Source organism: Salvia splendens, chromosome 8 (genome assembly GCF_004379255.2).
Source record: "Salvia splendens isolate huo1 chromosome 8, SspV2, whole genome shotgun sequence".
Taxonomy (NCBI): Eukaryota; Viridiplantae; Streptophyta; class Magnoliopsida; order Lamiales; family Lamiaceae; genus Salvia; species Salvia splendens.
In genome coordinates this window covers 2,242,437-2,311,743 of record NC_056039.1, presented here as the reverse complement: position 1 = coordinate 2,311,743, position 69,307 = coordinate 2,242,437, and the positions used below count along the sequence as shown (strand labels likewise).

General features: G+C 38.3%; 9 protein-coding genes across 13 annotated transcripts; 4 read left to right on the top strand and 5 right to left on the bottom strand.

The window, feature by feature from the left end:
* Positions 1-2,943: 2,943 nt before the first annotated feature.
* Positions 2,944-8,942, bottom strand: LOC121745179 (protein argonaute MEL1-like). Its single transcript, XM_042138984.1, has 22 exons — positions 8,353-8,942; positions 7,593-7,792; positions 7,165-7,314; positions 6,938-7,071; positions 6,745-6,851; positions 6,537-6,640; positions 6,119-6,257; positions 5,921-6,037; positions 5,710-5,820; positions 5,561-5,632; positions 5,364-5,483; positions 5,137-5,284; positions 4,916-5,046; positions 4,673-4,810; positions 4,435-4,577; positions 4,304-4,366; positions 4,156-4,219; positions 3,926-4,061; positions 3,762-3,835; positions 3,573-3,667; positions 3,470-3,501; positions 2,944-3,381 (listed from the first exon to the last, which is right to left on the bottom strand). Exons 1-22 carry the CDS (start codon positions 8,803-8,805, stop codon positions 3,197-3,199), a joined length of 2,916 nt encoding a protein of 971 aa, XP_041994918.1. The 5' UTR covers positions 8,806-8,942; the 3' UTR covers positions 2,944-3,196.
* An 11,264-nt stretch (positions 8,943-20,206) lies between these two features.
* LOC121745178 (protein argonaute 5-like) lies at positions 20,207-26,162 on the bottom strand. Its single transcript, XM_042138983.1, has 22 exons — positions 25,568-26,162; positions 24,858-25,057; positions 24,430-24,579; positions 24,203-24,336; positions 24,010-24,116; positions 23,802-23,905; positions 23,378-23,516; positions 23,180-23,296; positions 22,969-23,079; positions 22,820-22,891; positions 22,623-22,742; positions 22,396-22,543; positions 22,175-22,305; positions 21,929-22,066; positions 21,691-21,833; positions 21,559-21,621; positions 21,411-21,474; positions 21,181-21,316; positions 21,017-21,090; positions 20,828-20,922; positions 20,725-20,756; positions 20,207-20,636 (listed from the first exon to the last, which is right to left on the bottom strand). Exons 1-22 carry the CDS (start codon positions 26,024-26,026, stop codon positions 20,452-20,454), a joined length of 2,922 nt encoding a protein of 973 aa, XP_041994917.1. The 5' UTR covers positions 26,027-26,162; the 3' UTR covers positions 20,207-20,451.
* A 738-nt stretch (positions 26,163-26,900) lies between these two features.
* Positions 26,901-27,515, top strand: LOC121744632 (secreted RxLR effector protein 161-like). The gene has a single exon (XM_042138229.1). It carries the CDS (start codon positions 26,901-26,903, stop codon positions 27,513-27,515), a length of 615 nt encoding a protein of 204 aa, XP_041994163.1.
* A 5,145-nt stretch (positions 27,516-32,660) lies between these two features.
* LOC121746181 (SRSF protein kinase 1-like) lies at positions 32,661-35,934 on the top strand. The gene is made up of 4 exons (XM_042140104.1): positions 32,661-32,987; positions 33,839-34,792; positions 35,011-35,058; positions 35,175-35,934. The coding sequence occupies exons 1-4, from the start codon at positions 32,760-32,762 to the stop codon at positions 35,565-35,567; spliced, it is 1,623 nt and encodes a 540-aa protein (XP_041996038.1). The 5' UTR covers positions 32,661-32,759; the 3' UTR covers positions 35,568-35,934.
* An 812-nt stretch (positions 35,935-36,746) lies between these two features.
* On the top strand, positions 36,747-42,289 carry LOC121742932 (protein saal1). 3 transcript variants are annotated; one of them, XM_042136075.1, is made up of 11 exons: positions 36,747-36,974; positions 37,325-37,639; positions 37,919-37,984; positions 38,116-38,255; positions 38,748-38,874; positions 39,668-39,819; positions 40,274-40,409; positions 40,753-40,837; positions 40,914-41,182; positions 41,306-41,442; positions 41,908-42,289. In XM_042136075.1, the coding sequence occupies exons 1-11, from the start codon at positions 36,870-36,872 to the stop codon at positions 41,909-41,911; spliced, it is 1,536 nt and encodes a 511-aa protein (XP_041992009.1). In that variant the 5' UTR covers positions 36,747-36,869; the 3' UTR covers positions 41,912-42,289. The 3 variants fall into 3 exon arrangements, with proteins under 3 accessions (XP_041992009.1, XP_041992010.1, XP_041992011.1); XM_042136076.1 differs by lacking the exon at positions 41,908-42,289 and having other exon boundaries at positions 38,116-38,170; positions 38,249-38,255; positions 41,306-41,617; XM_042136077.1 differs by lacking the exon at positions 41,908-42,289 and adding an exon at positions 37,147-37,299 and having other exon boundaries at positions 36,838-36,974; positions 37,378-37,639; positions 41,306-41,617.
* Positions 42,290-48,306: 6,017 nt separating this feature from the next.
* On the top strand, positions 48,307-51,110 carry LOC121744431 (pentatricopeptide repeat-containing protein At2g18940, chloroplastic-like). Its single transcript, XM_042137964.1, has one exon. The coding sequence runs from the start codon at positions 48,501-48,503 to the stop codon at positions 50,985-50,987; it is 2,487 nt and encodes an 828-aa protein (XP_041993898.1). The 5' UTR covers positions 48,307-48,500; the 3' UTR covers positions 50,988-51,110.
* Positions 51,111-51,271: 161 nt separating this feature from the next.
* On the bottom strand, positions 51,272-54,647 carry LOC121744432 (putative phospholipid:diacylglycerol acyltransferase 2). The gene is made up of 5 exons (XM_042137965.1): positions 53,769-54,647; positions 52,839-53,061; positions 52,480-52,751; positions 51,854-52,408; positions 51,272-51,774 (listed from the first exon to the last, which is right to left on the bottom strand). Exons 1-5 carry the CDS (start codon positions 54,203-54,205, stop codon positions 51,291-51,293), a joined length of 1,971 nt encoding a protein of 656 aa, XP_041993899.1. The 5' UTR covers positions 54,206-54,647; the 3' UTR covers positions 51,272-51,290.
* A 2,842-nt stretch (positions 54,648-57,489) lies between these two features.
* Positions 57,490-60,347, bottom strand: LOC121744433 (UDP-D-apiose/UDP-D-xylose synthase 2-like). The gene is made up of 9 exons (XM_042137966.1): positions 60,024-60,347; positions 59,570-59,662; positions 59,359-59,466; positions 58,858-58,972; positions 58,649-58,782; positions 58,455-58,556; positions 58,260-58,352; positions 58,042-58,177; positions 57,490-57,935 (listed from the first exon to the last, which is right to left on the bottom strand). Exons 1-9 carry the CDS (start codon positions 60,288-60,290, stop codon positions 57,823-57,825), a joined length of 1,161 nt encoding a protein of 386 aa, XP_041993900.1. The 5' UTR covers positions 60,291-60,347; the 3' UTR covers positions 57,490-57,822.
* A 6,525-nt stretch (positions 60,348-66,872) lies between these two features.
* On the bottom strand, positions 66,873-68,760 carry LOC121743227 (DNA-directed RNA polymerase V subunit 7-like). 3 transcript variants are annotated; one of them, XM_042136465.1, is made up of 3 exons: positions 68,662-68,747; positions 68,007-68,109; positions 66,873-67,604 (listed from the first exon to the last, which is right to left on the bottom strand). In XM_042136465.1, exons 2-3 carry the CDS (start codon positions 68,009-68,011, stop codon positions 67,058-67,060), a joined length of 552 nt encoding a protein of 183 aa, XP_041992399.1. In that variant the 5' UTR covers positions 68,012-68,109; positions 68,662-68,747; the 3' UTR covers positions 66,873-67,057. The 3 variants fall into 3 exon arrangements, with proteins under 3 accessions (XP_041992399.1, XP_041992400.1, XP_041992397.1); XM_042136466.1 differs by lacking the exon at positions 68,007-68,109 and having other exon boundaries at positions 68,662-68,760; XM_042136463.1 differs by lacking the exon at positions 68,007-68,109 and having other exon boundaries at positions 68,593-68,722.
* Between the last annotated feature and the right edge of the window lie 547 nt (positions 68,761-69,307).

The following is a 69,307-nucleotide window of genomic DNA, read 5'->3' as shown; positions in this document are numbered from 1 at the left end:
CGGAATTATAATTTTGACACGGAATACGGGAAAATTACAAATGTTTCATTAAAAAAAATTTACATAAAAAAAGAAAAAAAATTACATAATAAGAAAGAAAAAATTACATAATAAAATTTTTGACTCGGCTCACTCCTCGTCGTCGTGCCGCCCTCGCCCGTGCCGCCTTCGCCGTCGACGGGCCGCCCCGTCGTCCCCGCCGCTAATCTCGGCGCCATCATCTCCAATGGGTGGCATCCCCAAATCGCGTCGACATCTATCGATGACATCCTTCAACATCCTTTTGTACACAGGATCTGTCGTGCTATGCCACCTATGCATGGTCCGGACCAAGCTAGTCGTTATCTACGCGCGGGCGAGACAGTCGTACTCTTTTGGGGGAGTAGGGGCCTCCGATTGGACCTCGAACGACCAGCTGCTTCCCCTAGCCTTCCGCTGCGCAGCCTTTTGCCCAATCGGGCGACGACGCCGGCGGGAGTCTGATTGAGGTAGCGGGGACACTTCCTCGACTTCTGGGAGCTCGTGCGAACCAGCACTGCTACTGTATTCACAGGAAGCGTTGATCTTCGTCCGCTTCTGCCAGCCCGATTCGACACCCCAACAAAACTTTTGGGAATCCTTCACCACGAGATAGGACTCCCACTGGTCGAAATCTTTGAACTTCAAAGATCTGTCGGGGTACTGCGCCAGAGCACGGTTCTTCACATCCTCCTCGGACATACCGCTGGTTGCCTGGCGGAGATTGTTTTGGTAGAGGCCGGCAAATCGACTAAGCTTAGGCCTCAACCGCTCCCACTTCCGGTATTGTTCGGGAACGCGACACTTCGCCCCAGCCGGTTTGTGTGTGAGATAGGCTTCAGCGACGCGATGCCACAGTCTGTCAATATGCTGGTTAGCACCGACATAGGGATCCTCGACCAATTAAACCCAAGCCTTCGAAAGCGCGACGTTTTCCCACACGCTCCAGACCGTCCTCTTTCCCGTCTCCTCATCATCCTCCTCCTCAGCCACCGTTCGCGAGGAAGAGCCCGTGGCTTTCCCCTTGCCCTTGCCCCTGCCACGGCCCTTGCCCCTTGCCGCTGTCCCCACATCATCGGGAGTCTCCCTGACTGGAGATAGCCCCAACTCCTCAAAAGAGAAAGTTTCCACGCCAGTGAACTGAGTTTGCGGAACAAAACTGGAGGGGGTATCAGTAGACAACATATCAATAACCGGCCGATAGACATCGTCCGCTAGTGGTTCAGGCCCCCTGCCACCCCCTCCCCAGGCATGGTCTGCATCATCCCCGGCATCATCCCACCCATCCCCATCATATTTGGGGTCATGCCCCCATCCCCATCCCCATCCCCATCATATTTGGGGTCATGCCCCCCATCCCCGCTGCCCTGGGCATCATACCACCCATCTCACACATCCAATTGTACATATTGCAGTAAGGGGACATCATACCACTCATCCCACCCATACCACCCATCCTACCCATTCCACCCATCCCCGACATTGCCGGAACCGTTGTCGCATTTCCGCTAGAGTTTCCCTCCAGTTCGGCGGGAAACGTCGAGTCTGCGACTCGCTCGTGGCGGGGGAGTTACTGTCGTTTTCCATTAAGTAGAAATGAAATTTGTAGTAAAAGAAGAGAGAAACTTGTTAACACAAGTGGTGCGAATGAAATGAAGTTCAACGAGTCGTATATATAGAGTTTTTTTAAAAAAAAATTAAATACCGGACGTCCGACCCACGCCACAATGGCGGACGTCCGCCCGCCCGTCGCCCGCACGTCCGAGGACATCCGACGTCCGCCATTGGAGATGCTATAACAATCTAAAGTGATTTGACTATTAAATAACATAATCAATTTATTATTAAAATTTTGCAAAAAAAAAAACTCTTTTTTGGCAAACCACATTTAATTATAAAAGTAATAGGAGTGTGTACAAATCAAAGTATCAAACTCATATTCTATAACTTTTTACAAATACACTTATTCAAATTCCTTAAAATTTGAACCAAATCAAAGTGGTACACATAGTATTATTATTATTATCATTATTTTTTTTAATATCTGGTGGTGGAAGCAGTAACATTTTTCTTGAGCGACAAGATAATTATGGAATCATATAAAAGAAGAAGTTCAGTTTTTCTTTTCACACTTGGAAAGCTATATCTGCACATGAAAGAGTCTGAACTCTCAGTTGGTGGTATGTCCATATCTATATCACTTTGGCCTTTTTTCGTGGAAATTTCATTGAAACCCTTTATTGCTCTCACTTTTTTGGCCTTTTTCGTGGAAATTTCATTGAAACCCTTTATTTGTTCCACATCCGTACGATGATGGATGCGACATTATTCTAAAAAACCCATATTCATCCAAACTTGCCAAGCATGTCAATTTCTTATTTTCACTACACAAATTTCTTATTCTTCGTAATTTTATATGCAATTAATTGTTTTAATTGGTTCTCGTACCCTAAAATATTGTTAATATATTTTCGCTACAATTTATTCTCGTACACACGTTGAATTGGTTAGCGTGAATGCATCGTGCAATACCTCCGAATGTAATACTCACCTCACAAAGCATATTTGCTTATTATCTCATATCATCACGTTTAGTTTTCAAAACACATGTACTACTATTATTCACGCTACTAAGTATTTTTTAACTCTCATAAATATAATAGTCTGAAACCTAGATGGCGTTTTCTCTCCAATATTGGCTACGCCAAAAAATTTGTGTCAAAATCGCTTTATCTGTCAATTGGAACGACACTGTTTTTATCCTTATTCTTTTAGGACACCTAATTTGCGTCACAAATTTAAAGAACACATAAAAAAAATGCAAACTCAAAAGACATCAATTCGAATGAATCTCAGCCATGCTAATGCTTAAATTCACAAGTCCAAAAGAACACATATTAATTAATTAACTGCAAACTCAGAAGAGGCAACTAAACCATTTCCCCTGACTATTAACAAATTTCATATGAAAAAGTAACCTCTATTGTTCTTTACATTCCAAAAATATTTTAAAAACTATATAGAGCAGCAAGAAATGTAGAGGCACTCAAAAAACCTCTTAAAACAGAGATTATATCCCATCAAAAGCCCAATACTTTGAGTTTAGGCAAAAACTGAAATGTTTTTAAGGCAGCATCAGACATAATATATATGCATTACCATCAAACAAGCACAAGGATCAGATGTAAAACATCACATCCTTCACATTGTCTTTGATCTTTGGCAGAGGTCCAACCTCTCTGTTCCTCTCCCGAGTAGCACCCCGACCAGCATCAGAAGCCGATCCACTGTCAGAGAAGTCGGTGCCTTCAATATAGTAACGAGCTCGGAAAGCAGCTAGATGCGCATAGTACGCTGGTGGAACTGCAAAAAAACAAGGTAGATGGTAATTTAAGAAAGATTACAGAAGACAGTTGAAACTCGATCACAGAAAAAAACAATGAGTACTGACCTAGGGACACCGAGCGAGTACATCTGGCATACCTGAAAATGAGAAGAGTCGTTAGAGCAATGCAGCATAAATGTGTTCAATGTGATTTAAAGACAACACTCACGTATAGCACAAGCTGTTTGTCAGCATTTGCAGACCATCGGCTGTGAACGCGTTCTCATCATAGAGGACATGGTAGTGGGTGGGGCGGCTTGTACCCTGCTCAGAAGCAAGCAACAGATGAAATAAATTTTAAAAAACGAAGGCTACACATATAAACGGATTAAAAGTCAGCACCAGAAGAGTTTTAAACCTGGATGCCAGCATGGCTACAGAGGTAGAAATCGAACTCAGTTGGGTGGCATATCTTTGTGTCGACAACGGTGCCTAATCAGGAGAGAAGGCAAGCATTGTTATACAGAGGAATAAGAAAGGTGATTAAACCTGTAAGGATATATCTGACAGCATAATTGATACCAGGAAGAATGTTGCCGCTCCTATCGGTGTTATTCCTATCATTGTGATTAGCAGCAAAAAGACGTGTATGATGCCTCTTTTGCACGACGATAAAAGTGACCCTTGGCATGTAATTTTCCTCAATAGAGTTGCAAGCCTGAAAAGCATCATTTAATCATCATGCAAAAATAAACAACATAAAAAGAACGATGATTTCGATGGAATATCTAAGAAAGCACAAATAGGCATACCTTCCTTATTGCCTCCATTTCATGAAGAAGGACCTGACTGAATTGTCCTTCACTAACCCCATCCCTACCATTTCGATAATCAGCAACATAAGTTTACTATAATGAAAATAACACCAGATAGTAGAGTGAAGGCAAACATCAACCAGACCTGTAGAATATGAGCCTGTGAGGTTTAAGCTTAGTGGATTTGTAGAAAGCCACTAAATGCTCTCTGCAAAATGTGAATACATTAGTAGGGAAGGAAATAAATAAGAAAAAAAGTCAGAGTGGGAAACTAACCTAATCATTCCACCATGGATTACTCCCCTTTTAGGATCCTCTCGCTTGTGGTAAAGATCCTGAATGATTTCTTCCCTGTGAGCCTGTGTAGAAACGAGTGCTCTATACTTCGTTACTTCGGGCCAGTCAGTTGAAGCAACAACCTGCACACAATGAAATATGATGAGCCAAGTATTTGTATGAATGATAACCTGTTTTAATAGAGCAATGAGATTGGTAGAGTAAGAGGTTACCATACCGCAGCTATAGAGGGACTCAAATCCTCTCCTGGTGAAGGATGAGTAACATCTGCTCCGAATATAATAGTGGGTCGATCGCTGAGATAAGGAAACTTTCCCTTCACGGCCATCTCCAACACGCTGTTTCGACCTCCAGCCTACCAAAATGACAGCAGCAAGAAGACAAAACGAACAGTAAATTAAGTCAGGAGATGGTCTTTTGTAAATTCATGCAATATCTATAGATAACTTTTAAGACAAACCTTTGCATTTATTTTAAGGGAGACATTCTCCAAGTATTGCTTATATTGATTCCCGGGTTTCGATACATTCTTCGGTAGACAGCACTGTGAGACAATACCTAACTCCGTTTCACAAACTCGTTTTATCGTCCCTGCAAAGAAAAAAGGAAATTGTATTGTTAAATCACACAGTACAGTAACATTTCATATGAGGTTTCAGAATCAAGTCAAGGTAGATTAACCATATGATCCAGTCATTTCAGGCAAAATGACAATGAGCAACTGGAGTTGTTTTCCAGCCTTGGAACTCTCGGTCTCAAGATCAATCAAGGCCTTCTCGATCGGGCCATGCGCATTGCGAACAGGAACTAGAGGTCTTTGATTAAATTCCTGAAACAATGATTGTCATGGTTTAATTGCCACTTTATAATTAGATCGACTACAGAATAAATCAGGAAGAAGACCATACCATCCCTCTACTGCAACACATATCAATCAAATCATCACAAAATTGGCCAGCATGGTTACTATGCATCCTTGAGAAGTTGATGCAAGCCCAAAACTCAACCTTTCCTCCATTAACCATTTTCTAGAATTATCAAAGCTTTAGTTAAATGACTATTATTAAACATTGTGCTCAATAACATAAACGTAAAAGAAATTTACCTTGTCAATCATGTTCCACTGCCCTACACTTGGAGTTACCAGACTATTTTTACCAGTCTCGTGATATTTCAGCTGTCAAGTTTTATAAAATGAAATATTAAAAGTCCTGATATTTGACAAATGACAACAAATATCCATTAGTATCATACCATAGGCGGAGGCAACACCCGTGCATCTACAGATACCATCTCAGACCTAACATTAATGCCAAATTGTCCGTTCACAAGCTTATCATTGTTGTAATCATTTTTACGAACCATCTGCAGATAAGTATTGTAAGTATTGCTTGTTCACAAGCTTATAGAAACATGGAGAAACCAAATGATAATATATATAGCAATCATCATTGTGAATTCATGCCTGGAGGATTGAACTTTCTCTATCCTTGGGGCGTTGGCATGTCGCCTTCAATAGTGCAGTAACTTGTCTTTCATTCAATTTTCTAGAGAATCGCTGACCCTCAACAATCTTACAAAGCTGTTAAAGAAAAAGAATAATAGTACTTAACAGAGAACATAACTTAAGAGAATTAATAAGAACACAATTATAAATAAATACCTCCATTGGAAGATAAATGGGTTTAGTGTCACTGCCTGCCTGAATCGCTGGCAAATTTGGATAGTCTAGAGAAATACTGTACTGCTGACTGAAGTATTGTGCAACTGAGATCTGAGCTTCCATTCCATCCATGGAAAACCTGTATACAATGTCCGATAAAAGTGAATTTAATTTTCCATTTTTCCAATAGAACAACAATGAAAACAATAAGCATTTAGGATTACAGGTCAGCCCCAGATAGGTTAGTATAATAAGTGAAGGTGGGTCAAACAAATTTAGTAGATTGATTGAGCATCTTATCAGCACAAATTCTAAAGGAAACATCAGAATTATTTAGACACAAAATGCAACCTACAATAAAGCACTCCATAAAAGCCAAGTAAGAATACACTAGAAAAAAAGTTTAGATAAAGCTCACATCAACTGCCGGGTGGACATGGTTGTGATGCCTGAAATCTTATGGCGTCTGATTTGACCTAGATGTTGGGTCTCCACCCGTACACCCTTTAAAGCTTTTTTGACCTAGAGAACATGATGTTATTATCCACACAAGATCAATGACATAAGATAAAGCAAAGTCGAACAAAATTAGAGTTTCAACAATTAAAAATTAACTTAACAAGAACCTTTATGCGATCTTGGTCAGATAAACCCCTAGACAGATCTTTGTTGATATGTTTTTGAACATATTGCGAGACCCTAATAGGTTCAAAGAATGCCCTAGCAGACATATCTGCAAGAATAAAAAAGCCAATTAAAATCAGTTCACGACACACCATAAAATCAAGTGCAAAAGTCCCATAAGAATGAACTGCATACCAATGTTGAGAGACAGGCCCATCTGTGTAGGGCGAAGACTTTGATAGAAGCCTTTCCAATACATTAGACCATTTCCTAGCTCTCCTATATCACCCAGCATAGGCGAGAAAAATGACCTCCCAACCACTGCGCAGCTGAAATAAGAGGATAGATCATGATTATTGATTTACACGGAAAACCAAATACTTATATGAGAGAGTGTCACTATTTTGAGCGAAAAATGGCACCTGTTAGAAGGATTCTGCCTCAAAACCACATCAAATAATTGCAGGGTTTCCTGTGGCAGATCCAGTTGCCTGCCCAGTATGAATTGCTGTAGGTGATGCAGGTCTACTTTGGCAGCGAATTTGATCGACACTTTGAACTTGCGCTCTCTCCTGCATGTATGCATGACATTCTAAGTAAGAGGCAGCATGCATTGAAGCAAAACATAACACAGTATCAGCCCAAAATTAACTGTAATTTAATTTTATAACAGTGTCAATATGAATTAAATATATAAAAGAGTCATTCCACATAACAAAAAAATCTAACACCATTGCCACTCAATCTCCATACATACATAACAAATATAGATTATGCAATATTTGGAATAAACTCAAGGATAGGACTGACAGCACCAATAGGCAGGATATTATTGTTAGCTAAACTTTACCTCGACTGACTATCACCACTGTTTAGCTCAACCACAAAATCTTTTGATTCAAAAGGCAACTCGCCAGCAGCGTAGCAACTTTTACTTCCATCGTATGCGAGCATCCTCTTGCCTAGATGCGAGTCTTTATAGTTTGTAACAAGCTGGTTCAAAATCTCTCTACACACCTTCTTAGATGTCACTTCAGGAGATATTGAAACCTGCAAAAGTCATTGACAAATACACATACTAATCAAGATGCTAGGTACACTCAATCACTCACATCTGTTCAGAAAATTCAGATTGAACTAGTATAACAGTAAAACTGTACATGCGTGTAGTGAAAATATATACAAATACATGAAAATTATGGCCTAGCAAATGTGAGACTATGCATTTATTAAAAAGTGAAAGCAAAAAAATACACAAAAAAACTTAACTCAACAAAAAACAAAAAGAACGTTATAAGAATGTCTGTTGAAACGTTGTGAATAAGAAACAACTCAACGAGGACATATAAACTCAAAAAATATACACCAGAAAAAAATAATTAGAATTCTACAATCAAAAGGTGAAAACACATGTGACTATGCATTTATTTATTAAAGACTGAAAGCAAAAAAATACACAAAAAACCTAACTCAGCAAAATCACAATGAACATCAGAAGAATGTCTGTTGAAACTTTGTTAATACGAAACAACTCAACGACGACATATAAACTCAATAAACATACACGATAAAAAACAATAGAATTCTGCAATCAAAAGGTTCCAACTCACATCGTAATGGCGCAGATCTCTGTTTCCGATCTCCGTGAGGAAGTGATTCGCCTTCACCACCACTTTCCGGCCGAAGCTTCCAAATCCAGGCCTCTGCGGATACCTGACCGCCTTCGACGAAGCCGGAGGCAATTCCGGCTGAACCGGCGGAGGATTCGCCGCCGCCGCCGGAGGTCTCTGCGTCTGAGGAGTCTGTGATGAAGATGCCTTCAGCGTAAGCTTTTGCTCCATTTCGTGAGACAACGACGCCGCCGGCTCCTGCCGCGACGGCTGAGAAGGCGCCGCAACGACTGATTGCGGTGGCGCATTGTAGCCACCGGCTCCGCCGCGACCTGGTCCCCCGCCGCCGCGCGCCGCCTGCTGGCCTCGACCGGCGTCTGGTGGTCCTCTTCCGCCTCCGACGCGACCGCGTCCCCGGCCTCCCCCTCCTGATCGGCCTCCTCTTCCGGACATAATTTCAGCAATTTCTCACTCTATAAAGTACTCACAAATTTCGGAGAGAGTAAATGTGAGTATGAGAGTGGGAGAGATGGAGAGAAATCGATGTAGGGTTTAAATAGAGACGTTCGCCTTCCTCTCTCCTATCTTTTTCTCTCTGGAATTCAAAGAGGCGCTATATTCCTTTTATTTCCATTTCATATCCTTTAATTTAAAATTTTCTCCCAATTTTCCTAAATTAATTTTTCTATTATTTCAATATTTATTCCCTTCAAATTCGTCTCGTTTATGCCGATCACTATTGTGTTTGTAATTTTTCGGAAAAATGCAACAAATTATAATAACGATTGGCAATGTCAGGTTAGTCATTGATTAATACTCAACGAAGGGGTAAATAACATGTCAAATCATACCGAATAAGCCACAACCCATTAAATTTAGAGGTTTGTTGGGGTTAACCACTAGTTTAAGCATGAACCAGCATAAAAGCATGTCGGGTTATATGGTTCACAAATATTCAAAGTATTGCTTGGGCTCTTAGATAAATGAAGTTGGTCGGATGAATTTGTTTGTGAGCAGCTTAGCCCATATATAAATACTTCTATGATGAGGAGTTGATTAATTGAATTCAATTCAAAGACTTAATGTTTATCCTAAACCAAGCTTAAACAAGTAATTAATATCAAGATAGGTAATTAAATTTAATTTGTTTGAAGTCTCTTATCTTAACCAGGGACTAAGCACTAAGCAGGGTGCGAACTGGGCTGCGCTTGATTTTCCCTCTCTTTTTCCCATTGTTTGACTTCATCTTCCTTTAATTTGTACGGATGTCATTTTCCTTTTATTCTTTTCCACTTTTCCCTTCTCTTTTCTTTAACTTTACTATATGGTCATGTTTGGTTGTCAGGATTATGTCTGGGAAAGTAATCTGATTCCTTAAATTTTAAATTCTTGTGTTTGTTTCCGTTTTTAATCAAACTAGGAAAGTAATCAAAATCCTGAAACAAGGAAAGTTAGTACAACTTTCCAGGATTCTGAATCCTAACTTTTCTTAGGTATTCTTTTTCCCAGTTTTAGGATTCTTACATATTTAATGCAATATAGTACAGTTTATTATTATTATTATTATTATTATTATTATTATTATTATTATTATTATTATTATTATTATTATTATTATTATTATTATTATTATTATTATTATCATCATCATCATTATCATTATTATTGTTATTATTTATTATAGTATTTTAAAAATAATTTAAAAGTATAAACCATACTTAATTTCAGGATAATAAATAACTATAATTCAAATTATCATAATTATAACTATATTATTAATATTTATTTTTATTTTTATTATCATCATAATAATAATAATTTATTAAATAATTATATATAATTATAATTATATAATAATATAATAATTATTAATTTATAAATTAGTAATTAACAATAAAATTGTAGTGAAATTTTATATTATAAAATTTATTCAATTAAAAATTAAGTAAATATAATAATAATAATAATAATAATAATAATAATCTTATTTATTATTATATTATTATATATTATGATGTATAATCCATATTTAAACTATCCATCGTAATAATAAATAAAATAATATAATTATTATCATTTGTAATTAATAATTTATTAAATAATATGTATTATTATTTTTTATAAATAAAAATGATAAGTATATTCTAAGTTTAGTGTTTAAATCAAATATATACTTTCAAATCTTGATATTTTCCAAACACGGGAAAGTAAAGTTATTAGAAATCATATTTCCGGGATTCATTTTCCCAGGAATCATTTTCCTTGCCAACTTTACTTTCCCGCCAACCAAACATGGCCTATATCTATTACACGGAGTAACTTTTTTTTTGTAATAATATACTTGTTTAAAATTTTAATGAACTTCATATATTAGGAGCACTTATTTTTGTATGAATTTAATTAGGATTCGTATTTTTTTTATTATTCTCAATTTATATAAATCTATCTACAAATATCACGATTTATGGAAACTTTTGGCTGAAATATGGATTGGTATGCTAGATAATTAAACTTTAAATTTGAGTTATTGCACTTTGCTCACAAAATTTGGGCACATTGCTACTACCGCCATAATCCTTAGCTTATAAGTTATTCCGTACAACTCATGTTTTTTTGGAATCGGTTGTGTAAATTGTGTGGCGATCTTATCATATGTTATGTTGGTAACCGTGATTGAAGTTTGAGCACTTCTTAGAGAGCAAGCTTGGTCTAATAACCAAAAAAAATAAGATAAAAAATTATAAGACACCACAGATGCACTAACCATAAGATAGAAAAATATAATAAATACACATGAGTGTCATACATATATTAAATTATTAATTGAATCACTACTGTCGACAAAAAATTCTAAAAATCGTGACTCGTGTATGACCCGGAATTACTCGACGCCTGTATTTAAGCTTACATAAATAGTTAAAATGGAGATAAAGTAAAGTAAGAGAGAGAATAATGTAGAAAAATGTACATTCTACATTATTTTCTCTTACTTTACTTTCTTTCCACTTTAACTATTTATTATTATTTTCCCAAAACGAGCAGAAAATGAAATATGACAAATTTTTCAGGAACGGATTGAGTATTCGTGGAATCAAATTAGTAGAACAAAACTTGTTAGCAATAGGAATCAATTAAAGTAATTTGAGTCATTATCCTATTATATTTTATTGAACTTTTATCCCAATTGCACAATTGAACTATAATAGTAGTGGTATTAAGTTTAACCAATATTAGTTTTGATAGTCAATGACACAAAGAATTAGTTATGACAGTGAACGTCACAGGTTTAAACGGAAAATTAGTGTTAATGGGATATTGAGATTAAAATGTTCCGATTATTGTAGTAAAAAATCAAATGTACACTCACACGTTATTAGAAAAGGATATTTATCATAAATATATACTACGTGTAAATTAATTTAACCAATGGACCAAAACGAACTTTTAGAAGTACCGCTGTATAATAATTTGAATAACTTTAGCAATCTAAACCAAACACGTTACCTCATCGTTACGAATACAAAAAATGGTGATTCCCACTTTAACAAAAATGAGCCTTGCTAGTCAATGCACGAAGAATTAGTTATGATAGTGGATATCATAAGTTTTAACGGAAAAAATAGTAAAGTGTGAATGGAATATTGAGTTTAAAATGTTCCGATTATTGTAGTAAAAAAATGTAATGTACACTCACACGTTATTAGTAAAGGAAATTTATCATAAATATATACTCCTATAAATTAATTTAACCAACGAACCAAAACGAAAAAACAACTTTTTCATAGACGAATGAAGTACTGGTTTATGATAATTTGAATAACTTTAACAATCTATACCAAACACGTTACCTCATATTCATGAATACAAAAAATGGTGATTCCTACTTTAACAAAAATCACGAAGAATTAGTTATGATAGTGAACATCATAAGTTTTAATGGTAAATTAGTAAAATGTGTATGGGATATTGAAATTAAAATGTTCCGATCATTGTAGTAAAAAATGTAATGTACACTCATATGTTATTAGAAAAGGAAAATTATCATAAATATATACTATAAATTAATTTAACCAACGGACTAAAACGAAAAAACAACTTCTTCGTAGACGAATGAAGTTCTGCCATATGATAATTTGAATAACTTTAATAACCTAAACCAAACATTGAGATAAAAATTAGTGATTCCCACTTAAAAAAAAATTAGTCTTGAAAAAATGGTGATTCCCACTTAAAAAAAATTAGTCTTGACACGACGAATTAGTTATGATAGTGAATGACATATATTTTAACGAAAAATTAACAGAGTAAAAAGAGGATATTGAGATAAAAATGTTCCGATTATTATAGTAAAAAATGGAATGTACACACACATCACTAGAAAATGAAATTTATCGTAAATATATAAATTCATATAACCGATGGACCAAAATGGAAAAACAATTTTTTTTTAAATGAAGGATGTTCTGTGTGATAATTTGAATAACTTTAACAAGCTAAACCAAACACGTTACCTCATCTTCACAAATACAAAAATGGTGATTCCCACTTTAAGAATATGAATTCACATGGAATCCTAAAAGATAATATGCCACTCTTAAAAAGAATACCAAACACATAAATAATGCTTTAACATTTAGCACTTTTAATTTTTAATTCATAACGTTTGCTTCAAATTTAGGACAATGAATATTATTTTTCAGTTATTTTATGGATATCGATTATTTCTAGACGGTTGCTTTTATTAAACTGTAGATTCAAACTGCAATTAAAAAACGAATCTTTCATTTCTGCAGAATTATTAGAAGGATAAAATGGTGAAATCATTACTCATTTGCTGAACTGTTGTAAAATCGTGCGCGCGATTCTCGCAACCGTTTCCCCCAAACGAGTGCTTGCAGTTACTCCTATTTCGTAATTTGTATTTTAAAAATTTATAATTAAAAGATTAATTCGTAAGTTAATAAGTTTAAACTTTTGACTAATGAAAGTTATTATAGTATATTATGTTTATATACTTTTATAGCTGTTTATTACAATGAATTTTTAACTTAAAAACAAATTAGACCTTTAAACAATTTTCACATTATCAGCATGTAATGCAAGTATGTGTACATGCATATAATATTTCGATTGTGTACTAAAACGTAGTATAAATATGCGAATGTCGGATAAATATGGATCTTTTGTAGATGAGAATATTCTATTTGATTATCGTAAATTTGATTTATAGCTATCTAAAATTGTTATACAATATATTAATTAAAATATAAAATATACTCATGAAAAATGGAATACATTATTTCATATATAAATTGTGTCAATATATTTTCCTAGTATCGACAAGCTAACGCTACAATTCAATACACTACAATTTACTATTTTAAATCATTTTTATTAATATTCAGTTTATATACTTATTCAAATAACATTTTTTTTTAAAACTAATGTCAAATTTTTAAAAGTTATCACAAAAAAAATTCGCGCGCACACGCAGGTATGCAATACTAAAATTTAAGCACTAAAATCATAACTTAACTACAAATAAAACCCAATCACAAATTAAGATCTATTCTAAAACATAAGAAAAAAGAAGGAAATTTCAGTAAATTCGAAAAGAATAAGAAAAAGGGTAATTGAAATGAAATGTCATGATACAATGAATTAAACGGTAATGCATCAAAAACAATAAATTAAACGGTCGAATTTTAAACGATAAAAAAGGTGTTTTTTAAATCATCAAATAATAATTTGTACAAAAAAATCACACTTCATGTTTCAACAAAAACACGCTATAGTGGATGCTCTGTGCTCATATCTTGTTTTCAAAATATTTCAGAGTAAACGGAAAATGAGTATCCAGCTTTAATTTTTTATTTATTGATAAAAAACAAAATCATTCGGCTTTTTCACATGACTATGTGTTACCATTAACTAAAAAAATATTAAATTTAAAACGGAAAAGATTTATAAATAATCACCGAACAACTAGATTTGATTGAAAAATCCCACAATAACCTTTTCAACTTGAATGTGGAATGGTCAAATGTATAATAAAACTTCCTTCACGAGGGGTATTTTAGTCTATAAAAGTGAAGAAAAGTGTAAAAGCATCTTAAATAGGAGTATAAATATATCAAAGTCAAGAGGTTTCCCTTAATAATATTTATTTCCTAGATATTGCAAACATGCAATATGCAAAATTCATGAACTATTTCACTACAATTTATAGTTACTACATCTGAATTTATTGAATCAATTCCCATGCAATTATGCCAACCTTTATTTTTTTCACGTAAATACAATCAGCCAAGAATTTTAGACAAGGTATTTTATTTATATAATTTGAATCTAATGAAAATTCCGATAATAAACTTAGACAGATTATAGAATTGTACTACTACTAGAGTAATGTCAGAAAATATTTAAAAATTGCCCCACAATTGCAGTTCTAAACAAGGTTGTGAAAATATACATTCCATTATAGTGCAGATACAACAATTATATACTATATAATTGTTTTATACTCCATATAATACTTTAATTTGGTCGATATAACTTAACTTGCAAAAGCTCTGTGAAAACTAGATATACGTATTTTGCAGTGTATTTAAACAAAGGAAAATCTCTGACCATATCGCATAAAGCTCTAATATCAGTCGGAATTTCCTTAATTGGAGAGGCAATAAATAAAACAGAAAACGTGACCAGAATTAGAATAGCCATACTATATTTCTACAAATATATTTTAATTCAAATAATCTAATACCTTAAAAGGTCTAGTATACTATTATCTTCTGCAGGGAATTTAATGCATAGCAGGCATCACTCTTTTTTCCATTTTAATATATAATAGTACTAACTAGCATGGAGTAATACCAACAGCCATTAATCTTATACGTATTTGTTTTATTCATTTAAAAAAATTAGCCGCTTTCATTTCTTAGTAATATATCTGATGCTTTTCTCCACTATTTCTTCTTCTACTACTACTTTCTTTTATCTTTGTTCTACGGTTCTATTTATACTCAAACTATTTTAGTTACTGCTATTAAATAATAGTAGTATTACAATAAAAAAATATATAGATTATTGCCAAAATAATTAAGTGGTAACCGATGATGAAGGCCATTATTATTAAGCCTTCATTCTCGGGTACCAAATCGGTGTCGGACCACAAATCTTGTGGTGAGGTCCGGCCTCGCACGTTGCAGCCCAGACCGTGATTGGGGTTGTTGTGGCGGTGGAGACCTCGCCTAGATGGCAGTCAAGCTTCGGATACGGCATGTGTTGTGGTCCCGGACGTTGGGTTGTACCACAAGGCAATTTAATTTTTTAAAACCAAACATTTGTGTATTATCACAATTAAAATTCGTATACGTACAGTTGACAATTTGTCCCATAATAATTCCATGTTTGCAATTAAAATGGATTCCTACTGTCAGCTAATACGAACGTATGATCCATTATTACCGGTACAAATACAACTGAGGGCTACTGCACGAAGGGTACATATTTCACGATCGAGGGATACATGTACAGAAAACGTGAAGGAGTAGTTACTTTGGTTACACATCAGCATAATTCATTGAAGTTATTCTTCAATACTCCCTCCGTCCCTCAAGAATATACATTATTTCCTTTTTAGTCTGTCCCATAAGAATATGCATTTTCTAATTTTAAAGAGTCTTTTCTCTCTAATGAGGTGGGACACATTCTCCACTAACAATACTTTATTTACTTTTTCTCTCAATCTCTCTCTTACTTCACCAATTTTACATTAAAACTCGTGTCGACCCTAAAGTGCATATTCTTTGGGGACGGATGGAGTATTATTTTTTTAAGACTTAAATTATGTAATTTTAGAAATTTTAATAACGTTTTTTTGTTTAATTATTTTGATTTTACATATAGCAAAAATAATTATATGATTTTCAAAAAAATGATTTAGGTTTGAATTGGGGTATGTGTTGTTGCAATTATAATCTGACCCAAAATTAAGGTGAATGATAACGTGGCAAAATTGTGATATAATGAGACAAGCATGCCTCCTCGGGTATGCCCAAGAGTATGATGTAGTACTAAACACGTTTATTGATAATCAATTTATTTAATTATAAAAAAAAATGAGATAAGCATGCCTTGCAACAAAAATGTCGCCTCATTTGATTTGGGTATATTACCTATTCATGTTACAGATATAAGTTAGTTTCCTAAAATATACTGAGATCACTAATTTCAAAATTTCATATAGCAAAACATTTTATATTTATTGGCATAAAGTTTTACACAAATTCCCAAATATTTTATAAAAATATTGGTATACTTTTTATCCGTCATAACATGGTCCGAAGTTGTAACTTGGGTCAGAAATTTATGCAATTGAAATACAGTAGCAAATAATAAAGTGATTTATTGCACGTAATATTGCTTTCCATATGTAGATTCAAATAAAAATCGATTCATTTACAAGTGTTATAGTTAAACATAATTCACATAAAAACATTGTAATATTTTCTTATACTATCAACTATTGGAGTCAAATTTTCATCTCTGGTTCTATGTATAATAGAATATACAGAAATTAGTAAGAGCATCTCCAGTGGGCGAATGTCCCACTCGGACATCCACTATGACTTCCCAAAAACACCTCATGCCATGTCACTAGGACTTCCCATCCCACTGCCACATCACTAGGACATCCCCTTCACAATCCGCCATTCTCATCGCTCTTCCCACTAGGACGTCCGCAATAAAAAAAATCACAAATTCACAAATATCTGTAACGGAATTATAATTTTGACACGGAATACGAGAAAATTACAAATGTTTCATTAAAAAAAATTTACATAAAAAAAGAAAAAAAATTACATAATAAGAAAGAAAAAATTACATAATAAAATTTTTGACTCGGCTCACTCCTCGTCGTCGTGCCGCCCTCGCCCGTGCCGCCTTCGCCGTCGACGGGCCGCCCCGTCGTCCCCGCCGCTAATCTCGGCGCCATCATCTCCAATGGGTGGCATCCCCAAATCGCGTCGACATCTATCGATGACATCCTTCAACATCCTTTTGTACACAGGATCTGTCGTGCTATGCCACCTATGCATGGTCCGGACCAAGCTAGTCGTTATCTGCGCGCGGGCGAGACAGTCGTACTCTTTTGGGGGAGCAGGGGCCTCCGATTGGACCTCGAACGACCAGCTGCTTCCCCTAGCCTTCCGCTGCGCAGCCTTTTGCCCAATCGGGCGACGACGCCGGCGGGAGTCTGATTGAGGTAGCGGGGACACTTCCTCGACTTCTGGGAGCTCGTGCGAACCAGCACTGCTACTGTATTCACAGGAAGCGTTGATCTTCGTCCGCTTCTACCAGCCCGATTCGACACCCCAACAAAACTTTTGGGAATCCTTCACCACGAGATAGGACTCCCACTGGTCGAAATCTTTGAACTTCAAAGATCTGTCGGGGTACTGCGCCAGAGCACGGTTCTTCACATCCTCCTCGGACATACCGCTGGTTGCCTGGCGGAGATTGTTTTGGTAGAGGCCGGCAAATCGACTAAGCTTAGGCCTCAACCGCTCCCACTTCCGGTATTGTTCGGGAACGCGACACTTCGCCCCAGCCGGTTTGTGTGTGAGATAGGCTTCAGCGACGCGATGCCACAGTCTGTCAATATGCTGGTTAGCACCGACATAGGGATCCTCGACCAATTAAACCCAAGCCTTCGAAAGCGCAACGTTTTCCCACACGCTCCAGACCGTCCTCTTTCCCGTCTCCTCATCATCCTCCTCCTCAGCCACCGTTCGCGAGGAAGAGCCCGTGGCTTTCCCCTTGCCCTTGCCCCTGCCACGGCCCTTGCCCCTTGCCGCTGTCCCCACATCATCGGGAGTCTCCCTGACTGGAGATAGCCCCAACTCCTCAAAAGAGAAAGTTTCCACGCCAGTGAACTGAGTTTGCGGAACAAAACTGGAGGGGGTATCAGTAGACAACATATCAATAACCGGCCGATAGACATCGTCCGCTAGTGGTTCAGGCCCCCTGCCACCCCCCTCCCCAGGCATGGTCTGCATCATCCCCGGCATCATCCCACCCATCCCCATCATATTTGGGGTCATGCCCCCATCCCCATCCCCATCCCCATCATATTTGGGGTCATGCCCCCCATCCCCGCTGCCCTGGGCATCATACCACCCATCCCACACATCCAATTGTACATATTGCAGTAAGGGGACATCATACCACTCATCCCACCCATACCACCCATCCTACCCATTCCACCCAACCCCGACATTGCCGGAACCGTTGTCGCATTTCCGCTAGAGTTTCCCTCCAGTTCGGCGGGAAACGTCGAGTCTGCGACTCGCTCGTGGCGGGGGAGTTACTGTCGTTTTCCATTAAGTAGAAATGAAATTTGTAGTAAAAGAAGAGAGAAACTTGTTAACACAAGTGGTGCGAATGAAATGAAGTTCAACGAGTCGTATATATAGAGTTTTTTTTTAAAAAATTAAATACCGGACGTCCAACCCGGACGTCCGACCCACGCCACAATGGCGGACGTCCGCCCGCCCGTCGCCCGCACGTCCGAGGACATCCGACGTCCGCCATTGGAGATGCTATAACAATCTAAAGTGATTTGACTATTAAATAACATAATCAATTTATTATTAAAATTTTGCAAAAAAAAAACTCTTTTTTGGCAAACCACATTTAATTATAAAAGTAATAGGAGTGTGTACAAATCAAAGTATCAAACTCATATTCTATAACTTTTTACAAATACACTTATTCAAATTCCTTAAAATTTGAACCAAATCAAAGTGGTACACATAGTATTATTATTATTATCATTATTTTTTTTAATATCTGGTGGTGGAAGCAGTAACATTTTTCTTGAGCGACAAGATAATTATGGAATCATATAAAAGAAGAAGTTCAGTTTTTCTTTTCACACTTGGAAAGCTATATCTGCACATGAAAGAGTCTGAACTCTCAGTTGGTGGTATGTCCATATCTATATCTATATATAATATAGGCAAATTCGATAATATCATCAACAGCTATACTGCTCTCACTTTGGCCTTTTTTCGTGGAAATTTCATTGAAACCCTTTATTGCTCTCACTTTTTTGGCCTTTTTCGTGGAAATTTCATTGAAACCCTTTATTGCTCTCACTTTTTTGGCCTTTTTCGTGGAAATTTCATTGAAACCCTTTATTTGTTCCACATCCGTACGATGATGGATGCGACATTATTCTAAAAAACCCATATTCATCCAAACTTGCCAAGCATGTCAATTTCTTATTTTCACTACACAAATTTCTTATTCTTCGTAATTTTATATGCAATTAATTGTTTTAATTGGTTCTCGTACCCTAAAATATTGTTAATTTATTTTCGCTACAATTTATTCTCGTACACACGTTGAATTGGTTAGCGTGAATGCATCGTGCAATACCTCCGAATGTAATACTCACCTCACAAAGCATATTTGCTTATTATCTCATATCATCACGTTTAGTTTTCAAAACACATGTACTACTATTATTCACGCTACTAAGTATTTTTTAACTCTCATAAATATAATAGTCTGAAACCTAGATGGCGTTTTCTCTCCAATATTGGCTACGCCAAAAAATTTGTGTCAAAATCGCTTTATCTGTCAATTGGAACGACACTGTTTTTATCCTTATTCTTTTAGGACACCTAATTTGCGTCACAAATTTAAAGAACACATAAAAAAAATGCAAACTCAAAAGACATCAATTCGAATGAATCTCAGCCATGCTAATGCTTAAATTCACAAGTCCAAAAGAACACATATTAATTAATTAACTGCAAACTCAGAAGAGGCAACTAAACCATTTCCCCAGACTATTAACAAATTTCATATGAAAAAGTAACCTCTATTGTTCTTTACATTCCAAAAATATTTTAAAAACTATATAGAGCAGCAAGAAATGTAGAGGCACTCAAAAAACCTCTTAAAACAGAGATTATATCCCATCAAAAAAAGCCCAATACTTTGAGTTTAGGCAAAAACTGAAATGTTTTTAAGGCAGCATCAGACATAATATATATATGCATTACCATCAAACAAGCACAAGGATCAGATGTAAAACATCACATCCTTCACATTGTCTTTGATCTTTGGCAGAGGTCCAACCTCTCTGTTCCTCTCCCGAGTAGCACCCCGACCAGCATCAGAAGCCGATCCACTGTCAGAGAAGTCGGTGCCTTCAATATAGTAACGAGCTCGGAAAGCAGCTAGATGCGCATAGTACGCTGGTGGAACTGCAAAAAAACAAGGTAGATGGTAATTTAAGAAAGATTACAGAAGACAGTTGAAACTCGATCACAGAAAAAAACAATGAGTACTGACCTAGGGACACCGAGCGAGTACATCTGGCATACCTGAAAATGAGAAGAGTCGTTAGAGCAATGCAGCATAAATGTGTTCAATGTGATTTAAAGACAACACTCACGTATAGCACAAGCTGTATGTCAGCATTTGCAGACCATCGGCTGTGAACGCGTTCTCATCATAGAGGACATGGTAGTGGGTGGGGCGGCTTGTACCCTGCTCGGAAGCAAGCAACAGATGAAATAAATTTTAAAAAACGAAGGCTACACATATAAACGGATTAAAAGTCAGCACCAGAAGAGTTTTAAACCTGGATGCCAGCATGGCTACAGAGGTAGAAATCGAACTCAGTTGGGTGGCATATCTTTGTGTCGACAACGGTGCCTAATCAGGAGAGAAAGCAAGCATTGTTATACAGAGGAATATGAAAGGTGATTAAACCTGTAAGGATATATCTGACAGCATAATTGATACCAGGAAGAATGTTGCCGCTCCTATCGGTGTTATTCCTATCATTGTGATTAGCAGCAAAAAGACGTGTATGATGCCTCTTTTGCACGACGATAAAAGTGACCCTTGGCATGTAATTTTCCTCAATAGAGTTGCAAGCCTGAAAAGCATCATTTAATCATCATGCAAAAATAAACAACATAAAAAGAACGATGATTTCAATGGAATATCTAAGAAAGCACAAAAAGGCATACCTTCCTTATTGCCTCCATTTCATGAAGAAGGACCTGACTGAATTGTCCTTCACTAACCCCATCCCTACCATTTCGATAATCAGCAACATAAGTTTACTATAATGAAAATAACACCAGATAGTAAAGTGAAGGCAAACATCAACCAGACCTGTAGAATATGAGCCTGTGAGGTTTAAGCTTAGTGGATTTGTAGAAAGCCACCAAATGCTCTCTGCAAAATGGGAATACATTAGTAGGGAAGGAAATAAATAAGAAAAAAAGTCAAGAGTGGGAAACTAACCTAATCATTCCACCATGGATTACTCCCCTTTTAGGATCCTCTCGCTTGTTGTAAAGATCCTGAATGATTTCTTCCCTGTGAGCCTGTGTAGAAATGAGTGCTCTATACTTCGTTACTTCGGGCCAGTCAGTTGAAGCAACAACCTGCACACAATGAAATATGATGAGCCAAGTGGTTGTATGAATGATAACCTGTTTTAATAGAGCAATGAGATTGGTAGAGTAAGAGGTTACCATACCGCAGCTATAGAGGGACTCGAATCCTCTCCTGGTAGAGGATGAGTAACATCTGCTCCGAATATAATAGTGGGTCGATCACTGAGATATGGAAACTTTCCCTTCACGGCCATCTCCAACACGCTGTTTCGACCTCCAGCCTACCAAAATGACAGCAGCAAGAAGACAAAACGAATAGTAAATTAAGTCAGGAGATGATGGTCTTTTGTAAATTGATGCAATATCTATAGATAACTTTTAAGACAAACCTTTGCATTTATTTTAAGGGAGACATTCTCCAAGTATTGCATATATTGTTTCCCGGGTTTCGATACATTCTTCGGTAGACAGCACTGTGAGACAATACCCAACTCCGTTTCACAAACTCGCTTTATCATCCCTGCAAAGAAAAAAGGAAATTGTATTGTTAAATCACACAGCACAGTAACATTTCATATGAGGTTTCAGAATCAAGTCAAGGTAGATTAACCATATGATCCAGTCATTTCAGGCAAAATGACAATGAGCAACTGGAGTTGTTTTCCAGCCTTGGAACTCTCGGTCTCAAGATCAATCAAGGCCTTCTCGATCGGGCCATGCGCATTGCGAACAGGAACTAGAGGTCTTCGATTAAATTCCTGAAACAATGATTGTCATGGTTTAATTGCCACTTCATAATTAGATCGACTACGGAAAAAATCGGGAAGAAGACCATACCATCCCTCTACTGCAACACATCTCAATCAAATCATCACAAAATTGGCCAGCATGGTTACTATGCATCCTTGAGAAGTTGATGCAAGCCCAGAACTCAACCTTTCCTCCATTAACCATTTTCTAGAAATATCAAAGCTTTAGTTAAATGACTATTATTAAACATTGTGCTCAATAACATAAACGTAAAAGAAATTTACCTTGTCAATCATGTTCCACTGCCCTACACTTGGAGTTACCAGACTATTTTTACCAGTCTCGTGATATTTCAGCTGTCAAGTTTTATAAAATAAAATATTAAAAGTCCTGATATTTGACAAATGACAACAAATATCCATTAGTATCATACCATAGGCGGAGGCAACACCCGTGCATCTACAGATACCATCTCAGACCTAACATTAATGCCAAATTGTTCGTTCACAAGCTTATCATTGTTGTAATCATTTTTACGAACCATCTGCAGATAAGTATTGTAAGTATTGCTTGTTCACAAGCTTATAGAAACATGGAGAAACCAAATGATAATATATATAGCAATCATCATTGTGAAGTCATGCCTGGAGGATTGAACTTTCTCTATCCTTGGGGCGTTGGCATGTCGCCTTCAATAGTGCAGTAACTTGTCTTTCATTCAATTTTCTAGAGAATCGCTGACCCTCAACAATCTTACAAAGCTGTTAAAGAAAAAGAATAATAGTACTTAACAGAGAACATAACTTAAGATAATTAATAAGAACACAATAATAAATAAATACCTCCATTGGAAGATAAATGGGTTTAGTGTCACTGCCTGCCTGAATCGCTGGCAAATTTGGATAGTCTAGAGAAATATTGTACTGCTGACTGAAGTATTGTGCAACTGAGATCTGAGCTTCCATTCCATCCATGGAAAACCTGTATACAATGTCCGATAAAAGTGAATTTAATTTTCCATTTTTCCAATAGAACAACAATGAAAACAATAAGCATTTAGGATTACCGGTCGGCCCCAGATAGGTGCTGAGTTAGTATAATAAGTGAAGGTGGGTCAAACAAATTTAGTAGATTGATTGAGCATCTTATCAGCACAAATTCTAAAGGAAACATCAGAATTATTTAGACACAAAATGCAACCTACAATAAAGCACTCCATAAAAGCCAAGTAAGAATACACTAGAAAAAAGTTTAGAAAAAGCTCACATCAACTGCCGGGAGGACATGGTTGTGATGCCTGAAATCTTATGGCGTCTGATTTGACCTAGATGTTGGGTCTCCACCCGTACACCCTTTAAAGCTTTTTTGACCTAGAGAACATGATGTTATTATCCACACAAGATCAATGACATAAGATAAAGCAAAGTCGAACAAAATTAGAGTTTCAACAATTAAAAATTAACTTAACAAGAACCTTTATGCGATCTTGGTCAGATAAACCCCAGGACAGATCTTTGTTGATATGTTTTTGAACATATTGCGAGACCCAAATAGGTTCAAAGAATGCCCTAGCAGACATATCTGCAAGAATAAAAAAGCCAATTAAAATCAGTTCACGACACACCATAAAATCAAGTGCAAAAGTCCCATAAGAATGAACTGCATACCAATGTTGAGAGACAGGCCCATCTGAGTAGGGCGAAGACTTTGATAGAAGCCTTTCCAATACATTAGACCATTTCCTAACTCTCCTATATCACCCAGCATAGGCGAGAAAAATGACCTCCCAACCACTGCGCAGCTGAAATAAGAGGATAGATCATGATTATTGATTTACACAGAAAACCAAATACTTATATGAGAATGTGACACTATTTTGAGCGAAAAATGGCACCTGTTAGAAGGATTCTCCCTCAAAACCACATCATATAATTGCAGGGTTTCCTGTGGCAGATCCAGTTGTCTGCCCCGTATGAATTGCTGTAGGTGATGCAGGTCTACTTTGGCAGCGAATTTGATCGACACTTTGAACTTGCGCTCTCTCCTGCATGTATGCATGACATTCTAAGTAAGAGGCAGCATGCATTGAAGCAAAACATAACACAGTATCAGCCCAAAATTAACTGTAATTTAATTTTATAACAGTGTCAATATGAATTAAATATATAAAAGAGTCATTCCACACAACTAAAAAATCTAACACCATTGCCACTCAATCTCCATACATACATAACAAATGCAGATTATGCAATATTTGGAATAAACTCAAGGATAGGACTGACAGCACCAATAGGCATGATATTATTGTTAGCTAAACTTTACCTCGACTGACTATCACCACTGTTTAGCTCGACCACAAAATCTTTTGATTCAAAAGGCAACTCGCCAGCAGCGTAGCAACTTTTTCTTCCATCGTATGCGAGCATCCTCTTCCCTAGATGCGAGTCTTTATAGTTTGTAACAAGCTGATTCATGATCGCTCTACACACCTTCTTAGATGTCACTTCAGGCGATATTGAAACCTGCAAAAGTCATTGACAAATACACATACTAATCAAGATGTTAGGTAATGAAGTAAAACTGTACATGCGTGTAGTGAAAATATATAGAAATACATGAAAATTATGGCCTAGCAAATGTGAGACTATGCATTTATTAAAAAGTGAGAGCAAAAAAATACACTGAAAAACTTAACTCGGCAAAAAACAAAAAGAACATTATAAGAATGTCTGTTGAAACGTTGTGAATAAGAAACAACTCAGTGAGGACATATAAACTCAATAAATATACACCAGAAAAAAATAATTAGAATTCTACAATCAAAAGGTGAAAACACATGTTACTATGCATTTATTTAAGACTGAAAGCAAAAAAATACACAAAAAACCTAACTCAGCAAAATCACAATGAACATCAGAAGAATGTCTGTTGAAACTTTGTTAATACGAAACAACTCAACGACGACATATAAACTCAATAAACATACACGATAAAAAAAAATAGAATTCTGCAATCAAAAGGTTCCAACTCACATCGTAATGGCGCAGATCTCTGTTTACGATCTCCGTGAGGAAGTGATTCGCCTTCACCACCACTTTCCGGCCGCAGCTTCCAAATCCAGGCCTCTGCGGATACCTGACCGCCTTGGACGAAGCCGGAGGCAATTCCGGCTGAACCGGCGGAGGATTCGCCGCCGCCGCCGGAGGTCTCTGCGTCTGAGGAGTCTGTGATGAAGATGCCTTCAGCGTAAGCTTTTGCTCCATTTCGTGAGACAACGACGCCGCCGGCTCCGGCCGCGACGGCTGAGAAGGCGCCGCAACGACTGATTGCGGTGGCGCTTTGTAGCCACCGGCTCCGCCGCGACCTGGTCCCCCGCCGCCGCGCGCCGCCTGCTGGCCTCGACCGGCGTCTGGTGGTCCTCTTCCGCCTCCGATGCGACCGCGTCCCCGGCCTCCCCCTCCGCCTCCTGATCGGCCTCCTCTTCCGGACATAATTTCAGCAATTTCTCACTCTACAAATGGCAGTACTCACAAATTTCGGAGAGAGTAAATGTGAGTGTGAGAGTGGGAGAGATGAAGAGAAATCGATGCAGGGTTTAAATAGAGAAGTGCGCCTTCCTCTCTCCTATCTTTTTCTCTGTGGAATTATTAAAAGAGGCGCTGTATTGCTTAACTGTGAACTTTTAATTCTCTATTCGTTTTCGCTTCTATATTCCTTTTATTTCCATTTCATATTCTTTAATTTAAAATTTTCTCCCAATTTTCCTAAATTAATTTTTCTATTATTTCAATATTTTTTCCCTTCAAATTCGTCTCGTTTATACCGATCACTATGATGTTTGTAATTTTTCAAAAAAAATGCAACAAATTATAATAACGATTGTCAAGATCAGGTTAGTTATTGATTAATACTCAATAGAGGTATAGCTGGCACGTCAAGTCATACTAAATAAGCCACAACCCGTTAAATTTAGAGGTTTGTTGGGGTTAACTAGTAGTTTAAGCACGAACAAGCATAAAAACATGTTGGGTTATAGTTCACAAATATTCAAAGTATTGTTTGGGCTCTTAGATAAATGAAGTGGGTCGGATGAATTTGTTTGTGAGCAGCTTAGCCCACGTATAAATACTTCTCTGATGAGGAGTTGATTAATTGAATTCAATTCAAAGACTTAATGTTTATCCTAAACCAAGCTTAAACAAGTAATTAATTTCAAGATAAGTAATTAAATTTAATTTTTTTGAAGTCTAACTCATCTGATCTTAATGAGGGACTAAGCAAGGACTTGGGAACTCCTAAATACTTTCTTGACCATAGATTGCTAAAAATCAGAAGGGAATCCAAATCTCACAGAGGAAATACACCATGGATCTACTTAGAGACACTGGACTCTTGGGATGCAAACTCTCATCTGTCCCCATAGATCCTCTTAAGAAGTTGCAACTGGACTCGGGCACTCCCTTGAGTGATCCATCAAAATATAGAAGACTTATTGGGAGACTATTGTACTTATGCATCACTAGGCCTCACGTCACATTTGTTGTACATAAGTTAAGCCAATTCGTTTCCAATCCATGCACTGATCATTGGGAAGCAGCTGAAAAGATCTTGAGATATTTAAAAGGTAGTCCAGGTCATGGATTGTTTTACTCAAGTAACAGCAAGCCAGTACTTAGCATCTTCTCAGATGTTGATTGGGCTTCATGCCCGGATACTAGAAAGTCCATGACCGGCTACTGTTTATTCCTTGGAAATTCCCTCATATCTTGGAAGGCAAAGAAACATAATACTATATCCAGGTCATCAGCTGAAGCTGAATATAGAGCTATGGCATTGGCTACATGTGAAGTGGTCTGGGCAACTGCACTACTTGAAGATTTTGGAATTAAAAGAGAAAAGGATGTACCTCTGTACTGTGACAACCAATCGGCTATACACATATGCTCCAACCATGTCTTTCATAAAGGACAAAACACATAGAGATTGATTGTCATACAGTGAGAGACAGATATTTAGAAGGAGTAATCAAGCCTCTGCATATCAGGAATAACCTTCAAGTTGTAGACATCCTTACCAAACCTCTTGCAATTGCAGGGTTCCAGTCAATCCTCAGCAAGATGAACTTCAACTCTCTATACAGTCCATCTTGACATGGAGTGTTAAAGAAAGTGGCAGTTTGCAGCTAAGAGGGAAAGCTGTAGTATTTGTTATTAATTTATTTTTTTAATATTCTTTATCCTTTTTGTCTGGTAGCTACTTTGTTAGAAGAGTTGTGATAGTTTGCTACGCACAACTAGCTTCTCACTTGCACCTCATACACAGTGTATATATGAGCTAAGACTTCATATTATATTCAGAGTTTTTGAGATCTTAAAATCAGAATTTCATTTTCTCTCTATCGAATTTTCACTCCTTGATTATAGAGTTTGTTTTTCTATCTTCAACATTCTTAACATCTATGTTAATTAATCGACATCCTATATGATTTAGACTTATGGTTTGCGACGACAATAATTTTGGTTTTGTCGTTCAGATTTTAAATCATAATTTGGTGTGAATTTTCGAGTTTTCTCGTAACGTCGCCTCCTTCACTTTTCGGCTGAAATTTAAGTATATTTTTTAAAGAAAATTTGTCATTTAAATCATAAGGATATCTACTTATTCATAATTTTTATAATGGCTAATTAAACTGTAATTTTTTCTAATTTTTATATTTTTGTAACTAGATCACAATTATGATGAAATTTATTGAATTTTTGTAAATTTTTTTTATCATGATATCATATAAATAAAATTAATTAAAAATTGACCACTATAAAATATAATAATGCCAAATTTGTCTAGAAGTAATAACAATTAGTACTATAATCTAAAGAGCAAATTTTATCAGAATTTTAGTTGTATCTAGACAATTTTGGAAGGTACCAAAGTTATGGTTCCAGTCAATACTTTTAAAAGTTACAGTATTGACTAGATCCTAATAAAAAGTTTTAATTTAAATGACAAGCTTTCTTATTTTCTGTGTGTGAGTTTGTTTGGTTGGCGTGTGTTCTTTGATTTATTGTTCAAAATAAGTTCTTCGATTTGGAGTTTATGTGAGACAATTCTTCTCTAGTGGATGAAGTTAGCGTTGAGACAGCGTCGAGATGTGTGTTATTCCTTTGACTTTGATTTTGTTTTTGTTTTTGTTTTGTTTTCTTCCACCTATTTTACTTCTACAATAGTTTTGTTATAATTTTTTGTAATGTTGCTATTCATGTGGAACTAATTTTGCAGTGTAGCTCGTCATATTTTCTATTTAAACAACTTATAAAATATAAGAAAACGATGCTCATTTCCATATAAGAAAACAAGCCAAAAATTTATATGTATTGATATGAAAAAGTGTGTTTTAAAATTCTTTGTGAAAAATGTTTTTTTTTTATAAATTATTTGTACATGTGTTGTCTTACTCAATTTACCTGATAAATTTTCTTAGACGCCCTTAACATAGTAGAATATAACATATATAGTAATTATTATAAATTTATGCACATTCATTAGTGAGATTATGTCAAATATTGGTTTTGCACATTCATTAGTGAGATTATGTCAAATATTGGTTTGACGAGTTCAGTTTTTTCACTGAATATATCTGGTTTGTGAACAATTTAATAGCCCATACAAAGATGGGCCTAGCTATACTGATGAGATCATGGGCTTTCAAGGGTTCACGTGGACCCAATAAATATTAGAAATCAGTTTTTTCTTGAGCCCATTAGTTTAATCTTTGTTTCTTTTTTACCCATATAGTTATAGATTTCTTTACATAACTTAGACTTCAAAATTAATACACATTTCTTTCAAAATGAATTACAGTAAATAATTAGATAAGTGTGTAGGTCATATTTGATTTATATAAATAAATTGACATCGTAGAGAGAAATTATAAGAGTTAGTAGTGAGTAATTGCCAAAAATGAAATGGACAAGGCATACTAAATACTCCATAAAATGAGTAATGTTTCATGGGACCGATGAAGAATGTTGTATTATTGTTTCAAAGAAATGTGAGACACATTTTTATAGTAAAAGTGAACCAATACTCTTAACCGTGATCGGACTAAAATAGTAAATTAAGACACCTAATGACAAACGGAGGTAATATTTGCCAAATTTTATCGTTTCACCTATATTGATTTGATAAGTCTTGATTTCATTCACAATGTGGCAAGATAAAGTAAATTTACGAGGTCCAAATTCAGAAATTAGTATGCGAAAACTGTGCACTGCGGATCCTCTTTGTTGTTTCGATCACCTCTATCCCAAAACAAATAAGATTTCCTTTTTGTTTTCGAAAATTTCAAATTATTCAATTTAAACTCTCCACTCAAATTGCATAATAAACAAGTACGTATATGCAAATGATTTCCTTTTTATATTCGAAAATTCCAAATTATTCAATTCAAACTCTCCTCTCAAATTGCATAATATACTCTGTATTCGTATTATCAACGTGTGTATATAAAGTTGTTGAAAATAGCAACAAAATTAATGCAATTTAGGTCTATGAATTGCTTGGGCCCCTCAATAATTTGGACAATACCCCAGCATTTTGCCAAATTTTGGGGAACTTCAACTGGTCCAAGAAAATTGATTTGGACTTCATACAAACATCTAGAATCTATATTTCGAAATGCCAAATTTGGACAATCAAGTACTTAGGCCATCCATAACGCTATTCCTATACCGTTCATAAACCGTTCCTTAAATTACTATTTGAGGGCCTCACTGTACTATTTTACTCCATTCATTAACTAAGGAACAAAACCTGCAACCCTCCGTTCCTTAAATTACTATTCATTCAATTTCATTTTTTATTTTTATTTCCAACTCAATTCAATTAAAAAAACACACTTTAATAAAAAACACACACACTTTATTAAAAAACACACAACATTAAAACAAAGTTACAACCTAAACTTAAAAAAATTAAAAAGCACACAATTAAAATCCTAAAAAAATAAAAGTACACAATTTTAATAATTTCATCCGCCAAAGTTTGTCCAAATGTGCTCAATTAGATCCTGTTGGAGTTGGGTGTGGGCGCTAGAGTCGCGTGTCCTTGCACGAATAGATAATCGTTCTTGTATAGACGGATGAGCTCCACTTCGAGGCGGACTACTTGCGGTTGAGCTTCCGGGGGATTCGGGGTCGAACCAATTTCCCGCCTCGGGTCCTTCGTCTTGGACAATCATGTTGTGCAAGATTATGCACGTATACATGATGTCGACCATGTTCTCCATGAACCACGTACGAGCGGGGGCTTTGATGATGTTGAAGCGCGATTGGAGAACCCCGAACGCCCTCTCCACATCCTTGCGAGCAGCCTCCTGCTTCTGCGCAAAAAGAGCATGCTTTGGGTTCGTAGACCCACTGCACGTCTTCACGAAGGTAGGCCACTTCGGGTAGATGCCATCGGCGAGATAGTACCCCATTTTATAAAGCCGGTTGTTGGTGACGGAGTTGATCGCCGGCGCTTTACCATCCAAAACTTCGGTCAAGAGGTCGGACTGTTGGAACATGTTTACGTCGTTGTTCGACCCAGGGACCCCGAAGTACGCGTGCCAGATCCAAAGGCGGTAGTCGGCACGGCCTCGAGTATAACGGTTGGGTGGGTGCCTTTGTGGCCGCTCGTGTAGGACCCCTTCCACGCCACCTGACAATTCTTCCATTGCCAGTGCATGCAATCGACGCTGCCGAGCATCCCGGGGAATCCGTGCACTGTTTCGTGAAGGTTGAGCAGGAACTGACAATCGGTCGTGCTTGGCCTCCGGAAAAATTCGTCGGTGAAGGCTGCCCGGACGCCTTGGCAGAATTTGAGCAAGCACATTCGCCCAGTGCTGTCTCCGATGTGGAGGTATTCGTCGAACATGTCGGCCGTTTGTCCAGTCGCAAGCTGGCGGATTGCTGCAGTACATTTCTGCAGCCTCGTGTGGCTGGGACGGCCGACCGCGTCGAACCCTTCCTGGAAGAACTCTTCCCGGGCTGCCAAAGTATTCGCGATGTGGAGAAATAACGGTTTCCCCATGCGGAAACGGCGACGGAAGTACGTATCTCCCCAAACCGGGTTATCGCAGAAGTAGTCGCGTACTAACCTTGCGGCGGCTTCCTCCCGGTTACGATGGATGTACGTACGGGAGCGTCGTTGGGGAGGCGCGGCTTCTTCCGCCTCCCGTCGTCGATCTTCTTCAAGTGATTGTGCCAATATTTGACGCATTTGTTCAAAAGGATCCATTAGTTTGATTAAATTTGGGAGAAGAAAAACAGAGTTGATTTGAGATGAAAATTGGGGTGGAAATAGAGAGGATTTGAGAAGAATAGATGTGTGTTTGTGAGTGAAATGAGTATGAAATAGGAGTATTTATAGAGTAAATAAATTAAAAAAAACAAAAAAAAATAAAAAACGGATACAAAAAAAGGTCATAATACCGTTGCAAAATTTTTATTATTATTAAATTCGAATTAAAAAAAATTAATTATTGCGTCAAAAAATGAAACCCACTCGCGGGGCAGCGAGTGGGCTTCACGCGAGGAATGGGAGGCCGCCACGTCGCCTCGGCGCGTGGCGGAACGGGTCGTGCCGCGTGCCGCGGCAACGACCCACGACACGGCATAGGCACGGATCGGCGACGGTTCGGAGGCTGCAACGCTGGTCCTTGGCGGGACCGTTCCGGTGGAGCGTTGCGGATGCCCTTATATCGTCATATTATAATATACTTATATGCTAATTAATCCTAAATCTTTCAAGTCAAATCACCATTTGTATAGTAATATCTAATAAAATCTCATATGGGCTATTCAATAAGAAAAATTATGATTACTAATAAAATCGATTTTATATTGGCAGATTCGATTTAAAATCTCTCAAAAATCATTTAATTTAGTACTACTATTAATTTGATTTCTCAAACATTGCAACCAAAAGCTAGTTTCCGTGGAGGCCAATGAGCATTCCATAATTAAATTAGCTGCATCTCCAATTCCAACTAACATTTCCATAATAAATTCAATAAAAATAAAAAAAAATAAAAAAAAAATAAAAAAATATCAGGTTACTATATCTGATTTTATTTGCGAACAAAAAAGAAATGAAATAATAAAACCCTAATTTCTGGTGAGAAGAATCTAGGGCTACGGGATCTCCGATCATCTTCAAATCCTCCGATTTTGGTTGAACCAACTAATGGCGGAGGAGGCGTCGGCGGCGGCCGCGGTGGATATGAGCGGCGACGACCGGAGCGAGACCAGCGACTACACCTCGGAGGACGAGGGGACCGATGACTACCGGCGCGGCGGATACCACGCCGTGCGCGTCGGCGACACCTTCAAACACGGAAGATACGTTATCCAGAGCAAGCTCGGCTGGGGACACTTCTCCACCGTCTGGCTAGCTTGGGACATTCAGAAATCAGTACGTTTCTGTATTTACTCAACCATACCTTCAAACATTTAGCGTTTATTTGTGTGCAATCTCTCATTATAATATTCTCAATCTAATGCATTCTGTGGTTTTCGATTGGATGAAACTTTTCGAGATTCCGATTATGTGTTTTCTTTTTGTATAGGAAGCTCATTTGTTGAAGAAGATTCAATAGTTTTGAGCTGTGGGGGCAATAAGAATGTAACTGTTTAAATTGAACATGCCTGTTTTCTTTGGGAGGGGTGTTTTCTTATTGCTTCTTCTTGTACACATTGATGCTTATCTTGTTTCTGTTTTAAAATAGTTAGCTAGATTTTCACTCACAGGTTTGTGTTATTAGAAATGTTCATTACTGGTTAAAAAAGTTAGCTAGATTTTCACTCACAGGTTTGTGTTATTAGAAATTTTCATTACTGGTTAACCATGTTGATTGAGTTTATTAGATTGTTGTAGAACAACTGAGTCATAAACTTCAAGATATTTTTCTCTTGCTCTTAGTACTACTTAATCTTTACTCAGTAAAAAGTTCGAAGGTGCGTGTTGTAGTAACTTGTAAAGATCAACTCCTGTTGAAATAAATGAGGTTGCTTACTAATTGTCTCACTTGAATTGGGTATAATTTTCTCTTAGAGGATTCACATATTGGGAGTAGATAGTTGAGCAAGCAAGATGTGTCATTTGTGTTGTGTATGTCTGTTTATGTGTGTCTGAGTGAAGGATGGGGAGGGGGTTGGTGTTTTTAAGATTGCTTGAACTATAGTTAGAATTGCCAAATTATCTTGGTTAGTGAATGGGGTCTGATATATTTATCTTCCTTTTTCTGTTTTCTTATCTGCTAATAGATACATGTAGCTTTGAAAGTACAAAAGAGTGCGCAACACTATACAGAAGCAGCAATGGACGAGATCACTATTCTTAAGCAAATTGCCGAAGGAGATCCGGAAGATAAGAAATGTGTGGTGAAGCTTTTGGATCACTTCAAGCATTCAGGCCCAAATGGGCAACATGTTTGCATGGTTTTTGAGTACTTAGGCGACAATCTTTTGACCCTGATTAAGTATTCAGATTACAGAGGGGTGCCTCTTCACATGGTTAAAGAAATATGCTTTCACATTTTAGCAGGATTGGATTATTTGCACCGGCAACTGTCGATAATACACACAGATCTGAAGCCAGAGAACATATTACTTCTTTCAACGATAGATCCTAGAAAATCAGGTGCAGAACTTATACTCCCCTCCAATAAAAGCAAGATCGTGTCAGAGCCAGAGGCATCTAAAGATGCTAAGGTTTCTCTTGGTGATCTGACTAAGAACCAGAAAAAGAAGATCCGGAAAAAGGCTAAGCGAGCTGCTCAGAAGTGTGCTGGGAAGGAAGAAACTGAGCCAGATAATGAGGCCAGTGGACCTGAAGAATCTCAGAGGGATGATAATGCCAATGGAAGGTCCATAGACAAACGAAGCAATAAATCAGTTACCGAAGCAACCAGTGGTGGGGCAAATGGTGCATGCCAAGGAACAAAGGGCAACAAGAGAGGCAGCCGGTCAGCAAGGCAGAAGCTCTTGGCTGAGGTTGAACTGAAATGCAAATTGGTGGATTTTGGAAATGCCTGCTGGACTTACAAGCAATTCACCAGTGACATTCAAACTAGGCAGTATAGGTGCCCTGAGGTCATTTTAGGATCCAAGTACTCCACATCTGCTGATATGTGGTCATTTGCCTGCATTTGCTTTGAGCTCGTCACTGGAGATGTTCTTTTTGACCCACATAGCGGTGACAACTACGACCGCGATGAGGTATATGCACCCCAGTTTTGTATAAAAACCTTTAAGCCAAACTTTTTGACCTATAAGTGATGCCCGCCCCAAGCCAAATGGCTGTTTCAGGAAGAAATTTGACTTTTTAAATTATCTTTCAGCCTCATCATCCCTATCATAAAGCACATAATGTGATGTTAGATTCCTTATTCACTTATATAGTCTTAAATTACTGATTTTCTGTTCTAATCTTGAAGGATCATTTGGCGCTGATGATGGAGCTTCTTGGGATGATGCCACGCAAGGTAAGAGTTTGTCTATTAGTGTCGATAATACCCCATCCCGATATGATTTCCAAATCAATTGATTGAACCTTCTGCATTTACCTTTCACTATAAAACCCTGACAAACCTATCTGCAGGTCGCATTGGGTGGGCGATATTCACGAGACTTCTTCAACAGATTTGGAGATCTGAGGCATATAAGAAGATTACGGTTCTGGCCTCTCACTATGGTTCTCAGAGAAAAATACGAGCTCAACGAGAAGGATGCAACTGAGACGGCTGATTTCCTTACTCAGATACTAGATTTTGAGCCCGAGAAAAGGCTGACAGCTGCTCAGTGTCTTACTCATCCATGGATCAGTGGAAGGCACATCACCCCTTCTAATAAACCCAAGGAGGTGGAGAATGGTGGCCCTGAGAACAGGACTGAGAAGGATGAGACAGAGACAGTGGAAGTCCGAGTGGGGAACATTGTTATCGACACTATATCAGAAGATTCCAAATATGCGGTAAGCTCTGTAGCACCGTGATAAATTTTGATCAGGTATCCTCTTTGATTTCTACTGGGACTCCTTTCTGGCGCTTCCTCCATATCCCCGTACGAACGGCCATTTTCTCGTTCTTCTGGATTGTGTCGAGGATGATATGATCAGTGACCAATTCTTTGAATTGTCGAATGCAAAAGGAAAATGAGGGTGAAAAGACAAATCCTAACTTGCGTTTGACATATTACCACACAGAACAGATGTCTGTAAAATGTTGGAATTCTTATGGTTGGTGGAATTTGTCGCACTACTGATGTACGCTTGGTTTTTGTTTGGAACTTAATTTGTACTAGTACTATATTTGTTTCCCTTTTTGAGTTTGTCGGAATAGTTAGGATGTTGGAATTTACTATTTTCGAGTATAACTATATTCGTAATGCTATGGAAAAGATGAGAAAATAGATAAATTACAAAAGTGCCTTTTCAAGGGAAGTGAGGATATACGTATAAAAACAAATACTCGGATCATTTATAGTTGAGATAAAAACAGAGATTTGTAGTTGAGAAATCCGAGACATGGTAAATAAAGAATACTACATAATTAGTCCAAATTAGAAATTTATGCCAAAAATTTAATATCGAATCATAGGTGTAACAATATTCACTGTGATGGTGGCTGTGTTCAATCACTCCCATATGATCCACTAGAAGATTCATATTTGAGGTTTGCAACGGTGAACAACTATGGCATGTAAACGAGGTAAGCAACGGAGCAGATATCTCCTCCACGCTAAGAGATCTCAAGAATCCTAAGCTTAGGAGCTTTCAAGACAAGGCCGGGGATCTGAAACCCGATCACCGTAAGCCTCTCCAGCTCCGGAGAGGGAATATGCCGTCGTCGGATGACAAGTGGAAGTTGTGGACGGGGGCGGGAGAGCAGCTGGGAGACGAACGAGGGGACGCCAGAGGCCTTTCCATCTCTTGGAGATAATGCTTGTTTGGACGGCTTCGTGGATGTCGAAGACGCATGACATGAAATAAATAAATTATGCCATTGCACTCTAAATTAAATATTGATCAATATTTACTTATTTACTGCCTTAATATTAACAACTTTAGATTTTAGTCGTATAATAAAAAGCTAAAAAAAAGAATCGAATATTTATTCTAAAAAGATACTACTAATTTTATATAAACTGAAAATCATGAGATAAAAATAAATTATTTGTGCTAACGAAATGAGTAACATACACTAAAACTTTTCGAGGTAGAAAAAGCAGCGGGAAAATTGGAACAAAAACGAGAAAAGCATAACCATAGCTCAAAACGCAAGAGCTAATTGTAGAAATGTCAAATTCAGCTTCTGAAGAGCACGATCACGGTGATGGAGTGGAAGAGTTAAGGGAGTTACGTGAGCCGCCTTATCAAAACCCTTCCGCACCTCCTCACGAGGTACCTTGCCTCACATTCTTTTGATTTTATGCTCTTTTACTTTTTTGTATTACTGTATATCTGCGCCAATTGCAGTATTTCCGTCTATTTCCGGCCTTTTCCCCATCTTTTTATATCCAATTCATATGCTTAACGGTCATGCCCCCTAAGTGTTCGACAAATTGCTGCACAGAAACATCTATTTTTGGCCTTTTGTGATGAAGTTATGATGCTTAGTTGGTGCATTGTAAGTTACCATTGTTGTTGGAAGTATTGGCTTACTTGGCATTGAGGAGTGAGATAAAGAGTATTGTGATTAGGCTGCTGATTAAAGATGGAGATAATGGTGAGTTTATGATTTCTTTGTGCAGTCATTCGATGTATCAACAACGATTGATCCAAGTTACATCATATCTTTGATAAGGAGACTTCTGCCGTCGGATGTGAATGGTTTGGTTCGTGAAGAGCCAGCAGCTGAAGGCATAATAGAGGATGCAGCTGACTTGCCTGAAAATGGTGGAGAAGCTGAAGCAATGGAATCTTCTGAGAACCATGATAAATTAGAGGGACGAGAACCATCGAATGGTTATAAAGATGAAGGTCGAACTGTTGGAGAACGAACTTGGGAAGAATGTGGATGTATATTATGGGATCTTGCCGCAAGTGAAGATCATGCTCAATTTATGGTACTTGTCATCTTAATTATCGTTTAAATTTTATTTTTTTGCTCAAATCCGTACGCACCTCTCCCATACGCACACAAACTTATCAGTAAGTTAGCTTAAGCGGGAAAATGCCAATATGATAAAGAGCTAACTGAAAAAAACATTATCTAAAGTCGAAAGCATCTATCATGAAGTCAATAGCTAAATTTGATACTTTTGGGGGTGGAGGTTGTACCTTTCAAATTGGTCTGAAGATTATGATATGGTTCAAATTAACTAATATCAAATATTCATATGTAGGTTCAAAATCTTATCCTTGAAGTGCTTTTGGCTAGTCTTGCAGTTTCTCCATCCTCGCGTATTACTGTAAGTAACTCTTAGTTTGACATGTGTGTCTGATTGCTGTAGCTATTTTGATTGTTTAATATGCATCAAGACATATATTGACTTCCTTAAAGCTTGTCGGATACACGTATTAAGGTTGCTTTCCGTTACAGGAGATTAGTCTTGGAATCATTGGAAACCTTGCTTGCCATGAAACTGCCAAAAAATGTATAGCCTCTGTTAATGGAATGGTTGGAGCTATAGTTGAGCAATTACTTATTGATGATGTACCTTGCCTCTGTGAAGCCTGCAGGTAATTGATGTCCATTGTTTTCAGATAGTTTGTCTCCTGCTGAGATAAGTTTCAACTTTTTAATATATGGACAAATGCAAGAGGTAACTCAGTAGAATGACTTATCCAGATATTAAAGCAGTGTGAACTACTTCTGACTAGTGTACTTTCATGTTAGGGCCAGTGTTTGGTGAAAACAAAGTTTATTCTCTGATAAAACCTTCAATTTGAAAAAAATATAATCAAGAGTACTTCCTTTCTTATATTCCCAACTGCTTTTATTCTCTCAGCAGGTGGAATACAAGGTTAATTGTGTATGATGTTGTGCCAATTATATGTAGTTAAGTATGCCTCATATTGTGGATGCTTGTTGTCCAAATGATAGTTGTCAGATGAAACAGGGCGGAGTTTGCACATACATCTGTCCGTTTACTGTAAATTGGAGCTCATTCATTTGCATTGTACTGATTGAGTTGACACTTTAAACTTACTCTGACTAATTTTCCACCTTAGGGTGTTAAGCTTGTGCCTGCAAGGAGGTGAAGGTCTTATTTGGGCAGAAGCATTGCAGTCAGAGCATATCCTCTCTCGTATCCTCTGGATTGCTGAAAATGCCCTGAATCCTCAGCTTATTGAAAGGGTGAAAAACAGTAACTTGGTCTTATCTCCATTTAAAAGTTGCTAGTCTGCAAATTCAGTAATGCATGCCGTAATTCTCGGTTATTCCTGTTACTAAGGTTTGAGTAAAATCTTTGTATAATACTCCCTCCGTCCCACAAGAATATGCACTCTTTCCTTTTTAGTCCGTCCCACAAGAATATGCACTTTCCAATTTGGAAACTCTTTTCACTCTAATGAGGTGGGACCCATTCTCAACTAACATTACTTTAATTACTTTTTCTCTCTACCTCTCTCTTACTTTACCAATTTTTCATTAAAACCCGTGCCGAACTCAAAGTGCATATTCTTAGGGGACGGAGGGAGTACTAGCTAGTATTCACTGTATCTCAGGCGTCTCAAGTACCTTGCCCAAGTAATTTCCTGATAAAGTTGAGCTTAGAGGATTTCAGATGATTAGATCATGAAATATTTTTATATTAGTCTATACACCGAGGAGGGGTAAATAAATATTTTGGTGTTTCCATGAATAAGATGGTGCAGAATCAACAAAAATATTATAGGGTACTGAGAATTTAGCTACTGATTGTGTAATACAGTTGGTTTAAGAATGAAGTTTTGTCTTATAATATGGGAGTGTTTAATCTGATTCTCATGGAGTTCAAGTGGGAAAATTAGATTTGGAAGAAGAACCACCCCTAATGATAAGATAGCAATGACTAGCTAAGTATGTGTAATTTTTTCTTATAGGTGAATTTTTAGGCAATTAATTATACATTCTCTGTCTGCATCTCTAATTTTTATTCGATTTTCAGAGTGTAGGTTTATTGTTGGCTATTTTGGAGAGTCAACAGGAAGTAGCAACTATTCTTGTTCCTCCTTTGTTGAAATTGGGCCTTTCAAGTCTTCTGATTAAACTCTTGGCTTTCGAAATGACCAAATTAAAGGAAGATAGGACGCCTGAGAGGTATAACTTTGTTTCTTTTGGAATTATTTTGGAACAATGCATTCACTGGTTCCTTGTTGCCATGCTACAGTTCTGTAGTTCGCACATTGTACATTTTGTGCTTAAAGGTGTGCAGTCAAATTTAATATTATTAGATTATAATTCATGCCCCAAGGTTTTCATATATGCTCAATAACTATATTATGGTTCACACCTTTGAACATTTTCTTTCTCCAATGTTAGTTGTTACTGGTGCCCACTCTATCACATTTGCCGCCGACAAATATGAGCAATATATTTGGTTAAAAGGAAGTATATGTTTGTGTGTCAGTTTCTGTTTACTTTTATATCTTCTTGTGGGTGAGAATCATAACAGTGTAGTAAATAAAAAATCAACGAAATGTGATAGGCTAGCAACATGGTGCAATAATACCTACTGCAGCTGGATTAACTCATGTGATTCATACTGCATCAGGTATAGTGTGCTGGATCTGATTCTACGGACAATTGAAGAGCTCTCGACTATGGATAACTGTTCAGAAGAAATATGTGAAAATAAAGAGCTGTTACAATTAGCACGAGAGCTGATCGATCTTCCTGATAAATTCGAGGTATACTATACTTGCCAAAGATGCTACTAATAATCGGGCACGCCTTACCTGGTAGAATACATATTGATGTAGTCTTATGCACTGTAGTCTTTTAGCATTGCTTGTTGATTTTATGAAACAAAATTAGTCTAGATCACCAATTCAGCACCTAACTATTTTCCATGCGGAATGGAATTCAGTCGTTTTCTACTTATAAGAGTAACAAGGTTCCCAAATTATTTTAATAAAACTCGAATTACATGCTTGAGGCTGGTGCTGTGTTTCTATAATGGGAGAGTTCTATAACACCTTCCTGTTTTATTTTTTTAACTTTTTTTTCTTCTGAAATTGTACATCCCTGCAGGTTGCCAGTTCTTGTGTGACTGCTGCAGTGTTGATAGCAAATATCCTTACTGATGCGACCCACTTCGCTTCTGACTTATCACAAGGTAAATATTTCCATAGTACAGCAGAAAATGTTCCAGCTATTAGAATCATTGGCCGTGATACTTTGGTTTGTTTCAGATTTGAACTTCTTGAAGGGTCTGTTTGATGTGTTCCCCTTTGCTTCTGAGGACACAGAAGCTCAGACTGCAATTTGGAGCATTATTTCGAGAATATTGACAGTACTTCAAGAAAGGGAGATGACTCCGGCAATATTGAACTTTCTAGTTTCAATTCTTGCAAGCAAATTGGATCTGATTGAAGATGAACTCCTTGCCCACCCATCCGATCATGAAGAACAAAGTACTTCTGATACTTCTGTCGCTAAAATTAACGCCAGACTTATTTCTGTATCCTTCTTTGTCACAAATGGTGGCAAATTGTTTTGAATTTAACATATGTATTTTCCAGGATTCCTTTGTATATTGTTGTAGTCATTCCCTATCACTTTGTTCCCTTTACTTACTTGGCAGATGAAAAGAACCTTCGATATTTTGACGTATTGGAAATCATCCGATGATAGCATAAAGAACACCTCTTTTGCTGAAGGCTGCTGCATCAATGAAGAAGATGTTGATAAACTGTTGGATATCTGTCGCAAAGCTTCCAGGTGAGATAAACTGCTCTGTTTCCTATCACTCACCTGTGGACCTCCATGTTTAGATTAGGTCGGTGTCTTGTTTAGATTTATGCTGCATATATTCAAAACTTATAGCAGTGTTTATCTCCTGAATCTGATTGTCTCTAAATCTTTATAGTCACTTATAAAGACCGCTTTCCCTTTAGACGGTTTGCAGATTAACTTTTCGATAACGTTTTGAGTATGGTTATGGTTTACTACCAGCCTATAGTTGGTAATCTGGATTCTAGAATGAGGATCTGGACGAACTTGACCTAGATGTGGCTCTCTCATCAAGAAAGAACTCAAAATGTAGTGCTGTGAAAACTCTATTCTAGAGTTGATCTTGGATTTCAAATTTGGCTCTAAATGTGATTCTTTTCCGCATACGTGATATCAACAAAAATTGAAGGGGGCTTATTGAAGGGCTTTATTCAATTGTTAAACATGAAACAGATAATATTGAGATATAGGAGAAGTATCAAATAGATCGAAACGAGATACGTTCAAGATTAAATTAGTTACAGAAATGGAGATGAGATGGATAATCGCAAGATGATACATACAGAAATGGAGATGAGATGGATTATCGCAAGAAGATCCTACAATGTAATCTTGTTGCTATAAGGTGAGCTTTTGAGCAAAAAAATCACTTGAATATTCGAAAACCGAATATCCAATCTGAACCACACACAAATTTTAAATTTGGTACAGTGTTTTTCGAATTTTGGTTACATTCGATTTAAATTTTTGGCCAATTTAAGTTATCGGTTCAGTTTGGATTCGATTTATAAATATTGACTTTATTTTTAATATTGTACTACTACTTATAAACAAACTTTATTTATGTTGGTTTAGACTTTGGATATGTTAATTGGTTGATGCTATATGGAGTATATTTTTATGTTTATTAAAGAATATTAATTTTTAAATTTTCAATGTATTTATGCAATTCAGTTTTAGGAGTTCAGTTTTTGTAGTTTAAATTTCGCTTTTTTCAAAATTTTTTTGTAAATATTTGTACAATTTTCGATTTGGTTCGATTTTATAGTTTGGATTTCAATTTTTCAGATAATTTGATTTGGTAAAAAATTTCAATTTTAAAGTTGGATTCAATATTAGTGAAAAATCTAACTGAAATCGAATACTCATCTAAATTCACAAGTAAACATAAGCAACTTTAAATGTATCTTAATGGTTGGGTTTAGTATTTATGTTGGTACCACTTTTACTTGGTAATTGGAATAATGGTTTAAGGAAAAAAAAATGAGTGTTTCATATCTTATACTACTACTCCACAGTCCATAGTATTATCCATCATCTTTCTATTTTGTTGAAATTCATTCAACATTAATAGATAAAGCAGTTGGTTTCTGCCTCAATTACTCTTATTGTTGCATGCATGATCATTCATGCGTAAAATGCATGCAACACAAGATAGCGAGCTATAAAGGAAGTCGTTGGAAGTTGGGAGTTAAGTAGGAGTTAGTTGCTGTGTAACTAACTCAAGCCAGCTGGCAATCATCACGTGAGATATGACGTGTTGCAGCCAATGAGAGTCGAGCACGTGGATGTTAGTTAGTTAAGTGAGCTAAGATGAAGAGTATAAGTAGAGGAGTTGCTTATTTCTTTCGGTTATGTCGAGTATAGTGTTGAATTGTAAATCGGAGCTTAGATCGTGGATCTAGTTCCTCCTCTTCGTGTGATTGTTTCTATCGTGTAAACTTCTTGTTGATTCAATAATACGATCCTCGATTGTTCATTCAAGAGTTGCTTTGCGTATTATCGCTGAGTTCGGCAGTGACGAACTAAGAGAGGGAGACCGAGAAGAAGTCACTGAGTTCGGCAGTGACGAGCTAAGATAGGGAGACCGCGAAGAAGTCATTGAGTTCGGCAGTGGCGAGCTAATATAGGGAAGCTACGAGCTCGGATCGTAACAAGTGGTATCAGAGCAGTCGATCTCCGGAAACTGGAACGGTGACGCGAGGCGCTGAAATGGAGAAGAAAATGGCGGAATTGATGGATCAGAAGTTAAGTGAGCGTGATCAAGTCATTCATGAGCAGGAAATCCAAATTTTGGAATTGAGGCAAGCAATCGCTACGATTAATTTGCAGAATCAGAAAAACAACGCAGCAATGGATAATGGTGAAGGAAGTAGCGAAGGAAAATCAGATTGGGGAAGATCTACTCGATATGAGTTTCCTAAATTTGATGGTGAAGGATTTGAAGGTTGGATGATGAGAGCTGAATATTTTTTTCAAGTAGCAAGGGTACCAGAGGCGGAGAAAGTAAAGGTAGCAGCAATTCATATGGAAGGAAAAGCTCTCCAATGGCATAGAGGATTTTTGACTCTACATGGAAATGAGGCGTATGTTGATTGGAGATATTACATCTCGTGCGTAGCAGCTCGCTTTGGAGCTCATGCTTTTGAGGATCCGCTTGCAGATCTGAGGAATCTCAAACAAAAAGGTACGCTACAATCATACATGGATACTTTTGATGAGTTGTATCCGAGAGCTAGTATAAGAGAGGATCAAGCACTTAGTTTTTTCTTATCTGGACTTATTGATGAACTACAAATGCCAGTGAGAATGTTTAAACCTAAGAGCTTGGCTGAGGCTTACTCATTAGCTAAATTGCAAGAACTAACTGTGAAGGCTTTAGGAATTAAGCCTAAGGTGATGCAGAGTAATGTGTATTCTAATAGCAGTTATTACTCGAGTAGTAAGCCTCTGGCAGTCACCACTAATAGTAAACCTGTGGTGAATACTAACAATTGGAGTGGAGGTAATAAGGAGCCTAATCGTTTGGGTGGTGTTAGAGCTAGCACTAATCTATCACCCAAAGAAATGGATGAAAAAAGAGCTAGGAAGGAGTGTTTCTGGTGCACTGAAAAATTCACTCCTAATCATCAATGTTCTAAGAGGAAATTTTATGTTATACAACTGATTGAGCTGGGAGACACAGCAGAAAGTGAGGAACAAGCAGATTTGGCAGATGAAACAAGGGATGGTGAAGAACCGGATCTCCAGCTGTCTTTACATGCTGTTTGGGGTAAGAATGGACCTCAACTGATGAGGATTAGGGGAATCTGTCAGAAAAAGGCTTTAAAGATCTTAATTGATACTGGGAGTACTCATAACTTCTTGAGTTCCAGAGTAGCTAAAAAGATTAAGTGTGAACTCACTGCAGTGAGCTCTAAGGCTGTAGAGGTTGCTAATGGACAACTACTGCAATGCAATCAGAAATGTAGTAACCTTGAGTGGGAAATGCAGGGAGCAACATTTCAAGCTGAGGTCTATCTTATTCATTTAGAAACTTATGATTTGATATTGGGTGGTGCTTGGTTGTCTACCTTGGGTGAGATTACATGGGATTTCAACAAGCTGACTATGCAATTCAAATTATCTGGTGCGGTTGTGAAGTTGCAAGGAGAGCTATGGTCACCAAAATCTGATCAATTACATTGTTTACATATCTGCAACCTGCAAGAAAAAGATGAAAATGAAAGAAAGATCAGCCAGCTGATGCCTTCAATAGAAGAGGAAATTTCCTTCTGTTATGAGATCAGTACAGAGGAAATATGGCCAGAACTTAAACTGATATTGGATGAGAATGAAGCCATATTTGCAGAGCCAAGTTCATTACCACCACCGAGGGAGCAAGATCACAAAATCATTTTGAAAGAGGGGTCTAATGCTGTCAACATAAGGCCCTATAAATATGCTTCCAAACAGAAAGATATCATTGAAACTATGATTGATGAAATGCTGAAATCTGGAGTTATAAGGCATAGTGAGAGTTCCTTTGCTAGCCCTATTGTTTTAGTCAAGAAGAAGGACTCATCATGGCGCATGTGTGTGGATTATAGAGCTTTAAATGCTATCACGGTTAAGGATAAATATCCTATACCGGTTATTGAGGAGCTTTTGGATGAGTTGGGTGGGGCTACTTGGTTTTCTAAAATTGATCTACGGTCTGGCTATTGGCAAGTTCGAATGAGGCTGGAGGACATCCATAAAACAGCCTTCAAAACTCACTCCGGTCACTATGAATTTTTAGTGATGCCATTTGGATTAACAAATGCTCCGGCCACCTTTCAAAACTTGATGAATTCTGTCTTCAGAGAGCATTTGAGGAAATTTATTTTGGTTTTCTTTGATGACATCTTGATCTATAGCAAAAGTAAGGAAGACCATGAGTTTCACTTGAAGGCTGTGATGAACTTAATGAAGCAGCACAGCCTTCTAGCTAAGAAGTCTAAATGTAGTTTTGGGTGTAGAAGGGTGGAATACTTGGGACATGTCATTTCTGCTGATGGTGTTGCTACTGATGAAGCCAAGATAGCAGCGGTTAAGAATTGGCCAAGACTAAAAACGATTAAACATGTTAGAAGCTTCTTGGGTTTAACTGGATATTATAGGCGATTTGTATACAATTATGGAGTCATTGCTAAACCATTGATAGAGGTGACAAAAGGTGCTGCATTTAGTTGGCCTGAGGAAGCACAAGAGGCTTTTGATAAATTAAAAAGTGCTATGATATCTGCACCAGTTTTAGCTTTACCCGATTTCTCCAAGGAGTTTGTAGTTGAAACAGACGCATCTGGAGTGGGTATTGGTGCTGTACTAATGCAGGAGAAACATCCTATAGCTTTTATCAGCAAAGCCTTAACTCCTAAACATCAAGCCCTGTCTGTGTATGAAAAAGAACTCTTGGCTATCTTGATGGCAGTAAAAAAATGGTATTACTACCTGCAATGTAGGAGGTTTATAATCCTAACTGATCATCAGAGCCTCAAATATTTGGTTGAGCAGAAGTTGACAACTCCAACTCAACAAGCTTGGATGACAAAACTTATGCAATTCGATTATGAGATAAGGTACAAGAAAGGATGTGATAATGCAGTGGCTGATGCCTTATCTAGGGTGCCAGAATCTATGATATTTGCTCTAACTTCTCTTATAATTCCCTTGGAATTAATTGAGCAGATTAAGGAATCTTGGAAAGCAGATCAACAAATTCAATTAATTTTGAATGCAAAACAGACTGATACTACTTCTCACCCTAAATTTAGCTGGAAAAATGGTGAGTTAAGGAGAAATGGCAGACTTGTAGTTGGAAATGATGTATTCTTGAAGGCCAAAATTCTAACTATATTCCATGAGTCTGCAACAGCTGGCCATTCGGGTGTGTTGGGAACTTACAAGAGGATCTCTGCCTTGTGTTATTGGCCTAAAATGATGAAGGATGTTAAAGAATTTGTGAGGATGTGTGTGACTTGCCAAAGATATAAACCAAGCACTACTTCCCCGGCTGGATTACTTCAACCCCTGCCTATGCCTGCTGCAATTTTTACTGATATCACTATGGATTTCATAGAGGCTTTACCTACTTCGCATGGAAAAGACACTATATTTGTGGTGGTAGACCGGTTGAGTAAGTATGCTCATTTTATGGCTTTGTCCCATCCTTTTACAGCCAAGAAAGTAGCAGAAATATTCATGGATTTTGTTTTCAAATTACATGGCATGCCTGCTAAAATTGTGAGTGATCGAGGTGCTGTGTTTGTGGGAGCTTTCTGGAAGGAGTTTATGACTTTATTGGGTGTGGAATTGCTATATTCTACAGCCTATCACCCTGAGACCGATGGACAATCTGAGGTTGTTAATAGATGTTTACAATGTTATTTGAGATGCTCTATGGGAGAGAAACCACACTCTTGGGTTCAATGGCTGGGATTAGCCGAATATTGGTACAACACTACTTATCACTCGAGTATTCGGATGACTCCCTTTGAAGCATTATATGGATTTCCACCTCCTTTACATGTCCCATACCTACCTGGGGATTCAGATATTGAAGCTATAGACATTGCTTTGAGAGATAGAGAGGAGATGATTGTCATATTAAAGAAAAATATTGATAAAGCTGCAGCAAGAATGAAGAAACAAGCTGATCTTCATCGTTTTGACAGAGAGTTTCAGATTGGTGATTGGGTTTGGCTGAAGCTTCAAGACTATAGGCAGAAATCTATTCGGGGCAAACACCACAAGTTCGAAGCTAAGTTTTTTGGACCATATCAGATCGTGGATAGAATGGGGAAGGTAGCTTATAAGCTGAATTTACCCTCATCAGCTGCTATACATGATGTCTTTCATGTTTCATTACTGAAGCCCGCTGCACCTCCTCTCGGGCCTATTTCAGATCTACCATCTACATCTCATATCAATGATGCTATACCACAAGCGATTCTGGATAGAAAAATGGTGAAGCGACACAATCAAGCGGCTACAAAATGGCTGATCCATTGGAAAGATAGATCCCCTGCCGATGCTTCTTGGGAATTCGCGGACGTGATCACCGAGCGTTTCCCTTGGTTCCTTGAGGACAAGGAACCTTAAGTCGGGGGTATTGTTGCATGCATGATCATTCATGCGTAAAATGCATGCAACACAAGATAGCGAGCTATAAAGGAAGTCGTTGGAAGTTGGGAGTTAAGTAGGAGTTAGTTGCTGTGTAACTAACTCAAGCCAGCTGGCAATCATCACGTGAGATATGACGTGTTGCAGCCAATGAGAGTCGAGCACGTGGATGTTAGTTAGTTAAGTGAGCTAAGATGAAGAGTATAAGTAGAGGAGTTGCTTATTTCTTTCGGTTATGTCGAGTATAGTGTTGAATTGTAAATCGGAGCTTAGATCGTGGATCTAGTTCCTCCTCTTCGTGTGATTGTTTCTATCGTGTAAACTTCTTGTTGATTCAATAATACGATCCTCGATTGTTCATTCAAGAGTTGCTTTGCGTATTATCGCTGAGTTCGGCAGTGACGAACTAAGAGAGGGAGACCGAGAAGAAGTCACTGAGTTCGGCAGTGACGAGCTAAGATAGGGAGACCGCGAAGAAGTCATTGAGTTCGGCAGTGGCGAGCTAATATAGGGAAGCTACGAGCTCGGATCGTAACACTTATCTCTTTCAATTCAATCATAACCTTCTCCGCCATGTAATTCCCAAACTCCAGCCTTTGCCATAACTCGAAACCTCCATTTCCATGGAAGGAACCGTCTTCCCCAATCGCCCCACATTCCCTATTCACCCCACCAAACCCGCCCCCACCCACCGCCTCAAATTCAACACCTCCACCCTCCCCCTCCCTCCTCTCCAGCAGCAGCAGCAGCAGCACTCTTCCCACTCTTTCCCTCTCGATTCCCTCCTCCAGCACCTCCTCCACGTCTCCCACCCTGTCAAATCCTCCCTCGCTTCTTCCCCTTCCCGCACCCAAGATTCCCTCCCGCCCCATTTCTTCAAAGATGCCGACACTTCTATTGCGATTCCGGTCATCAGCCACAGGGCTATAATCGACGCCGATTTCCTCCCACAAAACTGTAAGTCGCTTCTCGAATCAATTCTGAAGCTCCCCGTCTCCGAGCTGCGCTCCTTCTTCGATTCCGCCAAGTCGGAATTGCTTCAAGAAGTTGATTTGATTAGTCTGCTGAAGGGTTTGGATGTCACCGGGAATGGCGCGAGGGCTGTTTTACTGTTTGAATGGGTTGTTCTCAATTTGGACGCGTGCAGCAGTGATCGATTGGATAATCAGATTATCCAATTGATGGTCAAAATTCTTGGTAAAGAGTCTCAGCATTCGGTTGCATCGAAGCTGTTTGATGTTATTCCTGTGAGGGATTTCGCGCTCCATGTTCGAGCGTGGACGACCATCTTACATTCGTATTCTCGCAGTGGGAAATATGAGAAGGCAATAGCGTTGTTTGATTTCATGAAGCTGAGAGATTTGAGTCCGACTTTGGTTACTTACAATGTGATGTTGGATGTTTACGGCAAAAAGGGGCGATCTTGGGATAAGATTTTGGGGCTTTTGGATGAGATGAAGAGTTTGGGGCTTGAATTTGATGAGTTCACTTGCAGCACTGTGATATCTGCTTATGGCAGAGAGGGGTTGTTGGAGGAGGCGAAGGGTTTCTTCGATGAGCTCAAGTTAAACGGCTATGTGCCGGGGACTGTAACGTATAACTCGTTGCTTCAAGTTTACGGGAAGGTGGGGATCTACAACGAGGCGTTGAGTGTGTTGAGGGAGATGGAGGAGAACAATTGCCCTCCTGATTCGGTGACTTATAACGAGCTTGTGGCTGCTTATGTGAGGGCCGGATTTCTTGAGGAGGGAGCTTCGTTGATCGACACTATGAGGCGTAAGGGTGTGATGCCGAATGCTGTCACTTATACGACTGTCATTGATGCCTATGGCAAGGCGGGGAAGGAGGATAAAGCGCTGCGTTTCTTCAAGCAGATGAAGGAGTCGGGCTGTGTCCCCAACGTGTGTACTTATAATTCCATTATTGGGATGCTGGGGAAGAAGGGGCGAGCGGAAGAGATGATGGAGGTGATATGTGATATGAAGTCCAGTGGGTGCACGCCAAATCGTGTAACGTGGAACACGATGCTTGCCATGTGTGGTACCAAGGGGATGCATAAGCATGTGAGCCGCGTATTCCATGAGATGAAGAAGTGTGGTTTTGAGCCGGACAGGGACACTTTCAATACATTGATTAGTGCTTATGGGAGGTGCGGGTCTGAGATCAACGCTGAGAAGATGCACGACGAGATGATAAGGGCAGGGTTTTCGCCATGTATCACGACGTATAATGCACTTCTAAATGCCTTGGCTCGGAAAGGGGACTGGAGGGGGGCGGAGTCTATCATTGCAGACATGAAGAGTAAGGGTTTTAGGCCTAACGAGACGACACATTCGCTGATGCTTCACAGCTACTCGAAAGGAGGGAATGTGAGGGGAATCGAGAGGATCGCTAAGGATATCTACGAAGGTCGGATATATCCGAGCTGGATGCTTTTGAGAACTCTGATTCTAGCAAATTTCAAGTGCAAATCACTCGCGGGAACAGAGAGAGCGTTTCAAGAGTTGTTGAAGAAGGGCTACAGACCCGATATGGTGGTGATGAACTCCATGGTGTCCATCTTCTCGAGGAACAAGATGCACGAGCGTGCTCATGAGATGCTGGATTTTATTCGGGAGAGTGGGCTGCAGCCGGATCTTGTCACCTACAACAGCTTGATGGATATGTATGCTAGGTCTGGCGACTGCTGGAAGGCTCAGGATGTGCTCAACGGGCTGCTGCAGGGTGAAGGGAAGCCGGATCTCGTGTCTTACAACACGGTCATCAAGGGCTTCTGCAGGCAGGGGCTGATGGAGGAGGCGATGAGGGTTTTCTCTGAGATGACGAGTAGGGGGATAAGGCCGTGCATCGTTACCTACAACACCTTCATAGCTGGCTTCTCGTCGCGAGGGCTGTTCCAAGAAGTCGACGAAGTGATGAGTTATATGATCCAGCATAACTGCAACCCGAATGAGCTAACGTATAACACCATTGTAGATGGCTACTGTAAGGCTAAAAGGTACAAAGAGGCCATGGATTTCGTGGCCAGGATCCGAGAGCAGGATGCCTCCCTCACCGAGCCACCTCTGCAGAGGCTCGTCTCGCGCGTGAGGCAAAACATGGAGTCATGAGACTGCATCTGTACACTTTTGCTAGATTATTTATACATACTGTTTTGTTGGATTTCGAAGTTGTAAGCAATTCAGCATCTTTCTTCTACTGTGAAATCAACAAAAATGGAAGGGTGATTTTCATTTCTTGATGTTAACTGGGAAAGAGCTTTATTCAATTGGCTACAGCTGATGACTTCAACTAATAAAATTAGTAATCTAACTCTCCCTTTACTCCCAACTCTCTTTTGATGCTTCAAACACTCACTTGTTTGGCTTTCAAGATTGTGCCTTTCGATCTTTCTGCTGCGTTCCGATCCACCGTTACAGGTGAATCTTTATTTCCTCTGATAGCTTCATGATGTCTGAATAGATCCTGTCTCCTCCCAGCTCCACTCCAGATGCACCGGCAGCCACGCTCAACACATCCTCGATCAAAGCAACGTTTCCCATAATGTCGACATGTGCTCCACTCTCCAGACCCCTTCCATGTAGCAAGTTTGCAGGTGCTATGTGTTTGTACTCTCGTATGTAGGTAGCGCTTCCAGAGGGATTGAACCGCGTCTTCCCTTTCCATCCCTTGGCGCACATGAAACCGGCGCTCAAAACTGGTACGCTTTCGTCTCCATCGACAAAGTATACCCCACCCTTTAGACAGCCATTGTGGCTGTCATCTGCAGAACTGTCGATTTGGAAAGGTATACTTCTGCACTTTCCCTGGGGTGAGAGCTTGTACACGTATGATCGCTCTGTAGGAATCCCGACCCCATATAAACTGTAAATCTCCATGTCCGGAGCTTCAGGTAACCTGTAATCGAAAAAGAAGTTATGCATTGACAGTGTGTTGAAATTGATAGTCACAGGCTAAATAATGGAGCTGTGCTTACTCTGTCTCGAGCGGATTCGACCAGTACTTGTAGTGGTTATATTTCGGATCACTGAGATTTTCTGCTATGCCATGTGAGAAGTGAGCTTCAGCCCTCTTCATCATCTTTGGTGCAACGGATCGAAGAAGATCCAGTAAAGTGTCTGCGGTGTACACTCTTTCTTCAGAAATCTTCTGTATCTTTTCCTGGCTCACCTCGTCGTATTCTGTCTTAACTTTTCCACACAATGCATTAGACTTTGAAGATGTAGCATCGGGTGAAGGTACCGTCTTGCCAAAGGAGACGATCCTTCCAAATTTTGTCGGTTCTTGTACTTGAAAACTGTGCCGACCATCAGTTTCATTGCCCTTCGTCTTCAACTGCTGCTGATACTTTCTCGTCCCCCAATCACATACATGATCTTCCTCCGGAGACCAATCCAAGTTGCCCCAAACAGCCTCTCCGCCTTTAGGTAACAAAGAGACGAGCGAGTCCCATGTCCGCGATACGCGCATGACATGTTCCAGAGCTTGAAGTCGAAAAATCTCGGAATCCAAGAGACCAGGTGCCATAGCTCTGCACAAAGTTTGATCATATCAAAATATGGTTCGATTTCAGAATAATGATCGAACGAGAGGCTTGCATACCTGAGAAAAGCAACGTCTTTGCTCTCTGCGGACAATATGCTACTAACGGCTTTGGGAACGCCTAGAAACACCGGACCTATATTCATTATCGACTTGATGTGCTTGGCACACCAGCCTCGGCCACCCCCTCCAGCCAACTCGACCCACTTCATGAAGTGGAGAAAATAGTTGGCACCCATAGAATGTGGCACGACCACCACTTTTTTATACCCGTTTGAGACATACATAAGCTCGATTTTGCTCTTTAATCTACTCAGAGTTTGGTCCCTCACCTGCTTCATCAATCACCAAGATATTAAAGGTTCTTGATATAATTACAGACATTAGCCAATTTTATCAGAATTGATGCAAAAATGTACCTCTGTATTTTGAAAGGATAACCTCCAATCGTAGGCAGCCATGTGCATATTCTTCTCCTCATACCCAATTCTAGCCAAATTCTCAATCAAATTGGCCCAAACAAAGTAACCTGGAGCGAAATAATCGGCTGCGACCAGCCCGGAAGAGGCTCGCACCCGGATTCCGGCTGGGTCTAGCCCTGTTTCGTTGTCCAAGGACAGGTGCTCCAACCAACACATTGGCCTGAATTCCAACAAAAAAAAGCTCAATTTGATGTCAAGTTGTCAACCAACTACAATACATACAAATTCAATCACAACCTCAAACATCTGCAATACATACAATTCAATCAAGAATGCTCACTTTTGAAGACAGTCACAACATCAAACAACTAAAATGCATACAACTCAATCAAGAATTCTGAACTTGAATATAATCACAACCTCAACTAACTAAAATACATACAACTCAGGCAAGAGTTCTCAATTTTGAAGTCAATCACAACCTCAACCAACTAAAACACTTATTACAATCCAATCAAGAATGCTCAACTTGAAGACAATCACAACCTCAACCAACTAAAACACACACAATGTAATCAAGAATGTTCAACTTGAAGGCAATCACACCCTCAACCAACTACAATTCAATCAAGAATGCACAACTTGAAATCAATCACAACCTCAACCAACTAAACACATACTACAGTTCAATCAAGAATGCTCAACTTGAAGTCAGTCACAACCGCAACTAACCAAAGCACACACAATTCAATCAAGAATGCTCAATTTTGAAGTAAAATCACAAGTCACAACCTCAACCAACTAAAACACACACAAATCAATCAAGAATGCTCAATTTTGAACAAATCACAACCTCAATCAACCCCAAAAAAACATACAACAAAGCATTGATGATTGAGCCAATGGAGACTAGTATATCACTCAAACCTCTTGAAAATCTCAGCAAAGCTACCGGCCCAAAGCCGCTGGCGGAAGAGGCCATCGGAGCACGGCCTCCCCTCCCACAGCTCGAGTCCCCCGGTGACAATGCCGGGCACCAGAACCACAGGGTGCAGGGCCACGACGCCTTGCCGCCTCAGCCTCACCCCCGGCGGCTCAGCACCGGGCAAACTCGCCGGCATGCAGTGGTGCAGGAAGAGCAGCAGCCACCACGCCGTGCACATCAATCCAATCATCCAACAGCAAGAGTCTATGCACCTCCATTCCTTCACACCCTTCTTTCTCAATCCATCTTCTTCTGCATCACAATTCTCCCTCATTTTTTTCTCATCCCTCTTTGTGGTTTGCTTTTTATGCTCATTACATGATGACGGTGATGATGGCTCCAGAAAACAGAGCTTCCGGAACCGCAGAATTGCAGCCATTGCATCGAAAGATTAGATTTTTTTTTCAAGAAGTGGTGCAGTTCATCTTCGACTTGGGATGAAGAAGAATCCCAGAACAAAAAAATATATATGAAGGGTGAAAGGGAATAAAAAAAAGTTGAGAAATTTAAGGTTGGAAGGGGTTGTGAAATCCACGTGGAGGAGGGAGAGATATGTAGGTGTCTGTGAAATCTTAATCGAGGAAGGCTCTTGTGGTTGATTATGGAAAACAGGGAGGAATAAAGATGGGTTTTTTTGGGGTTTTAAATCAAGAATTAGAGTATTTGCCGAAGAGAGAATAATGGATGCTTCATGCTAGGAAAGTTTTTTTGACTTGTTGTGTTTGGTGTCGAATTTTGATGATGCAACCGAAGAGATATGGGCTGACTAGTTGACTCTTTTCGATTGCAAACTTTCATTTCATCTTCCTGTTTCTAATTTTACTAATATGATATATACAATGAGAATAAAGTATTTTTGCAAATAAATAGACTTTTTTTTTGCGCTAGGTTTTATATATATGCCAATTCTTTCATTATGGTAATCTTATAATGATAGTTATGAATCTTATGATATGGCAAATCTTAAATTATGCATATATTTGTTTTCTAAATTATTCAAACCAAAATCAGATAAACGTAAGAGCATCCACAACCGTGCTCTTGCCAACGAGCATGGATGTGGGCCCGGACCCACTTTTACTCTCTGCTCTTAAGCAAGAGTACAACACCCACATCCGTGCTCTTCCGCAAGGACATGCTCAAGGATCCTACCGTTCTATTATTCAATTTAAATAAAAACATTTCCATAAAATTAAAATGCATTAAAAATAACCGAAATAATATTACAAATTACAAAAAAGTTAAAAATTACATAATTAAAATCCTAAAAATTAAAAATTACATAATTAAATTCATAAAATTAAAAAAACCCACTACTCATGGCCGAATTTTGCCCAAATGGATGATGAATGTGTGTATTTATAGATGATTTTGGGATTAATTTTTTTAAAAAAAATTAAAAAAATGGTAATAAAATCTGTATATTTTTGGAAATCCAAAAATATATTTTTTAAATTTTTGGTATTATTTTTTATTTTTTTTAAAAGAAAAAAAATGTCAACGACCAATAGAAACGCGTCACGTCGCCCTGCTCGCTGGCACGGACGTGCTCTTAGCTAAGAGCAGCGTCGTGCCAGCGGCGGATAGCGGTGCTGTGCCGCTGGCACGGACGGACGGACAACGGTGTATTCTCCGATGTGGACGTTCTAATATCATATTAAGAAACTAGAAATATGTTTGTTTCACCGTGACACTTGGTATTCAGCTGTATATTAATTACTAGGACTATAAAGTAACGATATAGTTATGCAAGTAAGAATTTATAGTGGTGATGTAAGTAAAAATTTAAAGTGGTGATGGTTGGTTCTTGGTTGTGAGTCTTGTGAGACCTGTGTGCAATGCATGGAGTGCCACTCTGTCACACCGCTCTCCTCACTTTTTCATCACTACTGTGTGTATTTGTGTATGTATGTGTGTGTGAGAGAGAGAGTATCCAAGAAGAAGACACCCAATTATCGGAGAGAAACACAGGGGTGTTTCCAGATCATGGAGGTGGTTTGGCTGTGGCCATCTGTATATTTTCAGGCACACAATTTAGTAATGATGGTGGCATAGAAGATACAATATGGGATAAGTCACAATAAAATTTATCTTTGATTAAATTAGTTATACGATTGTGAAGATGAGATGGTTAAATTATGAATTAGTACAATCTAATCTTGGTATAGTAGTATGTACATTATTACGGGCTAAGCTTTAAGAACAATACAACCTTTAATCATACAAATAATTATAGCAACTGAACGGTCCATAAGAAGACACCTTGATTCATTAAATAAGATAATACTAATAATGCGAAACAGAAAAAATAAGATTTATTTAGAATTGAAAGTAAAATATAATTTGAGAAGAGATAAATAATCGTGAGATTAATTGTAATTTTAGTGTAAAGACATGCCATGAACCAAATTTATGAGGAAAAGACAACCGAAAGACATTCAGGATAAATGTATCTTAACTTGTGGGGTTTAGAGCATACCATCTCAAGTTAGTATCAATTTAAGAAGAAGAAAAAAATAATTCCTTTTTACTTTTTTCTTTCGAATAATAGTTGAAATAAGCTATAATTACTTCTTATAACTATACCACTTTATTGAATTTCTTCAATCGGTTATCATATATTGCGTTAAAGTAACATGATATCTATGCAAAATTGATGTGAAAAAATTGAAGGGAACATATTCTTATAATGAGTTTGCCACAAATGTAGCATAAGGTACATTTCTTATGGTAGCAGTATCATTTTTCTACATTGCAGAAGCATAAGTGCAAAATACAAATCATTTAAATAATAGTAATATCAATTGTCAATATATAATTGGATGAAAGTGTAAACAGCAAATCTTGAAAGTGTTGACAATCTTGAAAGACTAAATCGCAGCACAGTGCCCAAGGAAACTGGGTGATGTCTATGATCGTATTCCTTGTATGAAAATTAATTGTACTACTACTAAATAACTACTACTAATAGTTACAGTGAGTCAGAAAATGAGACATGGATTTCACCTGTCGTAGAAGAGTCAGTTGTTATTTACTTTCATTTAATACGATCTCTCTTGAGTGGCAACGCGTTCATTGGCACGATTTGGTCGTTTAGTAGACCATCTAGATTGAAATCCTAGATAAAAAATCGAGATTAAGTTTCAATAACAAAAAACCATTTTGTAGTTTAGTAAGTAGATAAAACTGAAACCAAGATAACAAAAAACAGGTATTCGATACTAAGGTGTCAATTTACGTTTTCATCCTTCCCTCACCACAGCCCGTAAAGACACTAAACCACCGGAAAACGCTGCACTATCAACTGCTGCTCATTCGTTCGCATCTCTACCTCACAGCCATAAAGAAGCGTCCGAAAATGCAGCATTATCTACGACCCGAGACGGGCACATAGTCGTAAGTGCGAGTTTGCTTCTAGTCCTAATAAGCCATATCTATAGTTTATCGACTATACATGAAGATGGATCAAGATTTTGAAAGAAGTTGAGAAAATCATTTATAGTTGCTTCCTGCAACCAACCACTGGAAAAACATAACCAACTCTAATCCAATAATTAAGCTGTGGGTATATCATGATAATTAATGGGCAGTATTATATGAAATGATCTTGGACAGCAACAACAAATTAACATGATCAACCACAACATTTAGGGCAAGATAAAGGAAAGAATAATGAGAAATGATAGACTAAAATCGTTTAAGAACAAAACAATACATGAGCCGGCTCTCTTTAAGGCAAACTAGAGCAACAAGTAACTAACAGCAACCCCCTCTAAAACTTTTCCTCGCCAAAAATTTAATGGAGGTAAGGTTTATATCTAGTGAAGGAAACTTGTCAAAAGATATTAGACAAATACAAGATATCGACGATCATTACAACCGTGTAGCCTATAGGCTTGTGAGGCGAAGAAAGAATATTGTGTCTGAGAGAGAAATGAATATGCAGAGAGCACAGCACATAGAATAGAGCAGAAACCAATGCACTATATTTAGTGCTTAACTCGCCACAGGTTTTGAGGTTGCCTTCTTCACTGCCTCAGCATACGTCCTGTGTTGGTAGGTAAGGGTCGACTCCAGCAGGTCGAAGAGCGAAGTCTTCGGATTCCATCCTGATCATTTTGCAGTCAATATAGAGTGTTAGAGAAGGGAGTGATAACTATTACCAGCATGAATATACAAGAGGGGGGGGGGGGGGTAGAGAAAGTATTTCATTACCAAGTTGTTTGTTGATGATAGTCATGTCTGGAATTCTCTTATCACTGTCATCATATCCTTCACCATAAAACTCTTTTGAACTCACATCTACTGTTGGTGTGTCTAGTGAGGATTCACCGCTCACCTTTGCGTAAACCTGAAGAGTATTGAATTACAGACCAGCACAAACAGAAATCCAAGAATGAAAGGTGTAGTCGCTTCTAATACACATATATTACCTGAGTCATCATTTCAGCAAGCTGCCTTACTGTAACTTCGTTGTTCGGGTTGCCCACATTGAAAATATGGCCATTAGCCCTAGCTGGGTTTTCCTGAATAAAAAAAGACAACCATTTAGCCACAGTGTAATGTGGAGTAAATAGCACACAGAAATAGAAGCAAAATGTTGTAGTATAAAATAAAAGTGAACATACAATCATCAAAATAACAGCCTCAATAGCATCCTTAATGTAAACGAAGGTTCTCTGTGACTGTCCCCCGTCAACAAGCTTCAGTGGTTCACGCCTCAAGAGATTCTGCAAAATTAAACAAGATTAGAACATAAAACAAGACATGATTAGTAATTCTAAAGGGCCACCATCTCAAACAACAAATGAAAGATACATACATTGCTAAAGCAAGCAAGAACTCTCGGAACACCTTCGCTGGGGCCATCAATACCAGGAATGAAATCCATCCTGGGACCAATCCAGTTGAAGGGCCTCACAATTGTAAATTCAAGACCGTTCTCAGCACCCTCAGCTGTAAAGCACATAGAGTTAGGTCCACACATGAGAATTGACAGACTAAGCATGAATGAATGCATCATTAACTCACCATAAATCAATCTCTCAATCAACTGCTTGGCACATGCATATGACCACCTCTGCTTCTCAATGGGGCCAAAAATGCAAGGGGATTCATCCTCCTTGAGCAGAAAATAACTCGGATCCTGATGCAAGATGGCGGATTTTAGACTAATTTAGAAACCATACTTGCTCTTGTAAAAAATACACATTTCCTCCAAGGAGATAAAGACAAAGTACTATTGACAGAATATATATGATATTCGGAAGGTAAAGCTCAAGATCAAAGCAAATGCAAATAATCATTCCTCGATAGGAAACCAATCTTATGGAATCTGATAAAGATTAAACGATTACAGCAATGGCCAAACAAAATCTAGGTCTAGCAACCGGAACACAATATCCTACTCTAATACATGAGCAATTGAGCGACACAACCAAGCTAAATACATGAAAAAATACTTCTACTGCACCCCTTCAGATCAACCATAGAGACTTGTTATGATGAACCTAGTAGTAATGGAATCGTTACCTGCCGTAGTGGGCTATCTTTTGGCAAGAAAGCACCAATGGTTTTCCCATAAATTTCACAAGTGGAGAAATGTATGAGACGCTTGTTGTTTTCTGAACAGTATTTGACCTATATGCACAAGAGACAGAAAAACTTAAAAAACTGATCAACAAGCAAATCATACCAAATCGTAACATCTTACAAGCTGAAGATTAAAAAGCTAGAAACTCACCACAGGCAGAGCATCGATGAAATTGCTGTAAATTGTATCAAGTGGACGCGTGTTATAATCAGCTGGAGTGCATATAGCAGCAAGATTGATGGTCTGAAACAGGAAAATGTCCATATCAAAAGTCTGAAGTCTAGAAAATACTCCGCAAAGTAGCTAGTTCACTACAGCAAGACGGAACTAGAAATTCCACTAAGCAGTAATTCAGCATAAAATCGTAAGAAACCTCCGCAAAAACTAGTTAGCGTAAGCTTAAATTACATATCCAGTGCAGATCCAAGAGATTCAGAAATCAAGGCAATATCTACTGAACTTCAAATCAGGACAAAATAAACGATTTATCAATATCCGCCACGCAAAGACTCAATCAACGCAAGCAGCAAAGAAGCCAGAAAATTCAGATCCGGAACCAAACCTAGCAATTGGAACAAAATGCAAGAGAAGCGAGGGAAATTACGAGATCTGCCATGCGGATGAGGCCTTCGAGGCGCGAGTCGTTCTTAATGTTGAGGCGGTGGAACTGGATGCGGTCTCCCCACTGCGAGGTCGGCTCGAGGAGGTGCTTGATCTTGTCATTGTAGACGTCGACGGCGAGCACCCTGTGAGCCGTCTTCTCCATCAAGTACTCGCAGAGATGCGAGCCGATGAAGCCGCCGGCGCCGATCATGCATATCGTCGTCGGCTTTATCGCATTGCCGTCCAGATCTACTCTTGCGGTCGCCATTTTCGGATTGGAATCCCTGAATTCGTAAATTTGGGGAATTGAGATAAATTTGGAGGAGAAAATGCGGATGTATTTAAAGCTGGAAAAAAAAGGAGGGAGGAGAGGTATCCAGTCGCTAGGGCCCCACTCGCTTGCAGACGTCTAATTGTTACTCGCCTACTCATTTCCGTTCAATCTACTCGCTCTTGCTTGCTACCACGTGGAAGGTTATTAATTGGTAAATTAAGATATTTGTAATTTTGCACTCGGTATTTAAAATTTTTTCCATTGGAATATTTACCAAAATATTTGTGTTCAGCAATAGTTAATGTATTTTAGTATTGAGATGATACGATGACTTAATTACACACCAAAATTACATCGTATTATATTAAATTAATAATTTAATTTTTTTAAATTGTTTTGATAATTATAAGATATTTTAGATTACATAATAAATGGTTGGAAACTCATTAATCGGTATTAATAGTCATAATTTGATTTTCTTATGTCAATCAAAAAATTAATTTTTTTATTCTATAGTATAATTATTTGATTTGAATCTGTTATATAGACTATAAATACATAAGATATGGTTTAAATACTCTATAACTTCAAATAACTAAATAAAGGAGAAACAATTATATTTTATTCTTTATAATAGTAGTGTATTTATAAAATAATAATATGCCGGTGGCTATTGCACATTGAAGCCACTAAGAGCATCTGCAAGGGTGAGCACAAGCTCTTCGTCCGTCCTTGCCGCTGGCAAGGACACGCTTGTCCGCCGCTGCGCTCTTGCGGCTGGCACGGACGTGCTTTTAGCTAAGAGCACGTCCGTGCCAGCGAGCAGGGCGAGGTGGCGTGTTTCTATTGGCCGTTGACATTTTCTTTTTTTCTTTTTTTAAAAAATAAAAATAATATCAAAAATTTAAAAAATATATATTTTCAGATTTCCAAAAATATAGCCGTTTTATTACCGTTTTTTAATTTTTTTTGAAAATTTTAAAAAAAAATTAATCCCAAAACCATCTATAAATACACACATTCATCATCCATTTGGACGAAATTCGGTCACTTATGAATTTAATTATGTAATTTTTAATTTTTAGGATTTTAATTACGTACTTTTTAAATTTTAGGATTTTAATTATATAATTTTTAATTTTTAGGATTTTAATTATGTGATTTTTTTTATTTGTAATGTGTAATATTATTCCGGATATTTTTAATGCATTTTAATTTTGTGGAAATGTTTTTATTCAAATTGAATAATAGAATGGTGGGACCCTTGTGCTCGTCCTTGCGGAAGAGCACGGCTGTGGGTGTTGTGCTCTTGCCTAAGAGCAAGCAAAAAAAAGTGGGGTCGGACCCACAACCGTGCTCGTTGGCAAGAGCACGATTGTGGATGCTCTGAGCTGTTGGTTTCTCTAAATCACGTGGATCTTATCTTTTTCGCCCAATTTTAAATCTAAATACTAGGAGTATAACGTCAATCCAGATATTTAACTAATTACTCCATAATTATTCACTGCCATTTCGGATCTCCATGTTACACCTAAAATCATACTCTTAGTATAATTTTTAAAATTAATTATAAAATTATAAAGTTTAATTTGTTATCAATTATTTCGTGATGGATTTTTAGTGAAATTATATCGAAAATAATACTAATATTATATTTTCAAAGTTGTGGTAGCAATCATAATTCAACTAAATTTTATGTATTTTTGGGCAATTTAATTTTTTTTTATATTTAGCTAATAAATGTGGATAATTAATCCGTGACAGGGCAGGTTAATCACCTTAATATTACTTTTAATGTCATATATAAGTTATTTATTACTATAGCGCGTATAATTGATTAAGATACGTCCTTTATTCCTTTCTTTATGATGAGTTTTTTAAGTGTTCAAATCAGTTAGTCGTAATGTGAATTTGAAGTAACATGTTATTAGTCATTTAAATAGGAACCATGCAAATAATTACGTGTCTCCAGCTATTGACAACTAACAATAGTTTGGCAAACATAAATAATTGATTTGTGCCTTGACACTAGAGTGAAGAAGGCGACAAATAAAATAAAATCCAATGCTACATCTTTCATTAAATAATTGTTTTTGTTCCCTGAAACCAATGATCGAAAAATATACTACTACTATTATACGGGTACTATGTATTAGAGTAGTATACGCACTAAATAAGTATTTGTAAGATACAGTTTTGTTGAGGGATAGAAATTCATGGGTTTCATCTTAAAATCAATTAGTGATAAGAGGAGAGGCTCTCATTCTAGCATCATTCTTTGTGTACACAGATGTGAGATATTATTATATTCATTTTTATGTTTCAATTGCCAACACCCTCATTCTAGCCTCATTCTTTGTGTACACATATGTGAGATATTATTATATTCATTTTTATGTTTCAATTACCAACACCCTCCCTCAAACCCTTAAAGGTGAATCTTGAATCTTGGAGGGGTTGGACTTTTTTTATGATCGATTGGACAATCGGCCCAATTTTTTTCGATCGGTTGGACCACTGGCCCAAATTTTCAGCCCAGTTATACTGCTGGGTCGGTCATTTTTTCGGTTTCAGCCCAGATACACTGTTTGGTCAGTTATATATGGCCCACAGTCGGCGACCCGCTCTGATACCATGATAGAAATCCATGAGTTCTATTTTAAAACCAATTGGTGATAAGAGGAGAGACTCATGAGGCTTATATAATGGATTAAGTTCTTTGTGTACACCGATGTTGAATATTATTATATTCATTTTTATGTTTCAATTGCGAGCTTATAACCTCACCTCCTGCAAAATCCAAGCCCCCTAGCTCAAGTGGTTGAGAAGGGTGGCAAGGATATGGCATCATCCTGGAGGTCTTGAGTTCGACTCCTGGATGGCGCGACTTTGGGATTAATTTTCCTGTGGGCCTGTTCAAGGTTGTTTCCTTGGGGCTTGGCAAGCTTTCGAGCCTGGACGCGTCTGAGGGTGGCGGGTAGTCTACCGGGGCTGAACTCGTCGGAGGGAGTGCAGTCTACGAGCCAACATTAGCTAGTTCACGCCCGAACCCGTCAGAGGGAAGCTAAAGTATTCGAGCCACGAGGGGCTGTGGCAGGCTAGTTCGCTTGCCGAATGTATCTCGAACTCCTATGTATTAAAAAAAAAAAACTCACCTCTTGCAAAGTAACCTTCTAAACATCATACTACTACAAACTGGAGTTTTAAAAAAAGCATCAACAACTTATACAATCATTATAAAATAAATTCCTTAATTTATCTTATCAAAATCTTATAAATCATAATTTAATTATAAAAGATTATTTTAGTACGCTTTGTATTTTCAATATATACATTTTTGTCCAATGGTGATTTTCGCTCTAACTTATAAGAGTGTCAACTATAAGGCGGACACGCCCAATAGCCTCGCCTCAGTTTTTGTCCATAGCCCCAATTTTGTTGTCCATAGCCCCAAAATTCTATTTCCGCCACTATAGTGGACACCTCCAATAGCCCCCAAATTTTATAATCAATTTTCATTTTTAAATATTTTTAGTTTCAATCAAGTGTAATTTAAATAATTGCAGTGTAAATAACTAGAATACGAGGTAATTAGGGCCGAATATTCGTTGTATTGCATACCGGTAAAATTATACAACTAATAATTAAAATAAAATACAACTACAAAACTCCGCCACCGTCTACTCGGTGTCGGAGTCGGCTTCCTCGTCTTCCTCTTCTTCTTCTCCACCTCTTCCTCCTCTCTCGATGCTGTCGGCCGCGGTATCCCCAGGCGCATTATCAACCAACCCCAGTCGACTCTCAATCCGATTGATGAGCCTCTTGTAGACGTTCCTGACGTACGGGTCAGTTTCCCCTGAGTATGACCTGCATACGTCTTGCAGTTGTTGCATCAACTGCACGTCTATGGTATTGGCCAATACCTCGTGGGGTTGCACCGTGGGCTGTGGAATTGGGGAGAGCTGTTGGATGCACCGTTGGGCGGGAGGCCCTTCTACCCCCTCTGGCGCTGCGGATAGAGGCCTGTTGGCCCAGGTCGTCGTCGCCTAGTGTGAATATCGGCTGGCTCTTTGACTTATTCGTCGGACTGCTCGAACTCTTGGGAGCCGCTTCCACTGCTGTAGTCGCCGGCAAGGTTGTGCCTTGTGCGCTTTGGCCCAGGAGCTGTTCCCACCTCGTTCGCCACGATCGACCTGAATTTCGGACAATCCGCGAGGACAAGATACTCTTCCCACAAGGTGAACTTCAGCCAGCCCTCCGTGTGGTATTGGCCCTCAGACAGGTTCTTAACATCTGCTGCGCTGGGGCCACTCAGCGTGGCGAAGGTTGTTCTCGTATATGGACGCGAATCGCTTGGTCGCATGGAGAATCCTACCCCACTTTTTCCGGAGCTGTTCTGGGTCGCGCCTCTCGGCACCGTCGGGTTTGAACTCCTCGTATGCAAACATGACGCGCCTCCAAAAGCTCTCCTCGGCATGATTTGTGCCCTCCACGGGATCTGAAGTGATAGCATCCCAAGCCTTTGCCACGGCAATGCTCTCGTCTTTGGTGTATGGCTTGCACCGGTTGGACCCAGAACCAGAGCCACCGCTACCGCCAGTGCCACTGCCCTCGCCACTCGGAATGCCGGCCCCGTGCCCGTGCGCCCACCGACGTGGCCAGTGCCACGACTGCCGCCTCCGCCCCGACCGTCACTACCTCCTCGGGTCGGAACAGGCGTTTCCACCCGTGCTGCCGGCGTATCTGGGATGCCAGAACTGAGCAGACCCATCATAGTATCAAACGCGTCTTGATCTGCCTCGGTGAACGGAGATTGGCTGGCTTGGAAAGGGGAACCCGGACGCGGCTGGTGAAGCGTGTCTAGGTTGGGTCTGTAATCTCCAAATGCGGAACGACTCAGATTCCGTTGTAAAGGTGGCGGAGTTGGAGAAGACCACCACGCCTGAGATGGAGGAAGGGGTGGACTCGATGCCCACAGTGGGGGAGATTGATTCCAACTCCAAGGCTGGGACGGAGGCGCATATCCGCCATATCCCGATTCCTGAGAGTCGGGTGATTCGTCGTCTCCTTGGTGCATTTTTTAGAGAGTGGTTGTGTAGATAGTGAGTGGAGGGATTTTGAGAAAATGGTGAAAAATAGGTGGTGGGGAGTGGTATTTATAGAGAAAAAAACAAAAAAAAATTGAAATTGGCGCCGCATGCGCCGCGGCGGATGTCGCCACTATGGTCACCGCGCCTATAGGCGCGGCTATGCCCCCGCCCCCCATCGCCACGCCCGCCGCGTCCACCCCTGGGCGGACAACCTTGCCACTATAGCCCGCCCGCCGCCCGCGCGTCCACTCCATAGTGGATACCCTAATTCTCCTATTGACTTATAAAACCGAAATTGAAAATTTTCATGACTTACAATCTCTTGTTCTACAATTTATAAACTCTTAGAAATATTTTAAAATAAGGCATTTCTCGTCCACACACCTAGTGCACATTATTCACATGCATCGAAATGTAAAACAGTATACTTAAAAAGCTCTTTTAAATTAAAGTGGATACATACATAAAAATCAGAATTGCATTTAAAAATAGTACTAAAAAATTGAGAAAAATCTTGTGCCACCGACACATTCAAGGCGTGAGTCCAAAAAAAAAGGCGCAAGGAGGAAACCGCATATCTAGTGGATGTAGAGAAACAAAGAGAATCCAAAGATCCTACGCGCGTAGAAGAGAGCGTGGGTTTTCTTTCGCGGAAATACATATTTCAGGGTTGTTTTAACGCTTTATATTACAAATACTGACGATTTAATTGCCCATTTCACCATATGCACATAAAACGTGGTTAACTTGTTGCTTTCTTCTTGATTCACCATTATACTGTTAATTGGCTTCATTCTAAAAAAAAAATTATGAAATTTGATTAAAGTAGAGTTCATCCTATATTTTTCAAATTTAAATAACGAAGCTAAGTTTCAAAAGTTATCAATTGTTTTATTTGACCAATTTTTTATTTATATTTTTTATGTTTTTAGTTTCTTATGTTTAAAACAAAATCGTTTAATCATCCACGTTATTACGTTAATACACATTTATCATTATTCATTGACATCACCAAATTTTTTACATGTGAATACTATTTTAGCATCGATTTAACCTATGTGATTTATCGTTCCAGTTTTAAAAAGTACTCCCTCTGTCCAATTAGAAATAAGACGTTTTTCTTTTTTAGGTTGTCCCACTAAAAATGAAACATTTTCTAAAATGGAAACAACAATTCTCTCTATTTTTCCATCTCTCTTACTTTACTCTCTCTTCATTAACTCACAAAACAACACTGCATAAAATCTCGTGCCGGAAACTAAATGTTTCATATTTATTGGGACGGAGGGAGAGTACTATCTAGTAAAATAAAAAATTGACCAAAATTTCATAGTAATAATTTCATAGGTAATTAGCCCTATCAACAATGGATAGGAGTATATTGTTGGCTAAATACTCATGTTATCAAAATTCATCACTTTAACATAGAAACTATAGACATAAAAAAATTGATTTGCAATTTGACATGACATAAACAATCAAGAAATAAAACACGAGACCATACTACATATTCCCATCAACAGAGTTCCAAACTGCATATGTAAGACTAGTTAGTCATTAGTTAAGGTTCAAAAAAATCTTAAGCATATCATCAAATGCTAAACTGCACAAACTTCGCATACACTAACATGTCTTAGGTCAGAACATACCAAGTTTCCTGCATTTGACTTACTAAGAAACAGGCCCAAGGTAGTCTCCCTCGAGGCTGCCTACAACTCGAAAATCTTTCTCAATCTCGATAAACTTCTCTCCAATCACCAAGAAACGCAGCACCACGCCCTTCTCGATCTTTGAGGACTTACCATTCATGAAGTAGGGGTTTTCCCCTGGCACAAATTGGTAGTCATCCATTTTCTGGTGGGAGAGAAAGATGGTCTCGACTGGTCCACACCTCAGGAACACACCCGGCTTTAGGATTTTGTGGACAACGCCTTCCAAGATTTCACCCGGCAGTACCTTGAAGGTTATGCAGCTGAAATCTACAGGAAAGATAACATCACCTGACTGCTTCCGGACCTTCCCCTCTCCAATCTTCCCCACTGTGCTCAATGCAAGGAAATAACCGAGGTCCTTGGTAGCCTTCTTGGCTGCAAAATCAGCCATGAGGCGAGTGATTATAGCTTTTTGAAGCATCAGACCTCCTGCATCGAGGCTCTCAGCAGGAATCAAAACATTCCATGACAAATTCGACTTGAGATACATCTTCCTTTGGTGCCACCTACCATGAATAAAAAATGAGTTTAGAATTATCTACCATTTCTGGAAATGAAAGCATAGTAGTGAAAGACTAAGCGAGCGTCGTCAAAACTGTGATGTTTCTATTTGAAGAAAACTGTGGTTTAAGAAGACGAAGAAGGATAGAGTAGTGTGCAGGCAAGATTAAACTACAACTGATTAGTCCATTAAACAAAAGGAATACATATATTCAGAAAAAAAGGGAGCACCAAGAACTTTTGTTCCTAGGTTTAGAAATTTTGGTTGAGTAAAGCAAAGCCTCGACAGAATATCTTCAGCCGCGCTAAGCTCCCACAACGAGGAAGAACTTTGAGCAATAATGTAATAGTACCACAGCTGCATCCTCCTAAAAGCTAACAATTTAAAGTTGAATGAGGATCCTAACTGCATTTCACTCGAGTTGAAAATCCCCAAATCGTCACGCTTGCAGCAAGACCAAGCTTCTTGATAGTGTCATTTGGATTACTCAATAAGCTTGTTTGAGAGTTCTATGGAAGAAGCAAAATGCAGGCATTGGTTTAGTATCCTCATAGATATGCTATATTTCCTTCTATTCCTTTCCTTCCACATTTTCATTTCCATTGAGATGCAAGTGTAGTTTACATTAAAGGTTTTGGCAACAAATGTATAATCCATATGTACAACAACTGAAATGCCCAAACACAAAGTGCTAATTTAGGACGCAAACAGCCTTGAATATTATCGAGTTAAGCTCACACTATATTCAGCGTCACTAACAACAGTTTTATCTAAAATACCTAATTAAGAAAAGAGGCAGCATTTCATTCTAGGAGGCGATAAATTTCAATTACCAACGGAAAAAAGAGGCTGAACTTTAGGGTTTATGCGGCGAAATTTTCCTTGAGAATGTATAATCATGAACAAGAGAGAAATTTAGTTGCGATCCAATTGAGGAATTAAACAAAAAGTAAATAGAAAATTTAACAATTCGCAGTTTTAAGAAAAATTACAGGAGCAGCATGCACGAATTGTTAAAGAGAATCAAATTTATAATCGATTGGAATCAGCTGCGGCGAAACCTGATGAGCTTCAATCACGCGAAATGCAGTTTTCGCCTTCTCTGTGAACTCTTCGACTTTGTTAGTGTGTGTGAATTGTGTGTTCGTAGTTTGAAATGCCGAATATGTTGTACCAAGTGTCGATTATATTTGGAGGATTTGACCATTTTAGCCCCACAAAGATTAATTCTATAGCAATAAAATTAGGTGACTTGTAGCATGTTTTATTTACTTTGATTATATAAATTTTATTATTAGTGTCAATAATTTACAAATTACATAAAAATAAATTAAAAATTTATCTATTTAATTGCAGTTATAAAAATTAATTACAGTAAAATTTTGGCATTTGAGTAATCTATGTAAGTAATGACATTAGTAATATTTTAAGATTAAAAATACAAAACAAAACAAATAATATCAACATTAGTTAACAAAAGCGGTGTCACAAATAGTATTCAAGTAAGATGTGTAAGCATAAACATTTCTCATAATCTTAAGGTTTTCTTACAATTATCATCTAGATTCAACAATTTGAATTCTACAGTCAGTATAATTGAAATTTTTCAAATAATTAGGAGTACTTCCTAACCCACATTATTTTGGAACACACACGCACACAATATTGTATACTCACATGGGACATCTCACACTTCAATCAACACAA

Coding starts and splice junctions, on each gene's coding strand:
- LOC121742932 (XM_042136075.1), top strand. CDS start 36,870: ATGTCAAATTCAGCTTCTGAAGAGCACGATCACGGTGATGGAGTGGAA. Junction 37,640..37,918: donor AAGATCATGCTCAATTTATG/GTACTTGTCATC, acceptor ATTCATATGTAG/GTTCAAAATCTTATCCTTGA. Junction 38,875..39,667: donor ATCCTCAGCTTATTGAAAGG/GTGAAAAACAGT, acceptor TTCGATTTTCAG/AGTGTAGGTTTATTGTTGGC.
- LOC121746181 (XM_042140104.1), top strand. CDS start 32,760: ATGGCGGAGGAGGCGTCGGCGGCGGCCGCGGTGGATATGAGCGGCGAC. Junction 34,793..35,010: donor ACAACTACGACCGCGATGAG/GTATATGCACCC, acceptor CTAATCTTGAAG/GATCATTTGGCGCTGATGAT. Junction 35,059..35,174: donor TTGGGATGATGCCACGCAAG/GTAAGAGTTTGT, acceptor ACCTATCTGCAG/GTCGCATTGGGTGGGCGATA.
- LOC121744632 (XM_042138229.1), top strand. CDS start 26,901: ATGGATCTACTTAGAGACACTGGACTCTTGGGATGCAAACTCTCATCT.
- LOC121744431 (XM_042137964.1), top strand. CDS start 48,501: ATGGAAGGAACCGTCTTCCCCAATCGCCCCACATTCCCTATTCACCCC.
- LOC121744432 (XM_042137965.1), bottom strand. CDS start 54,205: ATGGCTGCAATTCTGCGGTTCCGGAAGCTCTGTTTTCTGGAGCCATCA. Junction 53,062..53,768: donor TTTGCTGAGATTTTCAAGAG/GTTTGAGTGATA, acceptor GTTGGAATTCAG/GCCAATGTGTTGGTTGGAGC. Junction 51,775..51,853: donor TCGAATCCGCTCGAGACAGA/GTAAGCACAGCT, acceptor TTTCGATTACAG/GTTACCTGAAGCTCCGGACA.
- LOC121745179 (XM_042138984.1), bottom strand. CDS start 8,805: ATGTCCGGAAGAGGAGGCCGATCAGGAGGGGGAGGCCGGGGACGCGGT. Junction 7,315..7,592: donor AGTGGTGATAGTCAGTCGAG/GTAAAGTTTAGC, acceptor GCATACATGCAG/GAGAGAGCGCAAGTTCAAAG. Junction 3,382..3,469: donor TACTCGCTCGGTGTCCCTAG/GTCAGTACTCAT, acceptor GTTTTTTTGCAG/TTCCACCAGCGTACTATGCG.
- LOC121745178 (XM_042138983.1), bottom strand. CDS start 26,026: ATGTCCGGAAGAGGAGGCCGATCAGGAGGCGGAGGGGGAGGCCGGGGA. Junction 23,906..24,009: donor CTGACCAAGATCGCATAAAG/GTTCTTGTTAAG, acceptor CATGTTCTCTAG/GTCAAAAAAGCTTTAAAGGG. Junction 20,923..21,016: donor GTAGCCATGCTGGCATCCAG/GTTTAAAACTCT, acceptor GCTTCCGAGCAG/GGTACAAGCCGCCCCACCCA.
- LOC121744433 (XM_042137966.1), bottom strand. CDS start 60,290: ATGGCGACCGCAAGAGTAGATCTGGACGGCAATGCGATAAAGCCGACG. Junction 58,353..58,454: donor AGGCTGTTATTTTGATGATT/GTATGTTCACTT, acceptor TTTTTTATTCAG/GAAAACCCAGCTAGGGCTAA. Junction 57,936..58,041: donor TATCATCAACAAACAACTTG/GTAATGAAATAC, acceptor CAAAATGATCAG/GATGGAATCCGAAGACTTCG.